The 72,089-nt window shown below is 39.1% G+C and overlaps 2 protein-coding genes across 2 annotated transcripts; one reads left to right on the top strand and one right to left on the bottom strand.

Annotated features, from left to right (window-relative positions):
- Positions 1–5,424: 5,424 nt before the first annotated feature.
- Positions 5,425–6,042, top strand: LOC102176025 (ras-related protein Rab-33A). Its single transcript, XM_018044084.1, has one exon. The coding sequence runs from the start codon at positions 5,495–5,497 to the stop codon at positions 5,903–5,905; it is 411 nt and encodes a 136-aa protein (XP_017899573.1). The 5' UTR covers positions 5,425–5,494; the 3' UTR covers positions 5,906–6,042.
- An 11,042-nt stretch (positions 6,043–17,084) lies between these two features.
- Positions 17,085–66,506, bottom strand: LOC102188659 (zinc finger protein 280C; the record flags this gene model as incomplete). Its single annotated transcript, XM_018044295.1, is given in 16 exon segments — positions 17,085–18,698; positions 18,824–18,860; positions 19,296–19,414; positions 23,177–23,239; positions 27,669–27,809; positions 28,281–28,600; positions 32,791–32,922; positions 39,349–39,495; positions 40,263–40,363; positions 41,039–41,196; positions 45,343–45,563; positions 47,073–47,182; positions 47,322–47,492; positions 51,481–51,595; positions 59,836–59,990; positions 66,460–66,506. Coding segments are annotated over 16 exon segments (2,053 nt in total), but the record flags the coding sequence as incomplete, so codon positions are not given.
- Between the last annotated feature and the right edge of the window lie 5,583 nt (positions 66,507–72,089).

The following is a 72,089-nucleotide window of genomic DNA, read 5'->3' as shown; positions in this document are numbered from 1 at the left end:
AATCTTTAGTACAGGATGTATGTAAAAGTATATACGTTTTTTTAAACTAGGAATTAGGCCTGTGCTTCATTCTTTTCAGTTTTGCTTTCCATAGAACTCACCATGGATCAGTGATTACAAATGGGATTTTAAAGTTTAACAGTAGATAAAAATAAACCCCCAATAATATAACAATACACATGCACAAGGTTATTCATTGCAATATTTTTTATAATTGCAAAATACTGGAAACCACCTAAACACTCATTCCTAGGAGTGTGGCTAAATAAACTGTGGTACATCCATGCAACTGTAAATAAATATTTTTTATCTAAATAAAAAAAATAAATATTTTGCCACTGTAAATAAAAGTGAGAATGATATCTATAAACTGAGTTGGAGTAATACCTAAGACATAGTATACAATGAAAAAAGCAAGTACCAATGTTATATCTATAGAAAGTCACCTTTTATGTAACAAAAGGAGATATTTTCATACAAGCACCTATATACAAATGTTTTATAGCAGCTCTATTCATAATAGCCAAAAACTGGAATCACCATGTCTATGAATGGAAGACCAAATTATGTTACATCCACACAATGGAATATGACTTAGCAATAAAAAGGAAGAAACTACTGATGAACATGACAATATGGTTGAATTTCAAAGGCATCGTGCTAAGTAAAAGAAGATGGTCTCAAAAGGTTATACAACCATGTGCATGCATGCTAAGTCACTTTGCCATGCCCTCCTCCAGGGGATCTTTGTGATCTAGGGTTTGAACCCATGTATCTTATGTCTCCTGCATTGGCAACTGGGTTCTTCACCACTAGTGCCACCTAGAAGCCCCTATATAACCATATGTTTTCATTTATATGACATTCTCAAAGGGAAAAACTATAAGAACAGATCAGTGGTTGCCAGAGTTGAGAGTCAGGGAGGCTTTGACTGCAGACAGACAGCACAGGAGAATTCTGGGGGCTGATGGAGCAGTTCTGTATTCTGATTGGGGCTAATTACACAGATCTATACATGTGTTAGTACTCATATAACAAATTCTATACCAAAATAAAGTAATTTTACTGTACATAAACGACAAAAAGTATAGAGGTGGAGTTGGTGATTAAAATGTGACAAGTTCAGGGACTTCCCCAGTAGTCCAGTGCTGAGGGCTCTATGTTTCCACTGCAGGAGGCATGGGTTTGAACCCTGGTCAGAGAACTAAGATCCCACATGCCACACAGCAAGGCCAAAAAGAATGTAATTAATTTAGTCTTGTTGTAGCCACACGTTCTGAGAAACAAACTCACTCAGAAGGATAATGCAGATAGTGAAGTACAGTTTATTACACTGGTGGGCCCAAGGCAGAGTCTCCTCTTAGCCAAGGACCCTGACCAGCATTTGTGAAAACCTTATATATCCTAAGTGTACGTGCCCAAACCCACCTCCCCAAATTCCGTGAAACTAGTCTGAACAAAGGAAGAGAAAGATACAATCAGAGTTGACCTGTGATTCATATGCCTTAAGCCTAGGCAGTTAACAGTGGACAATTATCAATAGGCCTGTGGTCATACCCCAACAAGCATAATAGAATTTATGATTCTATTTGGTTACACAGATAATTAGGGAATTCTTTTAGGCAATGGAGAGTGTAGGTATGAGCCCTGGGGTTCTTCCATCCGGGGGGTCTGATTTTCCAGTTGGTATGTCATTTCCATAGATACTGGGCATAGAGTCCACAGTCCAGCCCAATTCCACAGTCCAGCCCAAGATGGAGTCCTGCTTTCAAGATGGAGCCTGTTCTGTCTGTTTCCTCCTTCAGTCCTAGGTCTTCAGACATATATTAGAGATATATCATTTCATCACCTGGACCATCTCTTAGTGTTATAAAAATAACAAAGACACTAAACAAACCAGCAATAAAGAAACTAAAAATATTATGTGACTACCATTAAAAAAAACCACACACACATTGAAATTTGGATTACCATGGCTTGGTAATGGTAGCAAACTAAATTGCACTATGTGAAATATGTATCCCCAACCTAGTTCCTGATACAGAGTAACAATTCAGCAAACATTTGTGGAATGAATAAACGAGTGAGAAAATGAAAGAAGGAAAAGGCTTACACATTTTGATATGAAATCCTGTGTCTTCAACATCATCAAAAAGTTTGAAGCAGAATGGAAGGAAATTCAAACATCGCTTAAAGGTAAAATACAGTATGCCAAGGGAGCAAAATGAAAAAGCTGTGGAAGCCACACTTTATAGTGTTCTATTTAACCACAAAGGCCAGGGCTACTGAAGTCATTGTTGACACACTTGCCAAAACTTCTGCTCAAGACATGGTGAAAATGATGACTGGGTACAAAGAGTCCCTATCAGATATCACAGTTCACTTTAGAATTACAGATGTGGCTGGAAATTTAAAATGGCAAACATCCAATTTCTGACAAAACTGACAGTGTTTACTGGGAATTGATAAATCTACAAGCTTGTGAATCTAGCTCATCTTTTGAGTTTTTACCATGGTTTAAATCTAAATAAGTAATTTTGTAACGACATTATGTTCTGCTAATCTTTTCCAACTTGGAAAACTGAAGAAAGAAATTCCTTCATTGATCTAATGTTTACTGAGCACTAACTATGCACCAGCCAGTGTTCCAGGCACAGGGAACACAGTTGTGAACAAGAGACAAGATCCCTTCCCCTATGGAACTTACATTCTGGTAACTGGAAACAGACAATAAACCAAGAAAGAAAAATGGCAAACAGGGGAAAATGCCACACAGAGGATTGAAATGGGGCGATGTGGCAGAGTGAATGAGGGTATGGAGACTGGGTGGGCTGGTTAGCCTTCTGACAGGAGCTAACATTTAAGCTGAGCTCAGAATGACAAGGAATCAGCTCTGCAAATATCTGAGGAAAGAACTTTCCAAGAAGAGGGAGCAGCTAGAGTAGTAGTTCTCAAAAGGAATGGTGCTGCTTCCTAGAGGGCATTTTGGAAGTTTGGGGGGAGGGAGCCCACAGAGACTGGAGGATTCCATTGGCATTTAATGGGTAGGGCAGGGATGCTGCAGAGCTTCAATGCACCAGACTGTCCTGCATCCTTCATGACTTTCAAAGATCCCACCAGGCACCCATATAAGTGGAAAAGCTGTTTCTCATTATCAGAGTTGAAAACCTAACTCTGCTTAACTCATAAAGACAAAACATTTTTTGCACAGTGTTTATGCACATGGAACTTCCTAGGAATGCAATTACCATGTAAATAGAAAGCAGATTGTATTCTATTTCATCCAGAACTTCACCAAGAGTTGTTCAACATTTCAAAGCCAACACCTCCGGGAAGGCAAGGCAAATGTCACCTAATGAGAAACACTGCACCTAATGGTAAAGGCTTCGGGGAAAACTGACGATGGTGGAGAGATTTTATTTTAATGGATAAGACATACCCAAGGTAAAATGAAAAGAGGGGAAAAAAGAAAGCAGTACAAAAGGGCACAAAGTCAAAAGTTGATCTCCCTTCCACCTCCTTTCCCACCATTCCCAGTTTTCTTCCCAAGAGATAAGATTATCAGGGTTTTTTTACAGTGGCTTTATCTCTTTTTTTTTTGTTTGTTTAGAAGGAAGGGAGGGAGAGAGAGGGGGGAAATACTCATACAAATGACTATTTGTTTGAACATTTAAAAAAAAAGATGAGGAAAGATACACCCAGAAGAGAGGGTATAGCTCAGTGGTAGAACATTTGACTGCAGAAAAGGTGTGTGCGTGTGTATGCACGCATACACACATCAAGCTCTTAATGCTGGCTTCTCTAACGTTACCTCAGAGGATGTTCAGGGAGACAGTTTTTAAAATACACTTCTGTACTGTTTTCCTTGGTATGACAGGTATATTCTACATTTGCAATTTACAAAATCCCATAAGGTTAAAACAATAAAATACAAATTAGAGCAGGAATCCACCAACATTGGCATAAATATAGCAAGATCAATTATAATCTTAGAAACATCAGCAAGCTAAACTAAGGTAATGTATTGAGAGAAGATTTCACTCTGTAAGAGAAACAAAAAGTGAGTGCTGAAGAATCCAAAACCGTGAGCATCTCCCAACATCTGCTGAGAAGGACAGGAGGCTGCCTACTGGCCTGAATCAGCTAGCCACCCTTTTTCCTTAAGTTACAATACTACTTCTAAGTTATCATACATTTATTTTTAACACAGCACCCCAGTTTCATATTGTGTGCCTTTTCCAAAGTTGGAGATCCTTAACTTAATATATTCTTCACAGACTTTTCAACAAATATGAAGAGGCACTGAGGTTAACAAGTCTATAAGTGGCAATCCAAATACATGACACCCTCAAGGACTGATTTATGTTTAAGATTAATCTACATAATATTCCCAAGGTTTAGCAAATGAGTGGGACTCTAGCTGAGTAAAATAGGAACAACCCTTGTTCTGTTTGCACATGGCCATGAAAAGACAGAAGGCAGCAAAGAAAATATTCTGCGGTTACTCATTTTACTGTGCAAGGTACCTACTGTGAAAAAGTACTTTTGAGGTTAAAATAGACCATCTACTCACGATCTCTCCTGGCCCACAGCTGGGAAGACTAAAATGATTCTTCTTGCCTCTGGCTCACTAGAACATCGTATTCCTGGTGAAGACAAAAAGAACAGCAGTGCTCAAGAAAAAAGGATAGCTGGTTCCCGAGGTGGGTGCAGTTGAAATGCTCACATAAGTTGCCTTAAAGCCAAACAAAACCAGTACAACCCAGTCAAGCCAAACTCCACACAATGTGGTGATTCCATCAACTGTTCCATTCCCAGGGCTGAGCTCCTTGAAGGACCTTTAGAATCTAGTCCTGTTGTCCAACAGAATAGTTTTAGTTACATATGTTGTGAAATGATTATCGCAGTAACTTTAGTGAACACCCATCATCTTATACAAATACAATAAAAAGAAAAAGCAAGAAAAGAGAAAGTTTTTCCTTGTGATGAGAATTTTCAGGTTTATTCTCTTAACAACTTTCATATATATCATACAGCAGTGGTAAATATGGGCATCATGCTGTATATTATATCTCAACTACTTATTTACATTATCTGCTATTTCTTTTGTATAGATTTCTGGATGGGATTCCAGGCTCTAAAAATTTTGCACCTTTAAGCTTTTGATAATATTGCCAAATTGCCCCCCAGGAAAGTTGACCAATTTACACTCCAGATTTTCAACTAAAAAACTTAAGATTTTCAACTCAAAATCTTAAGAAAGACTTAATAAATGCTGGAAGAAACTTCTCTACTTTGATAAAGACCATTCTGCCAATTTGTCAAAGAACCACTTCCTGTGTCAGGGCTTGTCACCTCATTTTTATAATGCCACAGAACCATGTTTTCTCCTATCTCTATTTCATGTTTCCTTTTCTGACTCCAAATATCGGTCTTTTGTATCTTCCAGGTTCAGGTGTGGGACACAGCGGGTCAGGAACGCTTCCGCAAGAGCATGGTGGAGCACTACTACCGCAACGTGCATGCTGTGGTCTTTGTCTACGACGTCACGAAGATGACCTCCTTCACCAACCTCAAAATGTGGATCCAAGAATGCAATGGGCATGCTGTGCCCCCACTAGTCCCGAAAGTGCTTGTGGGCAACAAGTGTGACTTGAGGGAACAGATCCAGGTGCCCTCCAACTTAGCCCTGAAATTTGCTGATGCCCACAACATGCTCTTATTTGAGACGTCAGCCAAGGACCCCAAAGAGAGCCAGAATGTGGAGTCAATTTTCATGTGCCTGGCTTGCCGATTGAAGGCTCAGAAATCCCTGCTCTATCGTGATGCTGAGAGGCAGCAGGGAAAGGTGCAGAAACTGGAGTTCCCACAGGAAGCTAACAGTAAAACTTCCTGTCCCTGTTGAAACCAAATGGTATAAATACAAGAGCAATTATCACTGGAGGGTTTTTTCTTTCCCTTTTTTCCGTGCCTGCGTAACACTGACACCTGCTCGTTTCCATACAAATTGATACTAAAATAAAATTTGTATAGATTATCACGTCTTCATGTCTTGCTTTCTTCCGTGAAGACATTTCTGACTGTGATGAGCAGAAGAGGCAGCTCACCCCACTAGATAGGCACCCTTTCTATGCCACCTGAAATGCTCATCCTTTGAGTCACTTCTTCAGGACTAATTCATTCTCTCATATGGTGTCATCAGTGGGCAGAAGCACCCAGAGAGGGTGGAATACAGGCCAGGTATGTGGTTCTTGAGAGCCAATGCAAGGGGAGGGATAGAGAAGTTCTAAAAGGAGACATTGACTCATTATTACTTCCTAGGTTCCCTGGATGTCGAGACTAGGCTGCTCTCCTTTTATTTCCAAAATTTAAAACTACAAAGTATAGGTGACCCAGTAGGCCCAGTTCTTTCCCATGCCCTTAGCTCCTGCTCTCCATTTTTCACCGAGCAGCCCCAGGTACCAAAAATATTTCTTTCCCCCTGCCCTTTCTTGAAGAAGGCAGGGTTCAAGTTAACATTGATCTATGATGCCCCCACCCCAGCTCTTTGCTGGGTGCTCTGGAAGAAATATAGCAGGAGGATCCATCCTCTACGTTCAAGGACCCTCTGATCTAGTTAGGAGAACAAGGTACATGCTGAAACTACTTGGGAACAAAAATTAGTCCAGAGTATTACCAAGTGTAAGACTGTGCTATGGAAATTGACAGCATTATGTATTCAACATCATGGAGGGGTCACAAAAAAAAAAATCACTGAACTTATTTTGGTTGTTGAAGAAAGTGTAATGTTTGGATTGGTAAAGAAGAGGGGAGTGGGCAGAAGTAGGGAGGCAGGAGTGAGCCTGTGGCTTGAGCAGGAGGGCAACTAGGAGTCTGGCCTACTGACAGCTGAGCAGCCCTCATGGGGAACCAGGGTTGGAGAGGCCCACGCCCCAGGCAGGGCAGTTTATTGCTTTTTGAGCCAATGGGAACTTTTGGTCACTCTCCAGCAGAAGTCCTATAGGTATTTCTTGTCTGGTCCTGTGGATATGACAGCTCTTTGTTCAGTGGCTAAAATAACTAAAAGTCTCTCTGAAGGCATATCCACAACAACCCCAGGGAGATTTTTTGGCTTAGGGATGCTGCTGAAGGCAGCTCTCTTGTTGGAAGCCCAAGAGGAGGGGAGAGCGTTGAAGACAGACAGCCGCTGAGCACTGCCTTTGGTAGGCAAATGCAGCTCTGCCCCCTGCCCCGACAGCAAAGGGCCACAGACGTGTTTCCCAACCAAACCGCCTGTCCGGTCCTGCCTCTTTCACTGGCTAACTCCCCAGCTAGCCCAATTCCCACTTGACCTCAGGCTCAGCCCAGCTCCCACTCTGGTTCTCATGACTTGGTTTCTGCCTGGATTCTGGTTTTTGGAGTCTCCCTAGTAACCTTGGTTAATGTTGTGTTTTCTGTCCAGTTGTTGCTACCTAACATTTTGCCCCTGAATCTCACCTGAGGAGCTGGGGTCCTGTTGTCTATGGGTGAACTGCCTGCTGAACCCTCGTCACTGTGCTTCTCCCCAGTGGAACACCCCAGGACCTTGTCTCAGACTTCAGACGCCAATTCCTCATCCATGATAGGGACTACCGAGGTCCAGCCTCAGCAGAGTCCAGAGATATCCTCAGGATGGACGACGTCGGCGAATGAAGATAGAGAAGGAGATAAGGAAAGAATGACACGGGGTGACCAAGCTTCTTTGGTGAGCGAGGCCCGTTATTTTCCTTAGGGCTTTTATACCCTGAGTTATACATACAGCAAGGTGAAAAACGCAGAGTCAACTCAACATTCCATCAGTAATAACTTATTGATATCAGGTTCCTTCCTGCAAGAGTCTTATTTTTTGTACATCATCTTCTGGCCTGGAGGCCTGTTGATATTTTATGACCTCTTTTTGATAATGGTCAGCCAGAACAATAATTTTCCCTTAAAGTGTTTCTTCTTAAATTCCTAGCCTGCGTCACCCTTAAAGTACAGAGTTACATTTTTATGGAGCAAAGATTCAGCAGGTTACAGCAAAGAAAGAACTTATTAACTCAAAGTCTAATGTTGCTAATGCTAAAGCTACTGCTTGTTATTTCTATATCTTAACTATATGCACTCCCAGGAACACAATGGATAAGGGATGTGAGAACTTGGCAGCAAGCATTGGCTCAACAATGTTGCAAGAGTCTGGATAAACCTGCCAAGTAAGCTAGAATGCAAACAGGGGGTTTGAAACACTCCTTTCATGCCCAGGAGATTTATCAACTAGAGCCCTAAGTTAACTCTTTCCACAGAAAGGTGGTCAGGGACAGCCCCCTGTTAATGTCAGAAGAGTTGGTGAAAGACATAAAATAGTAAGATTCTGGTTTGGGGGTAGATGCTCAAGCAGGTCCAGGGGGGTCTGTCGAGTCCTACGGCCTTGCTTACCAGGACTCTTCCACATGACCTTGTCATGGGTGGGATGGCCCAGGGAGTCCCTCGAGTCCTGCATGACCTTGTCATGGGTGGGATCTCCCGTGCTGGCTCCCGGCAAGGGACGACTGCTCTGATGTCTTTTGGCTCTTGTGACCTGGCTGCAGAATCAGGCCACCTCTCAGTGGCTGCGAGGACGCTTATCCATTCACCCTAATGGGTGCATTTTAGTTTGAGTCCTGGCCCACCTCGATCACGCCCCTTTCTGCTTTAGCAAGGTCAAGATGACAATATTCCAAAACCTCTCTCACCGTCAGGATTGCCTCTCTTAGACCCAACACCTTTCCAGCACTCAACAAACGTTTACTGAGTACCTACTATGTGCTTCTGTTCTCAGCCCTGGGGATAGATAGGTGAACGAAATAAAATCCTACTTTCATAAAGGAGACAGACACTAAACAGGAAATGAGATATATAAGTGAGATCGTTTGACAGAGTGATAAGGACTCTAAGGGCAATAAAACGGGGTAAATGGACAGAAAGTGTGGGAGTTGGGGGAGAGCGACATATTAGAGTGCTTACAAGAGGCATCTTTGAAGAGAGGGCACCTGAGATGAAACCTAAATGAAAGCAAGCAACCAGCCATGAGTGAAGAGAACCTCAAGCAGAGAAAGCAGCTAATGAATGCCAAGGCCCTGAGGCAGGAGTTAGTGAAAGTGAAAGTGTTAGTTGCTCAGTCGTTTCTGACTTTGCAACCCCATGGACTGTAGCCTGCCAGGCTCCTCTGTCCATGGGATTCTCCAGGCAAGAATAGTGAAGTGGGTAGCCATTCCCTTCTCCAGGGGCATCTTCCCAACCCAGTGATCAAACCTGGGTCTCCTGCATTGCAGGCAGATTCTTTACTGTCTGAGTTACTTTGTGCATTTGAGGAACAAAAAGGAGGAGGGTGTGGCTGCCACTTTCACACTGGTTGGGCCTGAACTTAAAAGTCAGACTCTGAGAACTGCCCCCATTTACTTTTTGGTCCTTCCAAGGCTCTGAGAGTTTTGCTGCCCAAAGCAGGCCCTCTCCACTCCTACCTGCCTGTATCCTCTGCAGCTCACCTGCCCCATCCCAGCCCTTCACACAGAATGATGTTGCTCCGGCCTAGAGACCTGGAGACAGCCAAGAAGTCCAGGGGCTCCCCACAGTGGCCCCAGGAATCCTGAGAAGCCCCAGGCTCCACCCAGTCTTCCAGCCTCAGAACTTCCTGCTGGCAGCAGCAGGCCGGCCTGGTGGTCCCCAGGTCTCCCACAGATTCAGCAAGAGGACGTGTGAATGGGTGTTACCAGGGTGCACCCAGAGGAAATGGGACACAGGAATCCAGAGAACGGTGACACCCTTGTTGCTGTGAGGGTGATAAGGAACGGGGGGCTTCAAGGGATGCAGGCTTCTCGTTCAGCCCCAGTGAGGGTCTGAAACAATCCATGATGGCCAGCATCTCCTCTCTACAGTTCCCCTTCATTTTCCAGACCTGTACCCTTGAGTCTTCACATGTGCTACAGAGACAGGACCTGGAAAAGTCACTGCCAACATTTCAATACTGACTGGATACCAGGCGCTGTGCTGAAACACTTTATATTCTTTCAGTAGCTCATTTAATGTTCCTTCAACCCTATGAGATAGGGATAATACCTTCCATTTTACAGATAAGAATATGGGTGCTCACCTGTCTGAGGTAGTGTTGTCTTACTTCATGTCTAGCCTCTTTCTATGATGTTACACCATTTTTCAAGTCCCTTCCAAGCTCCAGGATTTCTCCCCTTGTGGGGATGGCAGCTTCCCTCTGGTCAGTCCCCCAACCCAGAGAGGCCTGAACAGGAGGCCATTCAGTATCCAGGAGGCCAGAGAGGGACTTCCCTCCCTGAGTGAGAGAGCCCTGACCAGATGCTCCAGGAAATCCTAGTGCCAGACAGAAGCATCAGCTCCGGGCCAAAGGAGTCTCTAAGATGCCCTTGGCTTGGACAGTAGCTGGGAACCACACAGCTGGCCTGGACTCTGCAGCTCAGCCTTTGGGTCTGTAGAATCTTGTCACTGGGACCCCCAAGACCACTCCCCACCAATATCTGAGCATGTGCTCAGCTCCCGACTCAGCCTGACGATGGGCTCTGGCTGAGCTCAATGTGACTGAGAACTCTGTCAGGAAGACCCTTCAGTCAGAGAGATAGAAGCTGCTCTAAGCACCGCCATCTGGAGCCATGCTGGGGAGGAGACGGGTCCCCAAGTGTAGCTGCCTGCATTCCACCCTGCCTGTATGCAGAGTGGGGACGGAGGGCTTGGAGACAAGCTGAGAGCTCCCTAGGAAGCAAGGTTCAGCTTCTCCAGTCACTGAGTGGCAAATGCAGTGGCTATTCTCTGATCACATCTGAGAGTATAGGAGACATTCCTGCTGGTCCAGTGGCTAAGACTCCACGCTCCCAATGCAGGGGGCCCAGGTTCAATCCCTGGTCAGGGGATTTGAAATGGCAACCCACTCCAGTATTCTTGCCTGGAGAATCCCAGGGACAGGGAAGCCTGGTGGGCTGCCGTCTATGGGGTCGCACAGAGTCGGACACGACTGAAACGACTTAGCAGCAGCAGCAGCAGCAGCCACAATAAAGGGTTTGAATTCCGTGACTAACAGATCCTGCATGCTGCAACAAAGATTAAAGATCTCGCGTGCAGTAACTGACTCGGTGCAAATAAATATATATTAAAAAATCCCTCAGAGGGGACAGAGTTGCTACCTTAACCTTAGAGGCTACCCTCCACATCCCCTCAGTGGGAGGGGCCTTGCTCCCTTAGGAAGGGCTGGTCCAGGCCCCAGTGCTTTACACCTACTTCTGACTCCATGACTGCTCATGGCCCTACGGGCTGTTGCCGCAGTAGCAGGACTGAGATGGGAACACCAGAGATTGCCCTGGATTAGCAAATCCCCAGTGCTGGTTCAGAGCTGACTGCATGAAATCCCTTGGCAACATGTTACAGTATGGATTCCTGGGGCACCAGCTTAGACATTCTGATGTATTAGATCTGGGGGCCACGCCCAGGAATTTTTAAAAAATATGCACAGTTGATTCTGATGTACCTCCAGGTCTCTGTGTCTCTCGCCCCCTCCACCCCCGCAGGCATCCTGATAAACCCTAAAGTCTACAACTACCTTTCCTGAGCCATGCCTTCAAAATTAGTGATCTAGGTAACCACAGAATCCAGCCTGGTGATCCTTTCCTAGCATAAATGAAACTGTTCCAGACATAGCGAATGTCCTTGGGCTGTTCGTCTGAAATAGAAGACAAGAGCTTCTTAACCATGAGAGGAAAGTGAAGAACTAATTCGGAGCATTAACAGCTCAATGCTATGAGGACCACTCTGGAAGCAAGACTGATAATTCAATAGAGATTGCATGTCTGCTGTGTGCCCTCTGCTGGTAAAATTAGTGAAGGCTGGAAAGTGCTGGCTGTGCTGTGCTTAGTCGTTCAGTCGTGTCTAACTCTTTGCAACCCTGTGTACTGTACCCTGCCAGGCTCCTCTGTCCATGGGATTCTCCAGGCAAGAATACTGGAGTGGGTTGCCATGCCCCCCTTCAGGGAATCTTTCCAACCCAGGGATCGAACCCAGGTCCCATGCATTGCAGGCGTATTCTTTAATGTCTGATGGGTGCTGACCATGTCCTGGTGTGGAAGCCCATACAGAAGGAGTGAATCCTGGTCCCAGTGTGGGCACTTGGACACCTGGAACTAGAAAGGCTACTAACTAAAAGAAAAATTTGAGGTGTAATAATGATACATAAAAACTGAACATATTGACTTTATACAATTTGATGAGTTTGGACATATGCACATACTCAGTGAAACCATCATCACAATCAAGGTAATAAACATATCCATCACTTTTTTTATCTTGAACTAATCTTCCCTCGTAGCTCAGTCAGTAAAGAATCTGCCTCCAATGCAGGAGACACCAGTTCGATTCCTGGGTCAGGAAGATCCCCTGGAGAAGGAAATGGCAACCCACTCTAGTATTCTTGCCTGGAGAATCCCATGGACAGAGGAGCCTGGTAGGCTACAGTCCATGGGGTTGAAGAGTTGGACAGAACTTAGCAACTAAACCACCACCATGAATATACTAGAATTTATCCTTTCATCTGATGACATTTTGCCGGTTTCCCTCTTTCTGTTTGATTCAGTCGCTCAGTCGTGTCCGATTCTTTGCGACCCCATGAATCGCAGCACGCCAGGCCTCCCTGTCCATCACCAACTCCCAGAGTTCACTCAGACTCATGTCCATCGAGTCAGTGATGCCATCCAGCCATCTCATCCTCTGTCGTCCCCTTCTCCTCCTGCCCCCAATCCCTCCCAGCATCATAGTCCTTTCCAATGAGTCCACTCTTCACATGAGGTGGCCAAAGTACTGGAGTTTCAGCTTTAGCATCATTCCTTCCAAAGAAATCCCAGGGCTGATCTTCAGAATGGACTGGTTGGATCTCCTTGCAGTCCAAGGGACTCTCAAGAGTCTTCTCCAACACCACACTTCAAAAGCATCAATTCTTCGGCTCTCTGCCTTCTTCACAGTCCAACTCTCACATCCATACATGACAAGAAAAACCATAGCCTTGACCAGACGGACCTTAGTCGGCAAAGTAATGTCTCCTTTTGAATATGCTATCTAGGTTGCTCATAACTTTTCTTCCAAGGAGTAAGTGTCTTAATTTCATGGCTGCAATCACCATCTGCAGTGATTTTGGAGCCCCCCAAAATAGTCTGACACTGTTCCCACTGTTTCCCCATCTATTTCTCATAGTGCTATTAACATGCATGTACGACTGAGTCACTGCTTTTGAGTCTTTTGGATATACACCTAGGAGTGGAATTACTAGGTTGTACGGTAATTGTTTAGCTTTTTGAGAAACCACCAAACTGCCCAAATCATTTTGCGTTACATCAGCAATGAGTGAGGATTCCAATTTCCCCTTTGCTGTCCTCTCTCTGGAATGCTCTTCTGAGAGATACCCAAGTGGCTCACTTCCTCACCTCCACATCTTTAACTCAGTTGTCACCCTGTCATGAAGCCCTATCTGGGCCACCAATTCAAAATTGCAACCTCCCAACTACTAATCCCAAAGAAGGCAATGGCACCCCACTCCAGTACTCTCGCCTGGAAAATCCCATGGATGGAAGAGCCTGGTGGGCTGCAGTCCATGGGGTTGCCAAGAGTTGGGAACAACTGAGTGACTTCACTTTCACTTTTCACATTCATGCATTGGAGAAGGAAATGGCAACCCATTCCAGTATTCTTGCCTGGAGAATCCCAGAGATGGGGGAGCCTGGTGGGCTGCAGTCTATGGCATCACAGAGTCAGACATGACTGAAGCGACTTAGCAGCAGGAGCAACTACTAATCCATACTATCCTCCTGTTCTTTTCTCAAGAGTACTGCTCATTATCTAACATACAATATGCTGCTAAGTCACTTCAGTCGTGTCTGACTCTGTGCGACCCCATAGACGGCAGCCCACCAGGCTCCCCTGTCCCTGGGGTTTTCCAGGCAAGAGTACTGGAGTGGGTTGCCATTTCCTTCCTCATTGGATGAAAGTGAAAAGTGAAAGTGAAGTCGCTCAGTCGTGTCCAACCCTCAGTGACCCCATGGACTTCAGCCTTCCAGGTTCCTCCGTCCATGGGGTTTTCCAGGCAAGAGTACTGGAGTGGGGTGCCACTGCCTTCTCCAACATACAGTATACTTATTTCCTATTGTCTGTCTTCCAACACTGAAAAATAAACTCCACAGGGGCAGAGATTTCAGTCTATTTTACCAGCACCTAGAATAGTGTCAGGCACAAAGTAAGTGCTCAGTAAACATATGCTAAAGCAATAAATGAGGCCCAAAGAGGTGTTTTGGCAAAGTTTTGAGGAAACAGAATAAAAAATTCAGTCTTCGTAGTTGAGTTCTTTTTTCTAATAATAGTGATAAATTGAAACTGAGTCAATTACACCTTTTATTCAGCTGTAACCAAGAAACACTCATGTGTGAGATGGCTATTTCTGACTCAGGTGAAAGAATTATTGAGAATAGCCTGAAAGTAAAGGGATCAGACAGTCAAGCTAAAACTCAGTACCATCAATTAAAACCCAACTGACTATAATAAGCAAGCTTAGTACTGACTGAGATGTTTTGTTTAAATGAAGTAAAAAAAATGATGCTATAGGACACAGAATTTTAAGGGCATTATACTTTAAGAAAATGAACATATGTTGTGGAAGTAGAACCCTATGGAAAAACACTAAGATGCACCCCTGAATAAAATAACTGCTATAGCAAGAATGTGGTTTTCATATTTGTGAACTATGACAAAGGCAGAAAAAATTTATAGAGAACCTACATTAAAACCACGTTATTCCTGGGCAAAAGTTTAAAACTTGGTGTAATTAACACATAAATTATGCACTTGAAAATAAACTGGTAAATTTTGTTATATAATTTTACCATGATTTTTGAAAAGTAAAAAAAAAAAAAAAAAGGGTAGAAAGATGGTAAATGAAAACATATCTTAAGATACAGATACGGAACTAAAGACTAGAATATCACCAAAGCAACTTTTGGAAATTTTGGAAAGTCATTTACAGCAGATATCAGTCTGAAAAATTAAAAATAGTAAGCCTTTTGACTATGAGTTACAAGTAGTAGACTACATAACAAATGATCATTGAAACTGGCTTTCAAAATGTTTCTGCTATAGGCTGAGTGAGTTTCCTTACCCTACTGCTCTCCACCCGGGTGTCCTTTCCCAATAAAATCTCTTGCTTTGTCAGTACATGTGTCTCCTTGGACAATTCACTTCCAAGTGTTCAACAAGAGCCCAGTTTTGGGCCCTGCAAGGGGTCCCTCTTCCTGCAACAAATGGCGACTCTGGCGGGGACTCCTCTTCATGAAGACTGACATGCTGACCACTCGGGCTACTCAGGGGCCAGCTTGCCTGCCAATGGACCAGACCCAGCGGCCGCAACTGAGACCCTCTTGTCCCTGGTGTCCTCCTGACATGGACAACTAGTCAGAGTGCCCCAACCGGTAAGGAACAAGAGACTATTGACCTCTCTCCCCTTCCCTCTCTTTCCTCTCCTTAACCCTTCCTATCCTTCCCTGTGTTTCTAGTCCCCCGGTCCTGGACGCAGGAATCTGGTTGAAGGGCCCTCAGCCTGAGCTGAGGATTGGAGACTGATCACCTCCTGGCAGAGAACTCGAATTCTGGTTCTGGTCTGGTCTGATTTCTGGTAGGGCTGAGTTCCAGTCCTCCCTTCTCTGGAGGCCCAGGGAAAAGTCACATAATGCCTGGGTATCTATAGATGGCAGGAGACATCTGTAAGGCCACCCCTTTTGCCCCCCTCTCCTGCCTCCTCCCCTTCTTTCAACCTGGCTTCCTTTCCTCCCTTGAAATCTTTGATGTTAGTACTTAGATCTGAAGTTCTGTGTCTCTATAGGAGATTTTCTGAGACTGTATTCTTGTATTTAAGGGCTTCCCTGGTGGAGCAGAGGTTAAAGCGTCTGCCTGCAATGTGGGAGACCTGGGTTCGATCCCTGGGTAGAGAAGATCGCCTGGAGAAGGAAATGGCAACCCACTCCAGTATTCTTGCCTAGAGAATCCCATGGACAGAGAGGCTTGGTGGGTTACAGTCCACGGGTCACAATCGGACTGAGCGACTTCACTTTCACAGACAAGTACGTATGTTGAAACCTAATCCCCAGTTGTGATGGTATTGGAGGTGGGGCCTCATTAGGTAATTAGGTCTAGAGGGTAGAGCCCATGTCAATCAGATTAATGCCCTTGTAATTGAGGCCCTAGAGAACTCTTGTCCTTTCCACCATGTGAGGACATGGCAAGACAACTGTCTATGAACCAGGAAGGGGTCCTCAACAGACTGAATCTGCCAGCACCTTGTTCACTGACTTCCAACCTCCAGAATAATGAGAAATAAATTTCTATTGTTTACAAGACACCCAGTCTATGGTATTCTGTTATAGCAGCTCAAATAAAGTTTCAAAGAACGGTTCAAAAAGTTCCCATGTTTAGAGGGAAAAATAAAACTCACTCATGATTGAGTCAAACGACTTCTCAGCCTGTCCACCTTCATGGTTATTAAAATTATAAAGGGTCTCCTGCCAGTCTTCAAAGTTCTAAAAATTACGGAGGTATACATGGATGGATGATGGATGTGTGTGGGTGCTTGTGTGTGGCTCCTTGCAACCCCATGGACTGTTGCCTACACCCCACCACGCTCTTCTGTCCATGGGGTTCTCCTGGCGAGAATACTGGAGTGGGTTGCCGTTTCCTTCTCCAGGGGGTCTTCCTGACCCAGGGATCGAAACTGCACATCCTGCATTGGCAGGTGGCTTCTTTACCACTGAGCCCTCTGGGAGTTCCTGAAGTATACACAGTGAGCTTTTAACTGTGCTGAAAGAAAAACTACAAGACAGATTCAATAAAGTGCTCAGTCTGGAGGCCAAGTAATCAGGCTTCCATGTAAGAAGCAAAGAAATGGTCCTAGATGTATGGAAATCTACAGGTTTTATTCAAAGTGCTTTATGAGAAAATAATTTCAGAGGCACTTTAACAATACAAATTTTATTAAAAAAATAAGTAATAACATCAAAACTGTTCAGCAAATCTATATTCAATGTAACCAAAATAAACAAACACCAAATTAAAAAATATACATCTATATATATATATATGGGCAAGAAACAAGTGCATTTTTTGGTCCCAATATTTTCTGAATATATTATCTTTATCCAAAGGAATTACACTAATGGCTAAGATAGTATGCATTAGATGTACAGAAATGCAATGTTAAAACTCGTTTTAAGGTCTGTAGAAGTGTTCTTTGCCAATTCTTCATGCCTTTGAACCCACAATCACTAAGATAACGATAGATCCAAGATAGGCAGTGGATGTAATAACGTCTAGTGGTCTGAATAATTACCAAATTAAGAAGCTGCCAATAGGTAGCTACATAAAATTTGTAGGGAATTCAAAGGATTTTTTTTTTAGTTATTAACGAAAGAAAATGAACACAAAACAAGTTTTAAAGAGAAGAAAGAAAAGAGGATATAACAAAACAGACATTAATAAATTTGGCAAAGACAACATAAAACAAAGATAACAAAATTAAATTATAGAGTAAAAAAATAAAAAAATTGAATAGTAGTATTGCTGAATGCATCTAATACTGGAAAAAACTTTAAACAACAGTAGAACTAACTGATTTTGGAACTGTTAACTTCAGAAACTTCAAGAACATGAAAGTAAAAGTAACCTTGGTTCCCTATATAACCAGTTTTTATATTCCCTGGACTGCATGCACACTGAGGAAGATAAAAGGGCAGCAGCCAGAATGATCCAACCTCAACTTGGATGTTGAAGCATTGATCTGATGGGCTTTTCTTGGTTAGAATCGACCCATGAGCTTAAGATCAAGAACCAAAGCCCCCAGTAGAAAGTTGTGCTCTATTTGGTGGGCCTTGAGGTCATCTCTGGCCAAATTAGCATCAGTCTTATAGGAGGCCAGTCATGAAGGAAGGGACTCTCCCTAAGATTTGATTTCTTAAGGCCAAAATCTAGAGGAGGTCTCACAGTCAAATAATTCACATTCCTTGGAAAGAGAGGACAGGCATCAGACGTGTCCATCGAAGGGGGACACGGACCAGGAATACCCTGGACTTAATTTGAAATTTCTGTGTTGCTTCTGCATCTGAAAAATATGAAAAATAGAACAATGACAGACAAGGAATGAAGAAAAAGATAACTATCTGACCTAAAAATGTAATTTCCTAAGAAACTAAGAAACCAGACAAAACAGACAAGAAAGATGAACAGTCACATCATTTGGAATGCAGTATTCTGAAAGCAAGTATAGCGGAGAAAAACACGAATTATTTTAAGCAAAGCAAGAAAAGACCATAGCAACAAAAGTTATTTCTGAAGAGAGCCAACAGGAAAAAAGCTTATATTAAGGTATGTTAACCTGACATAAAGATAAGGTGGAGTAAGATTCTAGTGCCATCCGACAGCTGAAAAGAACTGAATAACGAGAACTAGTGTCATAAACTTGGCTGTTTAATCACTTTTGTATGAGAAAACACTTCAGAACTTTGAACTTAGGAAACTGCCTTTGTGTAAGAAAACACTTCAGAACTTTGAACTTAGGAAATTCCAATTTGTCTTGCACCAGGTTGCACGAGCTCCATAGAGCAGGAATCTATTTCAACAAGAGGCTTTAAAAACAAAAACAAAAACAAAAAACTTTAATATTTTTCATTTCTATTAGTGATACATTCAATAAATGCAATAGTGCTAAAATCCATCAAAGAAAAATGCACTGAATGAATATTAAACTTACGCAGAAGTGGGTTCAAAAGCTGAGGTACTTTCAGGAACTGAAATTAGAAAGAATTTTACATTTAAAATAGAATATATGAGGAATGAGAAGGGGAAAGGAAGGGAAAGGATAAATTAGGAGTTTGGGATTAGCAAATATAAACTACCATATACAAAATAGATAAAGAACATGGTTCCAACTGTATAGCACTGGGAACTGTATTTAATATCTTGCAATAAACTGTAATGAAAAGAATCTCTTTATATATATAACTAATCAGTGTGTTGTACACCAAGACTAATATAACATTGTAAATCAACTATATTTCAGTATAAAATAAAATGTTTTTAAAGAATGTATGAGGAATGAAACTATTATTTTAATATGTAAGGGCCTATACTCTGGTTGATCAAAACCACCTAAAATAAATATCAGAATAAATAATATGGAATAAATATCAGAAATCTAAAGTAACACAATTATATATACGTACCATTCTCTATTATAACTTGGCAAGTGTGAGTTTTACGTTGACTTAAGTGCTTAGCCATAAGATCCAGAGCCGAAGAATCAACCAGGAAATCACATTTAAGGCACACTAGAGTAATGCCCCTATGGAAAAAAAATAAGACAGAAAGAAAAGGTTGTCTTAAAAAAAAACCATACACAAATTCAATTATTATTTTTCCACAGAACTTTTTTGTCTGTGTGTTGTGACCATTTCCAAATTTTGTTATATAAGCCTGATATACATGAAATGGCATGTCTCAAGAAAATGGCATAGCCATGTCTCAATTATGAGAACATTTAGTGCTCTATATGCTGTTCCCTCTCCTCGCTGTTGTTTAGTTGCTCAGTTGTGTCCAACTCTTTGCAACCCTATGGACTGTAGCCCACCAAGCTCCTCTGTCCATGGGATTTCCCAGGCAAGAGTACTGGAGTGGGTTGCCATTTCCTTCTCCAGTTCCCTCTCTTGTGGTTCCTAAAAGTTATGAGTGAAGAGAGAACTAAAACCCAGTCTGGACTCCACTAACAACTTGTATAACTTGTGCGAGGCACAATCTTTCTCTGCCTTTGCCCATCACCAAAGCAAGATTCATCCATTCAATATACATTTGATGAGAACCTTCTTCACATACTCTGTACTACTAGTATGGATTTGTGTTACAAATCTAAGAGTGAACAAAAAAGGATACTCTGTGAAGCCTACAATCTAATGTCCTATTTAAATGATAATAAAATCAGAGAAGAAATGAGGTCTTAAAAATAAATTATGTGAACATAAATAAATCATGCAATTATTATCAGCTTATTAACAAAGTATAAATATACTTTTGCAGTTTGTTTTAAATACTTTAACAGTAAGTACTTTACCTGTATAAGAATAAATTCAAGGCATAGCTTAGTCTAATTTCTCCCTTGCAGCTCTACTCTCAACAGCCTGTTGTATATTTACACTGAGTTGTCACATCAGAAATGATCTCCATGAAACTAAAGTCGTGTACTTTCCTCCTTACCTGGGAAAAGTCATTCCTCCTGACTGGTCTCCTTAACGATGCCATGCCCCTAACATAAATGCTCAAAACTGTAGCTATTTCTGACTCTTTTTGCCTTAAGACAGTCACTATTTGAAAAATTTCATAATATTCAATATTAGCAATTTATTGAGCACTTACTCTGTGTAGGCTGAGGGTTTTAGATATATCATCTCACCTGTATTGTGTAACAATCCAAAGAAGTAGGTGCTGTAATTTTAACTTTTTTAAATAGAGGACAGGTTCAGGTTTAGTAACTTACCAAGGTCAGGACCAGATCTGAAACTGAACCTTTTGATTTTAGAGCCCATATTCTTTAATGTGGCATGGTACCACTTCACCACTTCAACCCAGATTATCTTATTAAATCAGTCTTAACTACTGCAACAGTCTTAATCAGTCTATGTGCCTCACGTGGGCTTCCCAGGTGGCTCAGTGGTAAAGAATCTGCTTGGCAAAGCAGGAGACACAGGAGAATCGGGTTTGATCCCTGGGTGGGGAAGATCCATGGAGAAGGGAATGGCAACCCACTCCAGTACTCCTGCCTGGAAAATTCCATGGACAGAAGGGCCTGGCAGGCCACAGTCCATGGGGCTGTAAAGAGTTGGACACGACTGAGTGACTAAGCATGCACGTGCCTCATGTAGCTACAACTCACCTTGTATAGCCCTCCAAATTGATCTTCCTTTAGTATCCTTGATTCTACATGAAGCACCAATGGCTTTCCCAACATCTTCAAATTTAAGTCCAAATTCCCTAGGCTTTTTCAAGGATTCCACAATCTGGATATAAGCTCAAAACCATTCCCAGACTCTGAACTTAGTACAATGTTATATGAACCTCATGCTTCATCCAAACTGTACTACTTGTCATTCACTGTGTTTATCATTTGCTTTTTTCCTTTCTTAACTTTCATTCACGCTGTTTTTCCAACTGAAATGCCCCTGTGCCTCTTCCTAAAAGTAGAAACCTCTCTTTCTCTTCAAATCGTAACTTTCATTGCACTTATTATAAACCTCCCTGTATTAATTTCTGTAGTTACTTATGTTCACATCTTATAAATTGTACATTCCTTGAAGGTTCGTACCAAGCCTACTTCATCACTGTCATCTTCACAGAATTTGCTACCTTGTGTTATACATGATATACAATGAATTTAAAAATGAACACTGCATTTTAATAAAATAACAATTATAAATTTACTATTCTTAAAATTTTAAATATGAAAACTCCCATACATAGAAAATCACCAGTTTTCTATTTAAATTTGAGACCCACCCTATGTGAGGAAAGTCGTACAATTAAATCTAAGAACCAAGCACACAACTCAGTTTGACAACAGTGAGATAAAAATCAAATTCTCATCTTTAGAATTAAGAACCAAGCACACAACTCAGTTTGACAACAGTGAGATAAAAATCAAATTAAATTCTCATCTTTAGAATAAATCCTTTTCACTGTTATAAAAAATTTTTAGTAAATGTTAATATCTAGATAAAGTTTATTGGTATTTCCTAATTCCTTGAATTTAGCAATAGTTTTAAAATTGCACTGATGTATTTTTTAAAAATGGAATAAAACTTTCCTCTTCCTATGAGCTATTATTGGTGTATCATCTACACACTCCACATGTCACTTTCAATATTAATTTACTCAATAAATATTCACAAAAGCCTACCACATGCCAGGCCACTACTGAATGCCCAGCCAATGTCTGGCATAGCCAAATATCCAAATCATACACATTTTAGTCAGAAGATACAGACAGTAAACAAGAGGGTGAAATACACAATCTATTGAACAGTAAAAAGTTGCCATGAAGTAAAAACAAAGCAAGAAAGGGAGATAGGGAGTGTTAGGAGTGGGGCTGGGAAAGAATGGTATCTTAAATGGGGTGGTCAAGGAAAGACCTAAAGGAGGCGACAGAGAAGAGCAAATGAGGCAGAAGACATCAAAATATAAGATCCTGAGTCACAGCATCCCCTCTTCTCCTTTTCCACTAACCCAAAGCATTAAAACAAGTGTTGGCTAACCTGATGCTATTAATATAAAGATCTTGACACTGGTATCTCAAATAGCAATGATAGCAATAACAAAATAATTAACCAAAGGAAAATGGAGTCAAAGGAATTAGAATAATGTGAAAAAATGGTCCTTAGTGAATTCTGAGCTAAGTGTGTGTGGTAGCACCAACATTAATTATCGATCTTTTCAGAAACGTTCACAATTCCTCTGAATAGTAAACAAGTTGTATATTTTTATTTCAAAAATGAAAGTGTGTTAAGTCACTTTGTCAACTATCTTTAAGGTCTTTTAAATATTCAAATATTGCTGGAGAGCCTATTTTTTAATTTTATAATGCAAATTCATGGAAGGTTTATCTTAATGCTTAATATCACTGAAACAAAGTTTGCTGCTGCTGCTAAGTCGCTTCAGTCATGTCCGACTCTCTGCGACCCCACAGACTCCGCCATCCCTGGGATTCTCCAGGTAAGAACACTGGAGTGGGTTGCCATTTCCTTCTCCAATGCATGAAAGTGAAAAGTGAAAGTGAAGTCGCTCAGTCGTGGCCGACTGTTCACGACCCCATGGACTGCAGCCCACCAGGCTCCTCTGTCTATGGGATTTTCCAGGCAAGAGTACTGGAATGGGGTGCCATTGCCTTCTCCGGAAACAAAGTTTAGCTGGAGACTATAAGGTAATCCCCTCTTTGATCTAAGGATATAATGAACAGAACTCTGTATGTCCAGTAGCAATTATTTCATTTTCCAAACTAAGCACTCCAGCATCAGGTTAAAAAGTTACTATAGAGAGAATAAAAAAAAGATTAATTACTTACCTGAGAGTTCTAGAAAGCCTCTTAAAAATGCAAAACCGTTTAGCTGGCTGGCTGGTATGAAAGCTAGAAAGACAAGAAAGAAATGAGATTTTATTATACAGTAAGTAATTAATTCCACGACAATTTTTCAAGCCTATACTTAGTTTCCTAGTTTTGAATAAAAAACCACAATTTAAATTATAAAATTCTATTAGCATCTGTTTAATTCAAGATTTTTATCTTACATTTCATGTTATCATTGTATTTTCTAACATATTTCCCTCAGAATAATCTTAAATGATTATACCTCACTGCTATAAAAAAATGCAAAGAGCATCAAATTATTTTCACTTAAGAGTTGAGAACAATTTAAAAGTTATTTGCTAATGATGTATTTTGCTGTAATATAAACTGTTAGGAATAATACTTTATAATCTTAATATACTTAGCTTGGGGACCCTGGAAAAAACTGTTTCTTAGGCCAAGTGACATTACCATCAGTAAAATCAAACACTTAAAGAATCTTCTGCAATTACTATAAGAGCTTTTAAAGAACATCAATTAAAGGAAGCAGAACTCAAGTTAAAACAATACTTCCTCTATGCACAGAAAACCACTAACCAAATTTTGCAGCCGATGCTAACAGCTTAATACTGCCTTCTAAGTTGATAAGGAAAGCTTTCCTGTATTAGAAAGTCAGGCAGAATTAGCCAGGATCCTTGGTGGCTCAGAAGGCAAAGAATCTGCCTGCTAATACAGGAGATCTGGGTTCGATCCCTGGGTCGGAAAGATCCCCTGGAGAAGGGAGTGGCTCCCCACCCTAGTATTTTTGCCCAGAGAAGTCCATGCACAGAGGAGCCTGGCGGGCTACAATCCATGGGCTTGCAAAGAGTGGGACATGCCTAAGCGACTAACACTTTCACTTTCTTTTGGCATAGCACAGTATTACTCAAAGTGTGATCCACAGGACCAGCAGCATCTGCATCACCTGGGAGCTTATTAGAAATACTGAATACAAAGTCTCAGCTCCCACTCCAGACCTACTGAATTAATCTCTGGTGATGGTGCCCAGAAACCAGTTTCAATAGGTTTTTCAGATGATTCTTACACAAACTAATCATCTGAAAAACTTACTGAAACTTTGCTAGCCCTAGCTTGCACTGACAGACCCAAACTAGGCAACACATCAATTCAATGGATATCCTTAGACACATGGTAACTATCCACCAACATACCATGTACACATGGGAAAAGAATGACTACCTATCCCCAAGAAAAAGTCCTCAGAATAGATGCCATGGTGAATACAAAGAACCACTTTCTCAAGTAGGTAAGACATATTTAATATGAGGCAGAATAGCTGAATAGTACAGAACTCAAAAAAACAATTGATTCCTATGAGGGACCACAGTGATCAGATACTTCACAGAAGGTAAAATGAGAGGGAAGGAGAGGAGCATGCCAAAGAATAAAAAAGAAAAAGAAAAAGTCACTCTATGGAATATGGGACAAACTATACACTGGGGAAGATCAATTATTTTGAGGGGCTTGACTTCTTTCTGGTATGGTTACAGAGTTGCTATGGGCTGAGGATAAAAGTACTTGACCTCTGAGAAAACAAAGCTTCTGTATGTACAGAGCTCAATCTTATGACAAAAATTCCACACAGAGTCAGAGTGAGGGTATCCAATTAGAGGGAGGTACTTGAGGTAACCAAGGAAGCAAGGCATGAGTGAAGTAGGGGAAACGCAGAGACACTTACAAAGCCCTTAGAAGAGTAGAAGTGGACATTTCAGTTCTGTATGATCCGAACGATGAGTAAGTGTGCCTGATGATGCTGCAGTACAGGCTTGGGGCTCACTAGAAATTAGAAAGTTTATGAAAGAAGCCTAGGGCCAGTTGGGGATATTTTGGGGGTAGAATGGGGCCAGAGGTCCCACAAGACAGTTGAGGAGCCTATGGCAAATGGGAGAGGACGGAATGATCCATGAACTTAAGGAACCCTAAAGATAATTTTCAATTTAAAATCCTATAAATTCAGGGCAGAATTAAAGCCCTGTTGGAGCAGCCATGTGTTTGGCACAGAATAAGAGACCAGCATTCCCCCCCAGCAGTATACTGAGAGAAAGATTGGCTGGAGTCTGGTTTGGAACAACTGAGGCATAGGTGCAGAACCACTGCAGTAGTTGTGAGGCAGAGTGGTAAATTACAGATAGATAGATTTTCAGGAAGCCATGATGAGTGGTGCCAGATCAAGAGAACACCATAGGCTTCAGAAACTTAAAAGTGTATTATTTCCACATGATGCTCCACATTTATGCAAATGATGCATTGAGACAGACTGAGCTTAAAGGGGAGGGGGTAATAATAGCTTGGATCCTAGACAGACAAAAATGTTTGACTTATTTGTGTCTTGTGATCCATCAAATAGAGATGAAGAGTTGGATCTCAGGAAAACTCAGCATTGAAATTGGAGGATTTACAGTTGAAAGGTAAAATATAAAACTCTCAGAGTGGTTAAGGTACCAAGAAAAGAAATGCAAAGAGCCAAGAAGAGTTGAAGAAAGAAAAGGTAATGAAACGGAGGAGCAAAAAAGAAAAAAAATTGTGGTAATCGTTTAGGAGAACTTGCAAAGAGTTTAAAGAGTGAGCGATCAAAAGTATCAAATACTCTTAAAGTCACAGAGTAAGAATGAAAAGCAATGAATACATTTAGTGATTAGGACATGATTGATAGTCTTAAAAGGGGCAGCTTGAACTGATTAAGATGGGGGTGATACTCAAATTACAAAGAAATGACAACATAAGATAGAAAAGAACACGTTTTACAAATGTTGACAGTGAAAGGAAGATAAGAAAATATGCAAATTAAAGGCATCTTTCCCTCATACTAAAAAACCTGAAAATATTTGTAGGCAGAAGGAATGTGGTACAGAGAAAAAGATGAAATGAGGGTGCATAAGATTATGGAGGAAATGGAAGAGATGAGGGGCAAAACTAACTTTGAAAAAGTGGACATGTCTTTTTCTGAGATTAATGTCTGGATGAAGGGGAAAAGATTTGAGGTAGAAAAAGGTTAACCTTGGGAAAAATGAAAAACGATGACCTCTGAGTAATTAGTGGGCAAGGTTAACAACTGAGAGCCTAGAATAAAATCCTGAAGGTACTGAAAAGTATCTACACAGATGTTGAAGACAAAAGCAAGTAAGCATTCTTAAAAGAGAGGACCACATTAAAGTTCATAAATTCAAAGCTGACTAAATCAAGCACAGTCTAGAAATGAGCAAAGAGAAAGATCAAAAAGGGTAAGGGAGTCAAGGATAGCAAGGTAAGCGTGGCTGAAGATGTGAAGAATTCTAGAACAAAAAACAAAGCAAGATTCACAACAGATGACTTTGAGGCTGAAGTTAACTATAAGATTGGATTTAGTGACACTGGACTGATAGGAGGAGCCAAGACTAAAAGTCTAGAAGTAATGAGATTTCAAAATGAATGAATATTGCATGACAAGGTAACATTGGATGGTGGCATTTTTTAATGCCTTAGAGGTGGATGTGAAGTGCTGGCATTAAAGTCAAGGTACGATGAAGTTGGGCTGGGGAATCACCAAGGGGAAAAAAACAGAGTTAAGTGCTGAAGGCGTTAAAAAATGTGGGCAAATCCTTGAAAGTGGTAGCTAACTATGACCATAAAGTAACACAGGCAGAATAAAGGTACTTGACCTTTATTATAAGCTCCAAGACACCACTTTTATTGGTTTCATCTTATTTCTGACTGAAAATAAATGGACCTACCTCCATTTGAATAATCAACTTAGCATATTTATATCTGAACAATTTTTGTTTATTTAGAAAAATCCATACTGAAGGAATAAAGTACTAGTAAGATTCAAACGAAAGTAATGTGGGCTTTGAAGTCTTTCTCTAGCATAGAGTACATGGTAGGTGCTCAAAGAATGTAAAATAATTGATATATGAAAAAGAATTCCAACAGTAATGTCATGACTGGACTATTCCTGCAGTCTCATTTCACATTTCATCAAATGAATGCAAAGATAGAGGCCTTGAAAAACAAATGGACAGATGGGTTAGAGGGAAAATGAGAGATAAAGAACACAAGAGTGAGCATGTGAGCACCGATGAGTTCCTAGCATTTCTGACAAAGCTGAAGTCTCTAAAAGAGATTGCTTTGAAGTGGGGAACACTGCACATAGTTACATGCACTTACCTGGTAAGATATTTTGGAACATTTGAAATTTTATTCACTTTTTGAAAGACTTAGAAAAATAACTTCCCTACCAAACCTATTCTAATTTCATTAGCCTAACTGTTCCTAAAAATTTTGTCCTGCTAATTCATGAGTTATTATGCTGGAAAACAGTATTGGGTAATATCCTTGAAGTTCCCTGTTGCTAGATCTTTTTAGATCCTTGATATGACAAAGTGGCTTTGTTATAAAAAAACAAATTATCTTGAATGGTAGTTTTGACTGGCCGTGTACATGTTTAACTCACCTCAGCATATGGTTTACAAAGGCTTTGTTACAGTTAGTGCTGTATTTGCAAAAATTACAGTGCACAAATAATGAAAAGTGGCTTGCAAAATCTTTTATTTTGGTATGACATTCAATGCACGTGTATATTCCCCGACGACACCTTATGGAGACAGAAAAAAATGATAAAAATATATTGTAAAACCAAAAAATAAGGTAAAGACTTATTCATGTTTTATTAATTGGAGCCAAGATGTTTTAATTAAATCTTTAAATAGAGACTTGGAATTTGAAAATCTGCTTTGAAACAATAAGCTAGAGTAAGTAAAAACTCTAATATCAGTTAACGTTTCCTTAGAATAAAAAGGATCACATAAACCAATTCAACTATCGTAAGATAGAAGCACAAATTATAAGATTAGTGTAGAAGATGGCAATCATAAAATAAGTACAGTAATTCAAGTTCTGTTCAGCACTAGTAAAAAGTATCTTTTTATTATTTTCTTGGCCTTTATGCCAGATAAGTGATTATCATGTAAATGAACATTATCTGGTGATATGGTAAGCTATATTAAAATAAGCTTGAATATTTAATATTGAAATAGGAATGCGTATCAGGAATAAAAGATATTACCGTAAGTTCTTCAAAGCTATGCTGATTTTACTCTTCCTGTTGCGCTTTTTCTTTGGCTTGTAAGAGGTTTTTGCTCTGCATTTAGCTGCACCTCTACCTTGCTTACTGGTACTAGGTTTACTTCTAGTGGATGTAGTTGCACGAAACTTTCTTGTCTTATATTCACTTGCATTAGATCTTGGAGAACTTCCAGTAGTTGTAGTTTTAGACTTTGAAGGTGAGACCTGCAGAGAAGTGCTTGCAGAACTACTGGAAGACAGAATACTCTTGGAAGTTGACGGTCCTGAATGAAGAGATCCAACTGAAGCTCGGATAGTGACCTATAAAAATAAAGGTAATACATACTTTTAGAAAATTAATCATCACATTAATATTAAAAAAATCACACTCTATGCAAAGCATAATTGGTTTTTGACAAGGGTGCTGAAGTAATTCAAGGGGGAAAACAATAGTCTTACCACCAAATAGTGCTAGGACAGCTGGATTTCTACCTGCAAAAGAATCAATTTGGACCCTACCTCATACTAAACACAAAAATTAATCCAAAATGTATCAAAGACCAGATTTTAACAGCTAAAACTGCAGAACTCTTAGAAGAAAACATAGGAGTAAATCTTCATGACCTTGGGTTAGGCAATGATTTCTTAGGTATGATACTAAAAGCACAAGAAACCAAACAAAGAACAGATAAGAGGACTTCATAAAAATGAAAACTTTTGTACTTCAAAGGACACTGTTAAGAAAGTGAAAAGATGACCACAGAATGAGAGGAAATATTTGCAAATCATATCTCTAATAAGGGACATGTATACAGCATAACTCACAACTCAATAACAGACAACCCAATTAACAAATGGGCAAATGATCTGAATAGGTAATATACATATGAAATAAGCATGCAAAAAGATGCTCAACGTCATTGGTCAGTAAGGAAATGGAAGTCAAAACTCCAGTAATACATCACTTTAGACCAACTAAATGGCTATAATGAAAAAGACAGGTAGCAACACGTGCTGACAGGATGTGGAGAAATTTCAGCCTTCATATATTGCTAGTGGGAATGTACAAAATGGTACAGTAGCTTTGGAAAAGTTTGGCAGTTCTTTAAAATGTTAAACGTAAGAATTATTATATAACCCTTGGGTGTTCCACTCCTAGCAATTTCACTCAAGGGAAATGTCCATACAAAAATGTGCACATGAAATTTCCTGACAGCATTATTCACTATAGTCAAAAAACAGAGACAAACCAAATGCTCGCCAACTAGTGAGTGAATAAATAAAATATGGTATATTCATACAATTGAATAATATTCAGCCATAGAGGTACTGATGCTTAAGTACTAATACAGCCTTAAAAGAGAATGAAGCACTGATACAAGGTACAGGATGAACCTCATGGATGAACCTCAGAAACATTATACTAAGTGAAAGAAATAAGCCATAAAGGACCACATATTGTAGATATTAGATGATTCCATTTATATGAAATGTACAGAACAGGAAAATTCATAGGGACAGAAAACAGGTTAAAGTTTGTCGGTTGTTGTTGAGGGGAAATTGGGAGTGACTGGATATGCAGTGACAAGATGTTCTCAAATAGATTGTAGTGATGTTTTCACAACTCTGTGAATATGCTAAAAACCAATGAATTGTATACTTTAAATGGGTAAACTGTATGCATGGTATATGAATTACATGTTAATAAAGTTGTTACCGGGAAAAAAATCACCACCATACAAAAAGTTAAATATCTAAGTATAAACTACAATCAAAGAAGTCTCCCATTTATTCTAAATTTTTGTTGTTCAGTCACTGAATCATGTTTGACTCTTTGCAACCCCATGGACTGCAGCATGCCAGGCTTCCCTGTCCTTCACTTATCTCCTGGAGTTTGCCCAAACTCATGTCCAGTGATTCGATGATGCCATTCAACCATCTCCTCCTCTGTAGCCCCCTTCTCCTGCCCTCAATCTTTCCCAGGATCAGAGTCTTTTCCAGTCAGTCAGCTCCTATGCTATAATTAGTCATACCAATTAAATGAAATTCACCTCAGTATTTATTTACTATTGTAATACTGGTTTTGTATTGATGGCATTTATATGTTAACAGATATTTTAATAGGTCAAAAGAGCTCATCCTATGGCTATTTTATATTCTGATATAACTGAATAGCTAGAGGTCAAATTTTAAATCTCAAATCCTGAGGTAACTCTGGAAAGGCCTGCATTACTCCTTGGTAACTATAAAACAGATCTTCAGAATCACTATGTCACACTCGAAATATAGAATATTGTACATCAATTATACTTCAACTAAAAAAAAATACCTACACCCCTCTAAAAACAAATGAACAGATCTCCAATAAATGTGACCTGCTCTCTCTGGGAGTTCATCAAGCAGGATTTATGGTTCCAAAGGTTACTGTGGTGGTTACAGCAATTCATCATACAGCATGGAGAGTTTAATTAATACTCAGGTTTCTTAGAGGAAGCTAATAAAAAATTTATCATTTAATATTCAGAAAAATAATGTTTGATTATACCCATTTGGTTAATAGTGAAAAACAGTTACCTATTAACATTTTCTTTAATAACTTGATTATACTATTGCCATGTACTTAAGGAACAGCAAATGAGGAAAGCCTATGAAATACTTGTGGCTTAGTATCATACAAAAAGTACTGAAATAGGAGTCAAAAAACCTGAGGTTAACTTTCAATACTACCTCTTCCAAGCCATGTGACCTTGAGTAAGTAACTTATCCTAAGCCTCCTCATCTGTAATACGGGAATAATACCTGCCTTCTCTACCTCACTGGTTTGTTACAGGGATTAAATGATAGAATGAATGAAAAAGCACACTGAAAACATAATTCTGAAGTGCTAACAAGTGGGGCACTGAAGAACTGATGCTTTTGAACTGTGGTGTTGGAGAAGACTCTTGAGAGTCCCTTGGACAGCAAGGAGATTCAACCAGTCAATCATAAAGGAAATCAGTCCTAAACATTCACTGGAAGGACTGGTGCTGAAGCTGAAGCTTCAATACTTTGGCCACCTGATGTGAAGAATTGCCTCATTGGAAAAGACCCTAATGCTGGTAAAAACTGAAGGCTGGAGGAGAAGGGGACAACAGAGGATGAGATGATTGGATGGCATCACCAACTTGATGGACATGAGTTTGAGCAAGCTCCAGGAGTTGGTGATGGACAGGGAGGCCTGGCGTGCTGTAGTCCATGGGGTCGCAAAGACTCGTACACTACTGAGTGACCGAACTGAACAAAACACTCAGTATCATTTTAAATATTATACTATACTAATTATTACTATTATTAATAAGGGAAGATATGAGAGAGGATTGCACTGCTTATACTAATATTAGAATTCTGCATGTCTTCTTCCAGCATGGAATGAATGGCCTATAGGGAAAGATACTGGATAGCTTCTCTCCCTCTAGAGCTTCAGAGCACTACTTTCCATTATTTTAATGAACTCAAATAGCAGACATACTCACATTCAAAGGTTAGTACTCAAAATACGTAAGTGGGGATTATTTCACTTTGGATTATGTATCTCTCCACTGGAGCAAACAGTCAAAAGCTGACTTCATACGGGAAGGGAGGAGGGAGGAGGGTTCAGGATGGGGAACATGTGTATACCTGTGGCAGATTCATGTAGATGTATAGCAAAACCAATACAATATTGTAAAGTAATTAGCCTCCAATTAAAATAAATAAATTTAAAGAAGAAGTGAGAGAAAACAGATGTACATAAGGCAAATAGGGGAAATGAAATTTGTAGTCAGATGTATATTTGCTCACTTAACACAGCAATGTTAATCAAGAGAACTTGCTTCTCTAAGAGTAGTTTCAGTAATACTAAGTTCAACAAACCATGGCATTCAAGGCATTATAACAGATGTTGGAGACACAAAGAAATTAAATATGATTCCTCACCAGCTGAAGCAGACATATAAGCTGCCAACTGGAAAAGCTCAAAGCAGACTATAGAATATTGAAACAACACACTGACTCAGTCTACAGTTAATCTAGTTGCACTCACTACAAGTGAATATGCTCCAGTATAGCACATTTCAATCAATTCAAAAAACAATGGGCAGAAAATTTTCTTTCTAAGCATAAGAATGATAAAACCTAAAAAAAATTTTGATGACAACCAGAAGTCAATTTTTAATATTATAAGGGGTTTATTTGTATTGTCATATAATGGTAGAATACAACCTATTTAAAATTCACTTAAAAAAATAAAAATAAAAAAATAAAATAAAATTCACTTTTTTGGGGATGCAGACATAGAGAACAGAATTGCAGACACGGGAGAAAGAAGAGGGTGGGACAAACGGAGAGAGCAGCATCTGTGGCTGATTTATGCTGATGTACGGCAGAAACCAACACAATATTGTAAAGCAATTATCCTTCAATTAAAGATAAAGAAGGCAAAAATAAACATTAGAAAAAAAAAATACCACCAGGAGATAAAAAACACAACTCACTTTTGTCCCAGGAGGCAATCCCTCTAGCTCTTTAGGCTTTATAAATGTCCGATGTTCGAGCTTGTGAACCAGTTTCTCCTTGTAGGTCAAAAATTGTAGTCTGCACTGTGTACAACGATGAATTCCTTTCTTCTGTTTACAGAAAATATTAGAAATAATATTAGAAAGAATAATTTCTACCATCACAAATCCCAGGATCAGAAATTGCTCTTAATTCTAAGAGCTTAAAAATTTAAAAGCCAGAATTTTACCACATCGTATCATAAATAATACCAAAACATTTCATTTTTAAAAAGTACTTCTTACATTAGTATTTGGGTTTCAAAGTATTTGTTATCATACAGGTAATCAGTATGATAATTATATCAATTAGATTACAATGGGACAAGTCGTATGCTATTTGTAGTATGAGTTTATTTAAATATAAATGTGAAGTATAAACTATTCAAACATATGATATGTGAAAATGAGCTAGCTATATTACATTTTATTTTTGAAAAGATCAGTAATGTTATTTCCATTTGTTTTGCAAGTTGGTAAAATAAATTGAACCTTCTAAAATTAAGAAAATTTAACCAGATAACTCCCAAAAGAGTTACGTTATAGAAATGGCTGTATAAAGCAATGTTTGTCCAACAGAACTTTAACAGTGAGGATGTTTTATAGCTGCACTATCTAAAGTGGTATCCACTGCCACATGTGGTTGTTGAGCACTTGAAATGTGGCAAGTGCAACAGAGAATGGAGTTTTAAATTTTATTAAATTTTAACTTTAAACTAATTTAAATAGACACATGTGGCTAGTAATATTGGACAGCATGGCTATAGAAGCATAAATCAGAACAACTGATCTGAATCTACTATTTGAGAACTCCTTGACCATGTTCCTTCTCAAAGCTGGTCCTTTTATTATTTTACCAATAGGAAACAGGACCCAAGAGATGTAAGACACTTGCTCATAGCTACTTAGTGGTTTTTCTACTACACATTAGCAACTGCAATTTTTATGTACATGCACTTGTCTATTAAAAGATGCATTTTATATTTATTTGTAAATTTGGAACAATATACAAATATAAAAGAATGTTTTCTCTAGAAGTGTTTCCACAGGCTCATCATTTCCACTTAAAACACAAGTAACCATTTAGGAAAATCCAATGAGATCATGTATATGAAAATATCTAGACATTACTGGTGCATAACAGGCATTGGAGAAACACAAATTCTTTACTAAGTTCAAAGCACTATATAACTATAATGTATTTGTATTACTCTTTTGGTTTCATCTTGTTTAGAAGTAATGTTAATTGGATCATATCACAGGTACAGCCAACATAAACAAATTCACCTGTATGTGCTCAAGAGAGGGGAAAGGGGAAAAAAAAGTCAAGAAGAGGATGGCAAGACATAACAGAAAATTGCTCAGATACAGCTGCCAGAAATCTCTTCTCTGCTTGTACTTATATCTCATCTAATTTCATGATTTCAAATAGCATTCATCCAACTGCCTACTCAACATCACTATTTGATATCTAGCATGCACTTCATTCACATGAACAAAGTTAAACTCCAGATTTTCCCCCATCCACCCTGCAAAAAATCTGTTCCTTCCCTAGTATCTCCAGTATCTCAATATATGGGAACGTCACTCTTTTGCAGCCGCTCAGGATGAAAATTGGTCATTCAACTCTCTCTCTCATGCCCCACACCCACCCCACTGATAAAACCATAGTCTTTCCACTTTTCATCACCTCCTACCACTGCCACCAGATCAGTCCAAGTCACTCACCTGGACTCTCATGGCAGTCTCCTACCTTCTCCTGGTTTCTAGTCTTTTCTCCCAAAAATCTCTTTTCTCCATGGCTGCCAGAATCATCTCTCATGTGCTTAAACACTCTAATGGCTTTCCATAACACTCCCAAATCCTGACTGTGGCTTCCAGAGACCTACAATATCTTCCCCACATTCTCTTGCTACCACCTCATTTCCTACTACTCTTCCTCTCACTTGTTTACCATGTGCCAGACACACTGGCCTCCTTGTTGCTCCTTGAACATCTAGATATATGCTCACCTCACTGCCGACTGGTTCCTCTGCCTGCAACATTCACTTCCAGATGGCCACATGGCTTACTCCCTTATTTCCTGTGGAGAGACTTCTTTGACCACCCCATATATACATTTAAAAAAAAAACAACCCGGAAACTGCTCTTTCACCTCTTAAGCCCTGGCATTCCCTCACCTCCTGTATTTCCTTCCTATGGTACGAATCACGTGTTTGAATACACATACATTCAGACATAATACGCATTCTCATTCTGTCTGTCTCTCTTTCCCCCCCATAATGCAAATTTCAGAAGGCACAAACTATTTTGCTCACTTCTGTGAAACAGTCCCTGGCATGTATCAGGCACTAAATAAGTATCTGTTAAATAAACAATGAGGCAGGCAGCAAGAGAATGACAGTACATACGAGAAGCAGGCACAATTAAACTAGTTCGAAATATCTGCCATTCCATTCATTGAGCATTTGCCCAGAGCCCTGAGATGAGGACATTAATTGACAATTCCTAGTTGGACTCAAGTCTTTCATATCTCTTATTACATGTATGCTTGTGATGTGCTAAGAATAATGCAGTACATTTTTAAAATAACATGATGTTCAACCAAAAATGGTGACCTATCCCAAGGAATAGAGAAAAAAACTGTATTGAACTTTTTGACAAAGATATTATATTGTCTGGGTGATCTGAGGGTCTTCAAGGCTAATTCTGACTATCTGTAATACTTGCCTTTAGATCTAATGCCAGTAAAGAATGACTGTGCAGTAAAAGTTTGGGAAATAGGTCAATTTTTGGCTTTGCCAATTATTAGAGAAAGTGACATTGGGCAAATTAACTTACTCTCTATAAAGCTTTGTTTCCTTATATGTGAAATGAAAATGCTTACATACCTGCTTCATAAAGAGGTTGTGAGGATTAAACAAGATAATCCAAGTAAAAGCACTAGTGACTGTCACACAACAAGTGATAAGCATATGTTAACTGCTTGATATTACCATAAAGATCTAATGAGGCTATTAAACACAAATGAAATCCTTCATTATTTCTTAAAAGTTGTACAAACTATTGCTAGCTCTAAAATCACTGAATACATAACATTATTTTAAGGAAAAGGTTACAACCAAAGTCTTCCAAAAGAACAAAATGACCCACATTTATATAAATTCAACAATTCTTATTGTCTAAAATTGCCCTAATAGCATCTTAATTACAAGCTTATCAACTTGCTCAGCTTTAATTTTCAAGTCTTTCATGAACAATTATGCAAACTGCGAATACTTTGAAGGATATCTGATGACCCTTCTTATTAATATTCTTTCCTCTACTGACTGCTGACCGCCTACCTGGTAGGTACACCAAACTTACAAAACAAATGGGCACCCGTGGTATGTCAGTACTCCCTGGTTTGATGACTCAGTAGAAGGACTTACAGGGCTTAAAAGTTGTTATACTCACAGCTATGATTAATTATAGTGATAGGATACAGAACAGGATTAATACAGGAAAAAAGTGCATCAGGTGAAATCTGGTGGATACTGATACCAGTTTCCAAGTGCCCTCTCCCAATGGAGTTGCACAGGACACGTTCATCAATTCCCCAGCAACCAATTGTAGTAACAAGTGTGAAGTTTTTAGGGTTTTGTTTTGTCTTCTAAGGAAGATATTTTGAGTCTAAAAGTCCAGGTTTTTTATGAGCTTCAGTCATCAAATCTTCAGAATCCCAGAAGAAGAGCAGGAATTTACCACAATCATATTCTTGCACAAATAGAAAAGCTGGTACAACATGGCTCAAGGTTATCAGGCATGTAAAACACTTATCAGTTAATAACAAAGGCTCAGTTTCCAGGAGTTAGCCAAGGGCCAGTTATACAAGTAGGCCCTTCTGAAAATGTGCATGATTTGAGCCACTCAGACTTGCTGGGTTTACACTTTCCTATTTATGTGGCAAGTTAAGACACACAACTCACACTAAGAAGACTGATTACAAATCAGGTTAAACCACTTGGGAGACATAGTCCACATAGTAGGCCCATCCATCTCTTTACCTTTCTACCTCACTCTGGAGCTTAGTAAAGCACAAGAAAAAGAGTTATTTTAAAAGTTTTGCAATAAAATAAAGCTACTGCTTTATATCTCTTTGTTGTTGAGTCTCTAAGTTGTTTTTGACTCCTTGAGACCCCATGGACTGTAGCACCCCAGGCTTTTGTATCCTTCACTATCTCCCAGGATATGCTCAAACTCCTGTTCGTTGAGTCTTTCTTTCAAAATCAAAGGTCAAAAGATAAAATAGAGAGCACCAAGATCAGTGTTTCACAAGCTCTACTCAAGAGATGTTAAAATGTATTGTGCAAATAAGGATTTAATGGTTAAATAAGTTTTGGAAATAATATATACCATATTCTTTGCTTGAAAATTTATGATCTTTTAAGTATTTTTTAGCATGTGAAAAGCTCTGAAAAATTCTATTAAAAATAAAAAGCTATTTTGTAAGTTCAGCCATTACTGAATTTCTTTTCCCAGGAACAATTTTAGAGTAGACCATCTATCTACTTGGTATCTGATGGAACACTGCTGGGGAAACTTGAATAGAAAGATTTTGCTATAGGTTTGTAACAGTATTGGGATATATGTGTATATTCCATTATTTTAATTATTATTTGCGTGACAGTGTAACTGCCATTTGTCTGGGGTTCACTTTTGGTTTCTCTTTTTTTGGATATTTATTTTAATCTAACTTAATGCCATAACAAAGCACCTGTTGTAACACTGTTCCTGGCCAGTGATCTAGCCCTGAGCCTTTGGAGTGGGAGCACTGACTCCAAGACCCTATACAACCAGAGAACTCCTAACCCTAGGGAGTATCAAATAGTGAGAACTCACTCACACAAAGTAAACCACTTGAATACAAGACCTGGTATCACCAGTCACACCCAGTGTAGGACACCTTATCCAAATAGCAAATAACAGTGAAATGACATACCAGGACCAAAAACACAAAACAAAACAAAAAAACAAGCGTGTTGACACAACAAAGGTGATCCTGAATGTATTTGGATACTCTATTGTTATGATTTTTTTCCAATTAACACCTATAAGTTGATTTCATGATCATCTAATGACTGGAACTGAAAGCAACATTAGCACAAGTGCTGAAAAAAATGGCCATGGATAATGCAGTTGATAATAAGAAAATGTGATGAACTGATCAGTGAGAAGACAAAACTTGATTATATAATCAGATTCAGTAAATTCACTGACTTCTGATTTTAAAAAATGTGTGACTGCTCTTTCAAACACTTAAGAATAGGCTCACTGTTTTATCAAAGTTTTCAGCCCACATGAAAGATAGTCTAATTGCATCAGGAAAACCATCAGCAAGCATAAAATGAAAATTTAAGGGAAAGGAACAAGCACTAGTACCAATATCCCAGAAATTACCAAACAGAAGTGTTCAAAGTCACCCAAGAAACAAGTTACAACCTAAACACAGTTCTTTGTCATAGTTCACATCTACAAATGTGCCACTGCTGTTTCCTTTGTCACTGGCTGCTACAAGAGACCATTCTGGATCTCTGATGACAACTACATGTCTTCTCATAATTAAAAATGGGTTCGAAAGTGGAAATAAAGTTTGAAAAGAGGAAAAAAAAGATTATGAATCCTCAATCTTATCTTCCTCAGTTAAAAACTTATCCTTTTCCTTGATCTTGATTGTGCTGTACTTAGTCGCTCAGTCACATCTGACTCTTTGCAACCCCATGGACTATAGGCCGCCAGGCTCCTCTGTCCATGGGGTTCTCCAGGCAAGAATACTGGAGTGGGTTGCCATGCCCTCCTCCAGCAGATCTTCCCAACCCAGGAATCGAACCCAGGTCTCCCACATTGCAGGTAGTGTCTTCACCGTCTGAGCAACCAGGGAAACCCGTGATCTTGATTAACTACCTTTAAAATCATTCCTATTCTAACCATTCTTAAACCCTTGAAATATCCAACATAAATATTCCATTCATCTTTCCTCTTCCCCTCCACTTTAGGCTGCTTACTTCTACTTACCTTTTATAAATTTCACTATTAGTGAGCCTCATCACCACCAGGAAGCAAACAAGGAAAATAAGTGGAAGCTTCACAAGTATTTCAGCATAAATTGTAAATTAACTGTGTTATTTGTAACAACTTTGCTTTCCTTCTGTTTCCCTGGTGGCCCAGACGGTAAAGAATCTTCTTGCAATTCAGGAGACCTGAGTTTGATCCTTGGGTTGGGAAGATTCCCTGGCAAAGGGAATGGCTACCCACTCCACTGTTCTTGCCGGGAGAATCCCATGGACAGAGGAGCCTGGCAGCCTCTATAGTCCACGGGGTCACAAAGAGTTGGACACCTGAGCGACTATCACTTTCACTTGCTTTCCTTCTAGAACAAATCTAACCAATGTTCTAAGTTTTAGGTATGTAAGCTTTTCACTAAGGCAAAAGGAACAAATGAGAACTGCTGCATCTCACCTGATGCTTCATGTAATGATTCATGTAGGGAGTTGCCATCCTACTAACTTTGAGGCAAAATGGACATAGCAAGTTCTTAGTATTTTCATGGGATGCTCTAAAATGAGCTTCTACATCAGAAAATGATGATGATCTATACTGGCAAACCTAGAAATATAAAGAAGAGTTAATTTAACTTGGAAAATTATAAATGATATGCAATTATATAAAAGTAGGAACAATAACTCATTTGTTTAGAGTAATATTATGTACTACAAATTCAGCTCTGCAGCATTTACAACCACAGATCCTGATACTGCAAGTAATACAGGTGATTTCTGAAACAGAAAAATTGTCTTGCAAAGTTTAGGGATATATTTCTAATTCCATAGCTTCCCTCCTTTTCAAATCTACTATTCCCCAGCTTGACTCAAATTTTCAAGCTCTGATACCCCTTATCTATAAAGTTTTTCCTGTTACATGAAATGGAGCATTCTCTTCTTTGGATTTTAAATAGCATACAGGTTATAACAGAGGCAATTTATCTTTATCTTGCTATCTTATTGGGAACCGCTTCAAATTTTGGAAAAATACCAGCCTAAAAGCCTTTACTTGAGTTCCTCATAACTCACAGTAATTCCTATTTCTCTATCATGTCTATAGCCTTCCCTACAGGGTAAGAAAGCCTATATGTTTGTCTTTCTCCAGCAGGGCTTTTTGTCTGCCTAGTACAGGGGTTAGCAAACTATGGCCGAAAGATCATATCCAACCCACCACCACATATACATGGGTTAAACCGAGTTCCAAATACTAAAGAGGTTCTTCATTTTGGTAACTCATTTTTATTTTTATTTAAACAGTTTAAAAAAAATCAAAAGAACAGTACTATCTTATGAGAATTAAATACCTAGATACACAATAAAATGTCTGTGTACCTGGCAAATATATGGCATTTCACCAGGTTTATGAGTGTCCTTCATATGTTGCAGAAGAATATGTTCAGTTTCAAATGATAATTCACAGATTTTACAAATAGCTGAAAGTGGAAAAACACACATTACACCATTTTAAAGATGTATATCAATCAAAGATTCAATTTGTACATCCATAGCAACAGCAACAACAACAAATAATAGTCGTGTTGACGGTGGTTCCAACAATTTTATAGTTGTTAACTTTGTGATGCTGTTCTAAGGACTTTACTTATTATTAGTTTGCTTTATTCTCATACCATCACTGAGAGCAGTACTGTTAACCTTATTCCCTTTTGTCAGATAAGGGACCTGAGGCCCAGAAAGATTAAGTAACTTGCCTGTCATCTCACTGCCGTTCTAAGAAGCAGAGCTGAGATTTGAATTTAAGCTAAGTTCGAACTCTGTGATTTCAACTATTACAATAGGCAGTTACTTTTGTTATTAGAGTACAAATGAAAACCACCTATTTCATATTTGCAAACTAGGAGATCTGAGTTTTCTAATTTGCCACCTATGTACAATGCATGAGTTATGCCAAGGATATGACAAGCAGGATTTCAGCTTCAGTAAGTAATTGTATTGAGAAGTTTATACAAGTTAAAATATGCTTTCAAGCTTTCCCCAAATTACCAAATCTAATTCTTATTCTTATTTTTCCATCAGAATTCTTCAGGATGCCTGATAGGTTAGCTAATCAAAATCATTCACGTTCAAGAGTTTGATAGACTGTGACTTACTGGAAAACTCAAGGGGAGTGTGTGTGCTCTCAATGTGGCACTGCAGCTGGAATGGCGTCGGGTATTGACGGTAGCAGTGCTGGCAGGTGGTGTGGTTTTCCCAACTCTCAGTGTTCTGCTTCTCAAGTTCCAAGTGATGCTTCATGTGGTTCATAAACCTACACATGATAGTCAACAGGTACAGATATTCAAATACAGAACCAAAGACAAATCTCACAAATAACTATCTGAACTTCCATGTTACAAATGCAGGTGCATTACTCAAAATAACACCTCCAAAGCCATCAATCCTCTCAATTTTTTTCCACACTTGCAATTCAAATTATTTGCTCTTTTACAACTCAGAATTCCAAAAGCTTTCCAATGTCACCTCTTCTTATTTTTTGATATAATGCTTTAGCAGTTCTATCAAGAGAGATCACATATGATTTAGCTCTTCCTTGAAGCTGGAACTCAAGCAATTTGTTTCCTCTAGAGCTGCTGGAAGTTTTCTACCCTTTATAACATGACTCCAATCTCTGTTAATTTGTAAGGGACCTTGGTTTTTGATCTCCCAGTTCCATTCCACTGATTTGTGAGAGGCTCTCCTGGACTGCAGTCCCTTCAGCTTGGCCATGGTGGGTTTGCTTCAGAGCCTGACACCAGCACTTTCACAGCCATCCTGTCGTTTCTACTGGTAAACTGCAGGGACTCACTCATATTCACCATGAGCTAGTAATAACTTGCACTTGTTTCTGGTGGGCCACACCATAAGTTGGGGAGGGACAGAGCTCTCAGGTGGCACCCTGATTATCCTTCCAGCCTCGTAGTAAGACCTTCCTTTGGAAGATGTCAGAGGGCTCTGTGGACTCACTTCGAGTCCTCTCAAAAAGTGTGCACTTCAAATAATCACTTTCATTAACTGCATCAGTAAACAGTTTGCATCTTTTAGTTTTTAAATAACCCCCTGAAACTCCAATACTTTGGCCACCTCATGCGAGGAGTTGACTCACTGGAAAAGACCCTGATGCTGGGAGGGATTGGGGGCAGGAGGTAAAGGGGATGACAGAGGATGAGATGGCTGGATGGCATCACTGACTAGATGGACCTGAGTCTGAGTGAACTCCGGGAGTTGGTGATGGACAGGGAGGCCTGGCGTGCTGCGATTCATGGGGTCACAAAGAGTCGGACACGACTGAGCGACTGAACTGAACCACTACTTAGCTTCACCATTATTTCAGATTAAATTTTTTTTATAAAGAAAAACAGGCCTCTTTTCTGTACATGAAATACTATCTACATTTTAAAATAAACACTTAAGAGAAGGAAACTTTACCACCAAAAGCAGCTACAGAATCATGAGATGGCCTCAGCAAAGACAAATTATTAGTATTTTTATCTGTCTTGGTTTCTAAATGCATGTAACAGTGATTTTAACACCTATAATTATAAGAATCTTTTTATTTAATGACACGTTTCCTGTTAGAACAAATGGTTCTAACTTGCAGATTGTTCCCTCTGTAGCACCTACTGCCCATTTTTCAGTTCTACATTCTGCTTAGTCAGATTCCCTAAAAGGCTTCTTATGAGAAATAACTATGACCTTCAATGGCACAGAGTACAATATAAACAGGCTTATCTATTTCAAAGGGCTTACTGAAATGTTTTATTGAATTTCAAAGTGAAGTTAATCAAAATTACAATCTTTAGTCTGGGTCAAATATTAACAGCTAGTCACCGAGTCCCCAAAGGAAATAATCATGAAATGAAGTAATAATGTCTGTAACCTAGACAATAATCATTATGGAGGTTTTAACATTTATCTCTTCACATCTACAAAACATCACTTCTGTTTAGAGTTGCTCATGGTTTGCTTTGAAGTATCGTTCAGTCCTCCTTTCATTTTAACATCATCTCTATTTAAATCTTTTAAAAAGTCTCAGTCTTGCCTAAGAATTTACATTTAAAGATCATTAGCTATTAACTTTTCAGCTCATAACTTCAGTAAAATTTATTCATATAAATAATGTTGGGAAGTCTCTGACGGTCCAGTGGTTAGGACTCTGACTTTCACTGCAGGGGGCACAGGTTCAGTACTTGATGAGGGAACTAAGATCTTGCATGTCTCACAGCACACCCAGAAAAAAAATTCTGTTAACCAACTAGCTATCCCTTATTACCCTGCCCTTATCAGCAGCTCACACTTCTTAAACCAGCAGGTGGAGATATGAAAAAAAGAAAACCCCTCATGAATCTATTCTCAGAATAAAATAGCTGTAACTGGTTTTGGTGACACTCGTAGGAAAAAATATCCTACAATTTTTTGACAGGGCTGAGAGGACAAATCTTAAGCTATTTGCATCTACCATCCTTTAAAACCATCGATTTGCCATCCTAGTTTTTATCATTAAGGTAAAATGTTATTTAATACATATAGCATTTTTGGTTATCCAGTGTTTACCAGTTCATTTACTAAAAGTATGTCCCAAATGCCACAACATTCCTAGGTTTTACAAAATATGCTTAGTTTAAAATTTCTAGATATTCTGATAATCTAGAAATCTGTAGTCAGTCTTTTGAAATGAAAACAAATAAACAAAGAAAACTTCATGTTAATATTAAATGGGCTAATCTCATTAAAGAAAAGCCAAAAAGCTAATGATGGAAGAACTTCTAATAGCAGATACATAATATTTCATCTTTGCAGGTGGCGCTAGTGATAAAGAATCCACCTGCCAGAGCAGGAGGTGCAAGAGATGCAGGTTTGATCCCTGGGTTGGAAAGATCCCCTGGAGAAGGAAATGGCAATCTGCTCCAGTATTCTTGCCTGGGAAATCCCATGGACAGAAGAGACTGGCAGGCTACAGTCCATGGGGCTGCAAAGAGCCAGACATGACTGAGTATACCCACCCACCCACCCACCCACACACACACACACACACACACCCAAGGAACTTAACTAGTGAACCACTTTTCTATGCATTTTGCCAAATCTACTAACATTATTTTCTAATGTATTTTACTATAAGAGTGATAATATGGAAGGAGGTCACAAAGTTCTATCATAACATTGTTTCAGTGTTATAGCTCAAACCATAACTTCTCTTCTATTAAGCTACTGGGACCCTTAACAACTGATAGCTGGTAGGGGTTGATAAAAGGAGGTAAAGAAGTATGAAAACTCATATGAATAACATACGTCAAAGGTCTCTCAAAACTATAAAGTGGTATCATAAATGTAGCATTCACAATTGTTTTAGGCTTATATTAAAGTGTATTCCAGTGTTTTTATAAGTACTTCATTTTGGACCCAAGAATTCACCAGAAAATAAATGCTAGGCTTAGAAATTACCTACCTATGGAATACTTAGGGATGCTAGTTATAAATTATGGTTTTCAAGGGTAAATATTTTTAAAAGTTTATATACATGTGAGTCACAATAGAGGTACAGACATACATATACATGTATGCATCTCACCTAAGGGAAGTGCATTGGTGTCTGCAATTCACTCTGAAAAGTATAAAAAATCAGGTGGGTCTATGGATAAATAGATATGTAGCAATGTACATATAGTAAAATGTTAATGGTAGAATTGAGGTGGTAAATATACAGGTATGTTCACTAAAATTTCTTCCATTTTGCTATCTGAAATTTTTTATAATAAAATATTAGAAAAATGTCAGGATATATAGCCAATTAAAAAATACTAATCAGTAAGCCTTGTTACTATCTCACTTAGGATAACAGATATGTAATATGCCATATAACTCAAAGATTGTAAAGGACAAGTTTCTAAAATTTAAAGCAAACATGTATAACTCTTCAGAATTCCATTGAGAGTTAAATCTCTACTTTGAAAATGTGTTAATTATAAAATCAAAGCAGACATGTTGCTTAGAACTAATACTTCTTTAAAGAAGATTTAAAAATCACTTTTTCTCAAGGCAAATGTTCTAGAATTATAAATATGAATTGTAAAATTAGAGTATTAAATAAGACAGACATGGAGAGGTCAAATTGGATAAAGTGGTTCTTCCTGTGATAGGAAAAGACCAGAAGCAGTTAAAAAATAAATAGAATTTCCCCTAGCTTAAAATAAATTTTATCCTTTCTTAACGTATCTGAAAGAAATACAACTAAATGGATCCAAGTGTCAAACTCCTAAACATGTAAGAAAAGATGAGCTTTTCAACACGAAAATTTGCCTTTATTCTTAGTAAAAAGTTAAAATTGCCTTCCTAAGATGGCACAGAAAAGGAAATACAATATTTACATCTGTAGCACTCAATTTTCAAATCAAAATAGAAATAAATCTTTACATACCTAATATTATTTTTAAGAACTTTCAAGCAACTGAAGCATTTAAAGGTTGTGTAAGTCTTCTCCTCATCATCAAAACCTCCTTCATGTCTTCCATAGTAAAAGTCACTAACTAACATAATCAGTTTTCCTTTCTCTGCACCAGTCATATTTTTATTTTCAAAGCTTGAAAGCTCTATTTTAATCATTTCCATAAATGTATCTACCATGTCTGGGCAACAAACCTGAAAGAGAAAAAAAACAGCCTCAATATTTCTTTTAAAAGTGAGATACAGGCTCGCTCATGTGGAAATATAGTCTCCCATAGTTTTAATCATAAACAAACAAACAATAAATAAAAGCTACAAGTTAGAGAGTTTGCCGCTTTCCCTAGGTGCAGAAGTATATATAATATGCTAGGATTTCTGTATAACAACAAACGAAAAATAAGAACATTCACGAGTGCCCGTATATGCAGAAAGAAAATCAAAGAAGATACAAAACAAGTTAATATTTCCTTTGTGAGTTGTACTGGGAACTAGGCAAACAGGAGTCAGGGGTGACGTTTTACACTGTATTTCCTCTGATGCTCTTTGAATCATGTGACCATATTACTCCCAAATTAAAGATAACAAACTCCTCCTCTTTTCTCTCTCCATTTATTATGAAAAACATAAAAACACCAAGTGTCTCCACACAATATTACATAAAGAGAAAATCTGAAAACATTGCAGACGTTACTTCTTACTTAAAAAACCAAAGCCCAAAGTCCAGTTAACAGAGGTCATACTCAGGGAGTTAGGAAGAGTGATAGAAACCAAATACAGTTCCACCCAAGAATAGAGAGACTGTATTTGGAATTCTAGGATGTTTCTTTTCTACATTTTTTTGGTGAAATGTTGAATTTGAATGAAAAAAAACTGCCAATCTTTGAAATAGTAAGCAACAACTTTTCCTACATAGCTTCCTTTGCCTTGCTTTCTTCTCAGTTTTCTTTCCTGCATTATTTTCTACACTGCCATTTTTCTTCCTTCCTTCCCCGCTTCCTGCCATTTATACTGGGCATACGAAAACAATACACTACCTTTTCACAGATGCGTAGAATGGTGGAGTATCTACTAAAATATTTTTAAAATATTTTCATTAGCACTTTGAAAATTACCTAAAACAATTTCAAGAGCTTCTTACTCCAATATAAAGCTAGAATTAATTTATAACACTACACAAACTGTAATCTCTGAGTTAAAGCTATCATTTCATATGAAATGCTCCTTTGTAAGGAATTTAAGGCTGAGTGCTCAAAGTTGAAATGCAAGGCTAAGATTTTCACTGAGTAATGTGACACACATATATCACCGTGGACAGAAAATAATGTAAAAAAAAAAGAATTAAATTACATGGAAGATTGAGCATCAGTAAAAAGACCTGCTTTCTAAGAAGTTTGAAGAATGGCATGATCTAATCAATAAAATATTCTGATTAATATACTATTTCATTAAAAATTAAACTATAATATGTAGTATATATAAACCTAATTTTTAAAATTTAATTTGGAAGGATTTTTAAATCTCTTATAAAAGTATCATTATGAATATCAATTTTTCCTTAACTTGTATGAAAATACCAGTGAGAAGATTTCTTATCTAAATATCTGGACAAATTAGCATTTATTATACATCAACTCAATATTTTAATACTAAAATTTTCAGAGATTTGTGAATATTTTTAAAAACCAAATTTCAAAAATGTTTTACCTTCATGTGGTATTTCAAAGGATCCAAAAGATTGAACTGAACATTGCACTTCGGACAAGCTCTTACAAAAAATGTTCCAGTTTTATTGGCAGTTGATACGGTATGTGTACCTAAAATAAAGGAGTTTTATGACTCAAATTCTTCTTTTTTAACCTTAAATCCAACCAGTAACAGCAGTTTTAAAATTCATCATTTCTGAAATTTATGTATAAATACAGCTTCTTTTTTATGCTCCAGATTCATATTTACCTTTTGACCACATGACATAAGATGATGTTGCTGAAGAATAATGAATTAAAGACCATGAAGCACAAGGATCTATTTCAGAAACACTTTTGTTGATCTTTGGCTTTTGTGGATTAACAGTGTTTACTTTAGAAATATCAGAATGTTTTATTTTAGGCAGAGTTTCATCTAGACCTACAATGATTAAAATAGTGGGAAAGATATTTGAAATTGCTTTAGAATACTGCTTACAACTACTACTAAAATGGCCTTACACTTAAAATTAAGTAAGAATACTTTGGAAATAAAGGTAATATAATTGAACTACAGTATCATACAACTGAAAATAATGATCAAAATTTGTATGATCAATAGGTAGAAATTGCACAACAGCCATTATGGACTACACAGTTTGAACAATTCATGAGATAAACTTTTTATGCAAAAGAATTGTTAAAATGCTTTCAAATAAAGAAACTTATATTTTAATCTAAAAACATAGAGAAACTCCTTAAGATACTTAGAAAAAGTCCCAAGATATCTAATGGAAAACTGAGTTGATTCTTTTTCCACTTAACTACAACAGGGAATTCCAATGTCACTTCATGCCACCACTGCTGCCTCACTGAGATCAATTCTAACAATGTATATATAGATAGTTTACACTATCTATATCCTATGGGCAAAATAGAACCAACTAATCTCAAATATCTTGAATGTCAATACCTCACTTATTCATATGAAAAGGTTTGTAGTTAGTATGATAACTTTCAAACTATGTTTCCTTGAGCCTAATGGTTCCATTTTAGGGAATAGAGTGGGCACAGATACATTGTCCTCGTATTTTTTTAAATTAGATTTTTACATAAAATTTTTGTTTGAATAGAGATTTCATTGCTAAGAATAGCTTTGAGTTTGAAAACCGTAACTTTAAAGGTTAAAGGACTATGCGATTGAGGGTATTTGCCAAAGTGGGTCTATTTAGGCTGTAACCAGATTCAGAAAACGTCCCTTTTGAAAATACCACATAATTGGGCTTCCCAGGTGGAGCAGTAGTAAAGAATTCGCCTGCCAATGCAGGAGACACAAGTCCGATCCTTGGATGGGGAAGATCTCCTGGGGTAGGAAATGGCAACTCACTCCAGTATTCTTGCTTGGAAAATTCCATGGACAGAGGAGCTAGGCGGGCTACAGTCCATGGGGTCACAAAGAGTCCAACATGACTGAGCATACACAAACGTACTTTGTGATAAAGATTCTAAACCTGCATTTAACTTAATGCTTCCAACTCTATACTAATAAGAGAAACAATAGATAATATGCCGGGAAAGGAGTATTGCATTAGTGGGTTTCTGTGTCAAAGCTGCATTTCATTCTTTGACATAACACAGAAATGATTCTTTCCCATCTTCAAACACATGATTACTGACAGTTTTATTGCAGGTACTTAGAACTAATTTCTGTGTAATCACACTAGCATTCTTCTCAGAGGCTCAGGTTAACTGAACAACCAATGGGCGCTGCTATTTGGACTAGGCAACCAGTTATCCAAGAGGCTGTTTTATATATAATAATTTTTATAGCATGCATAAATCGCCAAGTTAAACAAGATCACTCTGAGCTCAAGTTTTAAATTCTGATTCAACTTACTTATCTCTGTTGGCTTTGGCTTGTGCTGTTCACTATCTTCAACAGAACCAATAAAAATACTATTCTCCTCCTTCAAAATCAAGTTCAAATCCAGCCCTCTCCAAGAACCTATGGTCATCCTAGACAGGGGTCCATTAAGCATGATTCTGAACACACAGCACACATTATCATAATTATCATTCCAAGGCAGGAGACAGATGGGCTCCAGGCTAGATATTTATAACTGGCCCCCTGTTCACACTTCCTGGGGTGAGAAGATGAGCTCCAGGCTGAACATTCATTACTAGCCCTTGTTTACATTTCCTGAAGCAAGAGACAAACTGGCTCTGGGATCACATATTTATAACTGTACTCCTATCTATACTTTGAAATCTAACCCATGATATAAAAACCAGCAACAGGAAGAGGGTAAATAACCAGACACTGGGCATTTTTAATGGCAGGGACAGAGTGGAACTAAACCCCATTAAAAGATCAGGAGGTCATATATTTCCCATCCTCTGGGCAAGGGAGACATCTCACATGTACAGAAAGGTTCCTTGGGGGTCAAAAAGGAGAGGACACCACCCCACAGTATGTGATGCTAAAGGCTTCTGGGCCAGAAACCATCTTGGGAAAAAGTTGCTAATATATGTTGAAGAGGGCCATAGGGTAGGTCAGGTGTGGAAAAAGAAACCAGATAATTGGCTAAAGGTAAACAAAGACCCAGAAGAACTAACCTATATAAATGATTTAACCTCCTCTTTACTGTGCTCCTCCTCCCTAGGGGGACACCCTCACACTCTTTCTCTCCAGGTGTGTATCTCTGCCTTGCTTCCATCTCAACTAAACAAACTGTTTACCTATGTGCTCTCTGACTTGTTGCTGTGCTGTCTCTAATAATAAACTTCGTACCTGCATATTTTTGCCTCTGTGGTAACTGCATTTTTCATTGGGGGACAAAGATCCAGGGAAAAATAGCTTCTAGCCTGTAGCCCTTGCTGGTCTGGTAGCTAAGATTCCTGGCTTTCAACCCAGGCTACCCAGGTTCAATTACTGGGCAGGGAATTCCAATGTCACTTCATGCCACCACTCACTGCTGCCTCACTGAGATCAATTCTAACAATGTTTATTGTCTTTTATAGCTTTAACGCATTTCTCACTTTTCACTTATCTGAGCCTCAAAAAAGCCCTGAGCTAAGTAGAGCGAGAATCAAAATTATATAGCTAAATGGTTGATTTCAGGTCTGGAGAATGAAAGCATTATGTGAGAAAATAAAAATATCTATTTTAATACTATGAGAGAATTGAGGTGTAAAGAGATTGGTTAGGTGACTTAATAAAGGCTACAAAAATACAGAGGCTCAAGCCTCTATCATTCTAATCAACTATAACCCATTTACCATCTGGGCAAAGTTTCACTCTTGCAGTATGGTAACTTAGAGTAGAAGCTTTAAGAATTCAGATTTTTTTTTCTATGATTAAAGACAATGGTGCTTCATAAAATCAAAATTCAGACATCTATTTCATCTCCTTATTTATTTTGGTTCTTGGCGATTTTACTAATTAGGTAAGTGATGCCTACATAAGTGAATATCAAACCAAGTATTGTCAAGGGAAAATATTTTTGGCACACATATTACTGTAAATTCTATTTTGATTTAATAAATATATAATTTGTTTGTAAACAATTGATACAGTCACAAAAATTTCTGTGTAACTTTCTCCACTTAGTGATAACACGTCTTATTTGCTAACATAACTGCTTTGATAACGGAATTTTTCAACTAGATAAAACTCCTTCATGGCATACTATTTCAGGTTAATGAAGAACTTTGTTATCGTATAAATCAAAGAACTGTAATTCTCCTTTAATTGAAATCAACTATAACCATGTGGTTTTTCTCACACTAATGGACTTCCAAATAGTATTTTTTTAAAAATTACAGTATTAGGGTATCAGGGACTTCCCTGACTCACAGAAATTATATTAAGATTTTTCAGTGCATGGCTGCCTCCAAGTGACAAAGTGCTCAAAGAACATATGTTAGCCGACTTAATAAAAAGAAAGAAAATATTCTATCATTAAATATAGAAAATCACTCAAGAAAGGCATTCAGGAACAATTAGTGTTCCTTCTGCATGCATATGTGCTCATCAGACTCTTTGTGACCCTATGGACTGCAGCCCGTCAGGCTCTCTCTGTCCATGGGATTCTCCAGGGAAGAATACTAGAGTGGGTTGCCATTTCCTCCTCCAGGGGATCTTCCTAACCCAGGAAGAGAACCCCGTGTCTCTGAACCTGTGTTCAGAGATACTGAACCCGTGTCTCTTGTGTCTCCTGCATTGCAGGAAGATTCTTTACCCACTGAGTCACCTGGGAAGCCTTAGATTCCATTTTACAGTATGTGAAAAATGTAACATGAAGATATAGATTTCAAAATAGAAATTCACTGTATATGTATATTCATCAAGTATATGTACATTCATCAAGTATATGTATATTCATCAAGCATCTTTTTTACTATGTTTACAAAAAGTGCCAAAACCAAACCTTCTATATAAATTGTGGATCCATCTTGGGACAGTGGTACTGTATTCTGGCTCAAGCAAAATGGTAAGTCTGAAGAGTCATCTGACTCAACTTGTGATGAATTCTTTGCAAAATCCTGCAATAAGTTATAAAGGTAAATTTAACTGTACATCAATACTGTAACGATTCAATTACTAGTAAGTTATAAGATAAAGATAATTATTACTTGCTGTCAAAATTAGCATCAACTGAGTAAAGAGTACAAGAGAACTCTCTGGATTATATTTGTAATTTTTCTGGAAGTTAGTTTTAGATAAACCATTAAAATGAAAAAATAATAATATTACCAGCAAAGTAAAGGTTATATATTGGTACAACTTTTCTGCAAGAAAATTTTAGCAGTTATCTATTGAGGGCTTTGTAAGAGTTTATATCCTTTGAGCCAATCATTCTAAATATTTCACTTCCAAGCATTTATACATGCCAAGAAAATGAAAATATTTAGTGGAGAATTATTTATAATTGCAAAAATTGAAAACCTGTATGTCCAACAATGGTGGAATGATTACATAAATAAACTATCATGCAATATTATGATTTTCAGAAACAGACAATGACGAAATGTTTCCAATATAAAGTTTGGTGGAAAAAAAAGGTACGGATACCTGTATTTAAAATATAGTCCTGATTAACAGACTCTATATATCATACTAACCATCCATAGAAAACAAAATTCTCTTGTTTCTTCTGAACCCCCCACCCCGAACACCAAACCCCATACATTATTACCTTTATCATGGGAATATAAGGATCTTGCTTGCCTGTTTTGTGCTTACAAGTTGAGAGACAAATCAGGTATTAAGAATTTTACTTTGCTACTAAGTTTTCTGTTGACAAAAACTAACTGCTAAGAAGTTATGGAAACATATCAAAGTTACATAGACCATTCCATTCCTACAATTTCAGGCATAACGCACAGATTTCTGCATTTCAGCCTTAAAACCTATTATAGAATATCAGTAATAGCCATATCACTTAATTGTAACCAAGCACAATCTTACTCCAAGGTATTTTCTCCAAATATTTGGAGAAATATGGAAAATATTCACCAGCAACTCCACAAATAGTTCTTTAACATTTCTTCCAAAGTTCATACTTTAAGTCCTTTCCTAGGTGATAATTCTGGTCAATTAAGCACCACCATTTCAGAGAGCAGATACATTCTTAAACCAACAAATAACGTGTTAAAATAATTCTCAGATTGGGATTTTTTAACATCTCATAAAGTAGTTCAGAAAGATACCAAATACATCGGTAAGTACAAAAGGTGATGGACTGGGATTCAGAAGACCTGTCCATTTATTTGACTGTGGAACCTTTGGCAAGTCACTTCTGAGATTCAAATTATTCTTCTGCAACTGAATTAAGTCACCAATTGTTGTTAACTTAAAATATACTTGCCTCTTTCACAGTACAGACCGTCCCAGACCTACAATGGTTCAATATACGACTGTCCACATTATGATGCTGTGAAAGTGACAAGCATTCAGCAGAAACCGTACTTCAAATTTTGATCTTTCCTCAGGCTAGTGAGATGTGGTTCAATACTGGGCAGTGACAGCAAGGCACAGCTCCCAGTCAGCCACGCGATCAAGAGGGCAAACAACCAATATACTTAAAACCATTTTGTTTTTCACTTTCAGTACAGTACTCAAAAAATCACATGAGATATTCAATACATTACTGTAACAGGCTTTGTGTCAGATGATTTTGCCAAACTGTAGGCAAATGTAAGTGTTCTGAGCACATTTAACATAGGCTAGGCTTGGTAGGTTAAGTGTCTGAAATGCATTTTCAACTTGTGATGGGTTTATTAGGATATAACCCCATCCTAAGTCAAGGAAGATCTGTACTAGAAGTATTCTATTAAGCAGCTGTCATAGCAGTACTAATGAAGACCTAAAATGATCTCCTATGTTTATATAAATATTTATTTATTTATACAAATAAATAGGCAAATTGAAGTTAAATATGGTTAAGTAAGGTTCCCAATACAACCCAGCTTGTTATTGATGAAGCTGGATTATAGAACGCAGGTTAGCCTTATTACAAAGTCTGTGCCTTCAACAATATCACATTTACTTTCTTTCTTACTTTTTTAATGTAGGTAAATATAAAATACTTTTTATTATTTAAAAATTCTTTAAATAATTGGCTTCTGAAAGCAAAAATAGTAATATATTGAACAGTTTATAATATATCACACTTACTTTTTTCACACTTACTTTATTTTATTTTATTTATTTATTTATTTTTATTTTATTTTTTTTTAAATTTTAAAATCTTTAATTCTTACATGCGTTCCCAAACATGAACCCCCCTCCCACCTCCCTCCCCACAACATCTCTCTGGGTCATCCCCATGCACCTGCCCCAAGCAAGCTGCACCCTACGTCAGACATGGACTGGCGATTCAATTCTTACATGACAGTATACAAGTTAGAATTCCCATTCTCCCAAATCATCCCACCCTCTCCCTCTCCCTCTGAGTCCAAAAGTCCGTTATACACATCTGTGTCTTTTTTCCTGTCTTGCATACAGGGTCGTCATTGCCATCTTCCTAAATTCCATATATATGTGTTAGTATACTGTATTGGTGTTTTTCTTTCTGGCTTACTTCATTCTGTATAATTGGCTCCAGTTTCATCCATCTCATCAGAACTGATTCAAATGAATTCTTTTTAACGGCTGAGTAATACTCCATTGTGTATATGTACCACAGCTTTCTTATCCATTCATCTGCTGATGGACATCTAGGTTGTTTCCATGTCCTGGCTATTATAAACAGTGCTGCGATGAACATTGGGGTACATGTGTCTCTTTCAATTCTGGTTTCCTCCGTGTGTATGCCCAGAAGTGGGATTGCTGGGTCATAAGGTAGTTCTATTTGCAATTTTTTAAGGAATCTCCACACTGTTCTCCATAGTGGCTGTACTAGTTTGCATTCCCACCAACAGTGTAGGAGGGTTCCCTTTTCTCCACACCCTCTCCAGCATTTATTGCTTGCAGATTTTTGGATCGCAGCCATTCTGACTGGTGTGAAGTGGTACCTCATTGTGGTTTTGATTTGCATTTCTGTAATAATGAGTGATGTTGAGCATCTTTTCATGTGTTTGTTAGCCATCCGTATGTCTTCTTTGGAGAAATGTCTATTTAGTTCTTTGGCCCATTTTTTGATTGGGTCATTTATTTTTCTGGAATTGAGCTGCAGAAGTTGCTTGTATATTTTTGAGATTAGTTGTTTGTCAGTTGTTTCATTTGCTATTATTTTCTCCCATTCAGAAGGCTGTCTTTTCACCTTGCTTATATTTTCCTTTGTTGTACAGAAGCTTTTAATTTTAATTAGATCCCATTTGTTTATTTTTGCTTTTATTTCCAGAATTCTGGGAGGTGGATCATAGAGGATCCTGCTGTGATTTATGTCTGAGAGTGTTTTGCCTATGTTCTCCTCTAGGAGTTTTATAGTTTCTGATCTTACATTTAGATCTTTAATCCATTTTGAGTTTATTTTTGTGTGCGGTGTTAGAAAGTGATCTAGTTTCATTCTTTTACAAGTGGTTGACCAGTTTTCCCAGCACCACTTGTTAAAGAGATTGTCTTTACTCCATTGTATATTCTTGCCTCCTTTGTCAAAGATAAGGTGTCCATATGTGTGTGGATTTATCTCTGGGCTTTCTATTTTGTTCCATTGATCTATATGTCTGTCTTTGTGCCAGTACCATACTGTCTTGATGACTGTGGCTTTGTAGTAGAGCCTGAAGTCAGGCAAGTTGATTCCTCCAGTTCCATTCTTCTTTCTCAAGATTGCTTTGGCTATTCGAGGTTTTTTGTGTTTCCATACAAATCTTGAAATTATTTGTTCTAGTTCTGTGAAAAATGTGGCTGGTAGCTTGACAGGGATTGCATTAAATTTGTAAATTGCTTTGGGTAGTATACTCATTTTCACTATATTGATTCTTCCGATCCATGAACATGGTATATTTCTCCATCTATTAGTGTCCTCTTTGATTTCTTTCATCAGTGTTTTATAGTTTTCTATATATAGGTCTTTAGTTTCTTTAGGTAGATATATTCAGAATCCAACAACACATTAAAAAGATCATACACCATGACCAAGTGGGCTTTATCCCAGGGATGCAAGGATTCTTCAATATCCGCAAATCAATCAATGTAATTCACCACATTAACAAATTGAAAAATAAAAACCATATGATTATCTCAATAGATGCAGAGAAGGCCTTTGACAAAATTCAACATCCATTTATGATAAAAACTCTCCAGAAAGCAGGAATAGAAGGAACATACCTCAACATAATAAAAACAATATATGACAAACCCACAGCAAACATTATCCTCAATGGTGAAAAATTGAAAGCATTTCCCCTAAAGTCAGGAACAAGACAAGGGTGTCCTCTTTCACCGCTACTATTCAACATAGTTCTGGAAGTTTTGGCCACAGCAATCAGAGCAGAAAAAGAAATAAAAGGAATCCAAATTGGAAAAGAAGAAGTAAAACTCTCACTGTTTGCAGATGACATGATCCTCTACATGGAAAACCCTAAAGACTCCACCAGAAAATTACTAGAGCTCATCAATGAATATAGTAAAGTTGCAGGATATAAAATCAACACACAGAAATCCCTTGCATTCCTATACACGAATAATGAGAAAGTAGAAAAAGAAATTAAGGAAACAATTCCATTCACCATCACACTTACTTTAAAAGGAATAATAATCTCCCTGCCTGCCCCAAAGAGTTACTGAGGTTAAAGACAGGTTTAAAAATTTCAGAGAAAATTCCCTTACACAGGATTCTCAATTCATTTGAGAATATATGTCATCCTCAACTGTGGTTAAATAATCACCTGGAGAGATTATTTTTTTAAATCTATTATGCCCAAGGTCTCACTCTAGACCAACTGACAAAAATCTCTATTTTTAAAAAGCTCCCTAGGATTGTGAACCTGATTAAGGAACTCTGATTAAACAAATGTGACCACAGAAACAAAAAATTCTGAGTTTGGATGAGCTCTAGTTTCTAACTTTTGTTAACACAAAAGATACCCATGTCTTATTCTTCTTCCTCCCTGGGTCCAACAAAGGAATGATTTTCATATAACTGCATTTGTGTTTTTTTACAGATTTTTTTTGACATGGATCATTTTAAAAATCTTTATTGAATTTGTTACAAGATTGTTTCTGTTTTGTGTTTTGGTTTTTTGGCCTGGAGACATATGGGATCTTAGCTCCCCAACCAGGGATCAAATCAGCACCTTCTGAATTGAAAGGCAAAGTCTCAACCACTGGGCTGCCAGGGAACTCTCTATCTGTATTTAAATAATAATGTTTCCTTATTTTTGTGTGTGTGTGGTTTGTTTTTCCTTGTTTTTTCCTCTTTTTTTCGGCCTGTTGTACAGCTTATGGGATCTTAGTTCCCTGAGCAGGGATTGAACCCGAGCTCATGGCAGTGAAAATGCCAAGTCCTAACCACTGGACTGCCAGAGAATTCCTTAGTTTTCCCTAAATGCCAAGCTGCTTACTCTAGCATGAGAAAATCACCGATTTCATCTGATTCTAGCTAAAATCAAATAATATTTGCATTTCTTATAGTCTGCAATCTTTAGGTACACCTATTCTTATGAATACTCTGTGGAGGGACTTCCCTGGTCGTTCAGTGAATAAGGTTTGTCTTTCCAATGAAGGGTATATGGGTTTGATTCCTGGTCCGGGAGCTAAGATCCCACAGGCCTCTACACCAAAACCAAGGCTTTGGCCCAAAATAAAACAAACAATTCTGTAACAAATTCAAATGGTCCACATTAAAAAAAAAAAAAACCCAGCCTGGGGATACTTAGCGGATCCAAGTTTGAGATCCAGTGGTCTGGGTAAAGGTTCTTATTTTAGAAATAAAGAAAGTGAAGCTCATAGAAGTAGTGACAATGCTCTACTTAAGAACAAAGACAGAATCATCATTAGAGTTTCATTCTCAATCCGGGTTCCTTGGAATATTAGTCCAGGGCTCATATTATTGCTGATGATAATTTCAGAAGATACTGGTTTTCAAAAAATGATTTTTTTTTGCTTGAAAGGCCGAATTTAATCATTGGCAAGAATACTATCAGTTTTCTTCCATGAGAGGCAGATTTTGTGTTATCTCTGAGTACTGAAACACCGTGTGCGCCAAACAGATCTTAAAGGCGGCCTCCATGATTTCCTCCTGATATTTATACACTTGTCTAATTTCCCCTTGAGTTTGGGTGGGACCTGTGGTTGCTTCTAACCGAGAGAATTTAGCAAAAGCAACAGGATGCACATGATTATCTTATAAAGCCCATCTTTCCCTTGCTGGCTTTGAGGAAGCAACCAAGTCATGCTAGGAAGGTCTACACAGCAAGAAACTGAGGACAGGCTCCAGTTCACAGCAGCAAGAATTGATGCCTTCAGTCTGACAACCCACAAAGAACTGGATACTGCCAACAACCATGTGAGCCTGGAAGCAGTATTAAATGATACTCCAGCTCTCTCTACCTGACACACTGATTGCAGCCTGGCCCAGCAGAGGACCCAGTTAGGCCATACCCTAGCTCTTGACTCACAGAAACCATGAAATAATACATATATATCGCTTTAAGCTGCTAAGTTTGTGGTACTATTGTTATGCAGCAATAAAAAACTCCATGGTGCTTTGTCATTCTTTCAAGTAAAAATTGCATTGTATTTTTAAAAAAACCAGCCAGTTCAGTTTGTGATTCATTCTCACAAGTGCTTTTCCTCAAAAGAAACTTCATACTGCAGATGTAGAAATGCTTTATGCATACTTCCCTGGTGGCTCAGAGGATAAAGCATCTGCCTGCAATGCAGGCGACTTGGGTTCGATCCCTGGGTTGGGAAAATCCCCTGGAGAAGGAAATGGCAACCCACTCCAGTATTCTTGCCTGGAGAATCCCATGGACAGAAGAGCCTGGCGGGCTACAGTCCACTGGGTCGCAAAGAGTCGGACACAACTGAGCAAATTCACTTACTCACTGTGCATACTACCCTTCATCACACAGAGTAGTTAAAAAAGTAGTGTATTCAAAGGTCAAAAGCTAGTAAAATTAGAAACAATTTATTACTTCTTCAAGGATATTCTTAAGTGAAAGTGAAATTTTTCTACTCTGAGTGCTTGGTGATCACCAATCCAAAAACTACTAGTACAGTTGGGTATCACTGCCTTGATTCATATTAAGCCACCAGCAGTTTCAGGTCCATTGCCTTTGCAGCACTAGCACAAATGTTGACAGAGTAAAAAGTGCAAAGGTCTTAGTGTTACTAAGACAACGGTTTTGACCTCACAGGTCCCCTGAAAGAGTCCCAGGGAACCCCAGTGGTCTGTGAAATACATCATTGCTCTAAGATAATGCTTCTGTTTTTAAAAGCATATAATTAAATGTACATATGAAAACAGAAGTGTTAGTTGCACAGTTGGGTCTGACCCTCTGTGATCCCGTGGAGTGTATCCCACCCGGCTCCTCTGTCCACAGAATTCTCTAGGCAAGAATAGTGGAGTTGATTGCCATTCCCTTCTCCAGGGGATCTTTCCAACCAAGGGATGGAACTCGGGTCTCCTGCATTACAGGCAGATTCTTTACTGTCTGAGCCTCCAGTATATACTTAACTGTATGTGTGGATGTGCGTATTTAAAAACTTTGGGTTAACCTGGATTGAAATCCCAGATCCATCATTACCGGCCATCATGAATCCTTTAGACTCTCTGAGCCTCACTTTCAACTATAAAATGGGGGAAATAACTGTGCTTACCTCATAGGGAAGTCATAAGAATTAAAACAGATTAATTTATATACAGCGTTTAGAACTAAGACTTAACCATACTGACAGACTAACAAATGTTAATATTACCATTATCGATTATTTCAGTTAAAAGTTTTAAAAACGAAACTATGAAAGTATGTTTTCAAAATAAACAGTAATAATGATCTTGGACAAATCTTTCCAATTAAGAATACCCTGTTCAGCTTACCATCTTAAGAATTTTGCCATTATGCAATATTCATTACTGCTAATACTTTTAGATAGCATAGTTTTCAATATTATACCAATTTAAGCATACTATGTGATTTATTGCCAGGTTGGCTAGTTAGTTCCTGACACTATTATTTTGGGTATCAGTTGCACTATCATAAAAATGGTGACATTTTCTGACAGTGATTATGTTTCTACTGGGATGATAACTAGATACGATAGTCCACAATCCTAACTGGGTATTATAACATCTAATGTGTCCCTGCACTAATTGTGTAGTTTTAAAAACACTTACAGGTTTAGGCACGTTCTGAACGATATCAGAGTTATATGAAGATCTAGACTCAGGATGAAATATAGGAAAGGCAGCCTCTGGACTTGAAGATCGAGACTCAGGATGAAATCTAGGAAAGGCAGCCTCTGGACTTGAAGAGTCTTCGTCGAGTTCACCTAAAGGCATGAAAGCATCAGCAACACCTGTATTTTTCTACACAACAATTCTACCACGATATTTTACTTTAATTTTTAAGTAATACAACAATACTATACCTTGACTGTCTCATTCTTTATTTCCTTTGAAGATGAGGCGAGATTACCCCTGTTCACAATATTTATGAAAATTATCTTTAAAAAACTTTTTATTTCAGTGAAAATATATATCATGATAGTAGAAAAACTTTCCCCCCAAAATCTATATATAAGCAATACTTGAAGCATATTGCGTTCTTTTAATGCTGACAAGGTTGACTTGGGTTACTGTGACTTGAAATCAAGCCCTTTCCCAATCTCCATGTCACATTCACACCCCTAAAAGCCTGGAAGTTTCATCATGGGCAAGCTGATGGATTATCTATACCACTGCTCTTGACTACTGACAGGGATACCATCAGAGATTAAATTGAATCTAGAGTTTGTAAAAGTATCTCATATCTACTCACTCCACCAAAAGTCTGGATCAGTCTAAGAATGCTCACTGTTGTATGCATGTGAACCCGTAACTTCTAGGTTATTGAGGAATCAAGTAAAATTTGGAAGAATAGAGATTTACCTAAAATTGCTAGTCAAGAGAAGGTACAAAGCAGAAAAAAAATCCCGTAAGACATAAAAAATTTCCCTTTTCCACTCCTAGTCGAAAACAACTAGATCTCATAAAATAATTGTATAGTCACACAAAAGTAGCGCTCTTTTATCATATCAATGGCTCTATGACTAAGCACTACAAAAGTCTTTTAGAAGAAAAATCTTTTCATTCAAATAAGTTGGTATTGTTTTCATTTAGAAATTCAAGATCCATGTATTTATCCAAGCCATTAAAGAATTTCTACAGTAATTTTTGGTGACTGTAGTCCATCAAACACAAGTTTTTATTCCCCCTTTTATATTAGTTTTTTGAAAAATATTTAGCTCATTTCCATATGCTAAAATATTTTAGGACATAAGACATTAATAGAATCATTTAAATTCTGGGTTATTTAAAAAAGAAATTTGTCCAGGATCAAATTTCTTTTTGACAGAATCACTACTAATACACATTATTCTAGTTGAGTAATAGTTATTTCTAATTAATATATATCCAACGTCAATAAGATGATTTCAATAACTTTTAAATATGGTTAATACTTCAATATAAAAATCACAGTGACTAAGAAACATTAATTTAATATTCTGCTCCTCTATCAGCAGCAATATATCAATATGCTTACTTCATTGAAGTGGCATTCCACTTAGCATCTGTTTGCCACAGGAAATGATACTAAGAATTAAACTAAATTATTCTATCTTTGATAACTGAATAGAAGTGCTATTCTAAGCTTAGAGACAGAGAAACAAGAACTAGGCTTTCAGAAAATTAATCTCTCTCTAAACCACACTAACATGCACAGCCATAATAAGAAAATATTGGTATGCTGGTTACATTCTTTGGTAAATTCTCGTGGCTTTACAGAAATAAATAGAACGAGAAAGACTGTTTCTTCATTTGCCACTAAAACGAAACATGTTGTTCCTCTGAATTTTACACAATCCTAATTGGACAGTCAGTCGCCAGTGGCTGCAACCGGCACACGAAGCACAGCCGAGAGGAGCTATCCCACGTGTGAGGTCAGGGGTGGAAGCCGGGAGGACCCCATGCCCGAAGGTCAGCAGCCAAGAGGAGTTACCCCACGTCTGAGGTCAGGGGCAGCGGCCGAGAGTGCCAGGCTGCGACGGCACAGGAACGGCCAAGAGGAGCTACCCCACGTCCGAGGTCAGGGGCAGCGAGGAGGAGCCACCCTGTGCCTGAGGCCAGGGGCAGCAGCCGGGAGGAGCAACCCCATGTCCAAGGAGCGGTGCTGCGTGGGCGCAGGAGGGCTTAGACGAGCTATCCCACGTTGAAGGTCAGGAAGGGTGGCGGTGAGGAGATACCCCTTGTCCAAGGTAAGGAGCAGTAGCTGTGCTTTGCTGGAGCAGCCATGAAGAGATACCCCACGCCCAAGGTAAGAGAAACCCAAGTAAGATGGTAGGTGTTGCAAGAGGGCATCAGAAGGCAGACACACTGAACCCGTACTCACAGAAAACTAGTCAATCTAATCACACTAGGACCACAGCCATGTCTAACTCAATGAAACTAAGCCATGCCCGTGGGGTAACCCAAGATGAGCAGGTCATGGTGGAGAGGTCTGACAGAATGTGGTCCACCGGAGAAGCAAATGGCAAACCACTTCAGTATTCTTGCCTTGAGAACCCCATGAACAGTATGAAAAGGCAAAACGATAGGATACTGAAGAGGAACTCCCCAGGTCATTAGGTGCCCATCACGCTACTGGAGATCAGTGGAGAAATAACTCCAGAAAGAATGAAGGGATGGAGCCAAAGCAAAAACAATACCCAGTTGTGGATGTGACTGGTGATAGAAGCAAGGTCCGATGCTGTGAAGACCAATATTGCATAGCAACCTGGAATGTCAGGTCCATGAATCAAGGCAAATTGGAAGTGGTCAAACAAGAGATGGCAAGAGTGAACGTCAACATTCTAGGAATCAGCAAACTAAAATGGACTGGAATGGGTGAATTTAACTCAGATGACCATTATAACTACTACTGCGGGCAGGAATCACTCAGAAGAAATGGAATAGCCATCATGGTCAACAAGAGTCCGAAATACAGTACTTGGATGCAAACTCAAAAATGACAGAATGATCTCTGTTCGTTCCCAAGGCAAACCATTCAATATCACGGTGATCCAAGTCTATGCCCCAACCAGTAACGCTGAAGAAGCTGAAGTTGAACGGTTCTATGAAGACCTACAAGACCTTTTAGAACTAACACCCAAAAAAGATGTCCTTTTCGTTATAGGGGACTGGAATGCAGAAGTAGAAAGTCAAGAAACACCTGGAGTAACAGGCAAATTTGGCCTTGGAATGCAGAATGAAGCAGAGCAAAGACTAATAAGAGTTTTGCCAAGAAAATGCACTGGTCATAGCAAACACCCTCTTCCAACAACACAAGACAAGACTCGACACATGGAATCACCAGATGGTCAACACCAAAATCAGATTGATTATATTTTTTGCAGCCAAAGATGGAGAAGCTCTATACAGTCAACAAAAACAAGACCGGGAGCTGACTGTGGCTCAGATCATGAACTCCTTATTGCCAAATTCAGACTTAAATTGGAGAAAGTATGGAAAACCGCTAGACCATTCAGGTATGACCTAAATCAAATCCCTTATGATCATACAGTGGAAGTGAGAAATAGAGTGCCTGATGAACTATGGAATGAGGTTTGTGACATTGTACAGGAGGCAGGGATCAAGACTGTGGAAAAAAAATGCAAAAAAGCAAAATGGCTTTCTGGGGAGGCCTTACAAATAGCTGTGGAAAGAAGAGAGGTGAAAAACAAAGAAGAGGAAAGATATAAGCATCTGAATGCAGAGTTCCAAAGAACAGCAAGAAGAGAGAAGAAAGCCTTCTTCAGCAATCAATGCAAAGAAATAGAGGAAAACAACAGAATGGGAAAGACTAGAGATCTCTTCAAGAAAATTAGAGATACCAAGGGAATTTTTCATGCAGAGATGGATTGGATAAAGGACAGAAATGGTATGGACCTAACAGAAGCAGAAAATATTAAGAGGTGGCAAGAATACATGGAAGAACTGTACAAAAAAGATCTTCACGACCCAGATAATTATGATGGTGTGGTCACTCATCTAGAGCCAGACATCCTGGAATGTGAAGTCAAGTGGGCCTTAAAAAGCATCACTACGAACAAAGCTAGTGGAGGTGATAGAATTCCAGTTGAGCTATTTCAAATCCTGAAAGATGATGCTGTGAAAATGCTGCACTCAATATGCCAGCAAATTTGGAAAACTCAGCAGTGGCCACAGGACTGGAAAAGGTCCGTTCTCATTCCAATCCCAAAGAAAGGCAATCCCAAAGAATGCTCAAACTATCGCACAATTGCACTCATCTCACACACTAGTAAAGTAATGCTCAAAATTCTCCAAGCCAGGCTTCAGGAATACATGAACTGTGAACTCCCTGATGTTCAAGCTGGTTTTAGAAAAGGCAAAGAAACCAGAGATCAAATTGCCAACATCCGCTGGATCATGGAAAAAGCAGGAGAGTTCCAAAAAAACATCTATTTCTGCTTTATTGACTATGCCAAAGCCTTTGACTATGTGGATCACAATAAACTGTGGAAAATTCTGAGAGAGATGGGAATATCAAACCACCTGACCTGCCTCTTGAGAAATCTGTATGCAGGTCAGGAAGCAACAGTTAGAAGTGGACATGGAACAACAGACTGGTTCCAAATAGAAAAAGGAGTACCTCAAGGCTGTATGCTGTCACCCTGCTTATTTAACGTCTATGCAGAGTACATCATGAGAAACGCTGGACTGGAAGAAACACAAGCTGGAATCAAGATTGCCGGAAGAAATATCAATAACCTCAGATATGCAGATGACACCACCCTTATGGCAGAAAGTGGAGAGGAGCTAAAAAGCCTCTTGATGAAAGTGAAAGAGGAGAGTGAAAAAGTTGGCTTAAAGCTCAACATTCAGAAAACGAAGACCATGGCATCCAGTCCTGTCACTTCATGGGAAATAGATGGGGAAACAGTGGAAACAGCGTCAGACTTTTATTTGGGGGGCTCTAAAGTCACTGCAGATGGTGACTGCAGCCATGGAATTAAAAGACACTCACTCCTTGGAAGAAAAGTTATGACCAACCTAGATAGCATGTGCAAAAGCAGAGGCATTACTTTGCCAATTCAGGTCCATCTAGTCAAGGCTATGGTTTTTCCTGTGGTCATGCATAGATGTGAGAGTTGGACTATGAAGAAAGCTGGGTGCCGAAGAATTGATGCTTTTGGACTGTGGTGTTGGAGAAGACTCTTGAGAGTCCCTTGGACTGCAAGGAGATCCAACCAGTCCATTCTGAAGATCAGCCCTGGGATTTCTTTGGAAGAAACGATGCTAAAGCTGAAACTCCAGTACTTTGGCCACCTCATGTGAAGAGTTGACTCATTGGAAAAGACTCTGATGCTGGGAGGGATTGGGGGCAGGAGGAAAAGGGGATGACAGAGGATGAGATGGCTGGATGTCATCACTGACTCGATGGATGTGAGTCTGAGTGAAGTCTGGGAGTTGATGATGGACAGGGAGGCCTGGCATGCTGTGATTCATGGGGTCTCAAAGAGTCGAACACAACTGAGCGACTGAACTGAACTGAATTGGACTTTTTTTGTTAGTTTTAGCATTAGCTACTCAGTTGTGTCCAACTCTTTGTAGTGACCCCATTGACTGTCTGGACTTCCCTGGTGGCTCAGATGGTAAAGCGTCTGCCTACAATGCAGGAGACCCAGGTTCAATCCCTGGGTCAGGAAGATCTCCTGCAGAAGGAAATGGCAACCCACTGCAGTATTCTTGCCTGGAAAATCCCATGGACGAAGGAATCTGGTAGGTTACAGTCCATGGGGTCGCAAAGAGTCAGACAAGACTGAGCGACTTCACTCACTCACTCATAGACTGTGTCCCACCAGGCTCCTCTTTCTATGGAATTCTCTGGACAGGAATACTGGACTAGTGGACTGCCATTCCCTTTTCAAGGAGAATCTATTTTCCCATCCCAAGGACCAAATCCAGGTTTCCTGCATTGCAGGCAGACTCTTTACTTTCTGAGCCACCAGGGAATTGATTGGACATTTAACAAGCATCATTAATACCTTCACTTTTACATTATAACATCAAATCTAATTAACAGAAATCCACAAAGGTATCTGACATTCTCCCAGAGCCACGAGGATTAAGTGTGCTGACTGACTGCATCATCCTAGTATACTGGCTGGAAATCAAGCCACTGTATATTCTTCACGAATATAATCAGGACTTGCTGAAATATGGGTGTGGCCAGAAGCTACTGCTCACGTTGATATACAAACCAGAGCCTTTTTATTTTGTAGACATAAATCAAGAAAACACTGAGGCGGCAGATGAATGGGTGTCAGAAACTCCATCAGAGACTAACACTTATTTAGTAGTCTGATGTTTTAAACAAAGCATTCCAACACTTCCTTTTCTAGGTACATTTGGGCTTAAGGGAGAAAAAGAAAAATTAACAAACAGATAAACAGATGACTTGGCTCCAATAAAATTATGATTTCTAATCTCAAAAGATCTACAATGGTGTTAGGCAATCTTAATGTTTAGGTAACTCAGTTAAAATTTTTCTTTTCTCTCACATATTTTTACCTCTCACACCTCCTTATTCAAGTTCCTAACCATATTCTCCTTCTGATTCTCACAAATTCTTACTGACCTCTATACTCTCCTCTCACATCCAGCACCTTATAGTATAACAAGGACATGTAAGACAGTCCCACATTTTCCACTAGAAACAACATCTGTTAAAACTTTGCTTCACTGAAAGTAAATGCTTACTTGAAGTGGGCGATTTTGAACCTGGTATCGCTCCAACAAAGATCAGCCTCANTTTCATTCCAAATCCATTGCCCATACAGTAAAGAATAAGTAAATTTTACAACATGCTATAGCAGAGTAAGATTTATTAATATGCAAATGAACTTGAAATGGCCCCTTAGGATCATTAATATTTAAAGTAAAGTTTCCCGTCCATATAGTAAGGTCACCTGACACTGCCCATGATTATACACTGGAATAGTAAAAGCAAATTTATTCCTATCTTTCATTTGCAAAGGAATAGTAAAAAAGCAATCCTTCAAATCTAAAACCATCAAAGACCAATTCTGTGGAATCAAAGCAGGAGAAGGGAGACCTAATTGCAAAGCTCCCATAGGTTGTATACATTTGTTAATTTCCCTTAAATCAGTCAACATTCTCCATTTACCAGATTTTTTCTTAATGACAAAAACAGGGGAATTCCAAGGAGACGTGGAAGGTTCAATATGGCCAGATTGAAGCTGTTCTTCTACTAATTGTTCTAAAGCCTCGAGCTTCACTTTTGGAAGCGGCCACTGCTCAACCCATTTAGGGACATCAGTTAACCATTTCAAGGGGAGAGCTCGAGGAATCTGAGCAGTGGCTACAAGTTTTCCAACGAGATGGTGAGCGTTGTTCCCTTTCGGTTCCGTCGTGTCCCTCGCTGGGTGCCAGATGCTGGCGACGGAATGAAACACCAACACTGCAGAGTGGTTTGAATCTTTGTATTTTAACACTTGCTTCTTACAGCTGCTTTATTTTATATCCCTTGCACAACAACCTACAGGGCAAGTTGCCAAGCACTATGATTCAGAGGCTATACAGTGCACAGGCGCAGGGCGAGATAACCTTTACCTTGACTTATTTACTGCAGCTAAGACTTTGTTTTGGGGAACTTCCTTATCAACTTAGAATCCGTTTTGTCCCTGGGTCTGTTCCTTTTGAGGAATCAGAGAAACATTCTTGTGTGCAAGAAATGTTCTTTTCCCACGGGAACAAACAGGATTCTTAGCCGAACATCTCGTTTGCAAGAATGTTCAGCCCTGGTTGAGAGTCTCCTTTGCAAGCACTTCTCAACCTTCCTTATACCTTGTTCCCTACACTAGGAGTCAACCAATCAGAGAAAACTACTGGCTAAGAGCTAGCCAATCAGGGCAAGTTACAGGGTAGAAGTCAACCAATCAGGGCAAGTACAGGCTTGGAGTCAACCAATCAGGACAAAGTATATTGGCTGCTATCTAGGAGGCAGCCAATCAAGGCAACTGCAGGCTGGCACTCAGCCATTCAGAGCAAAGCACAGGCTACAAGTCTGCCAATCAGAGGCAAAGCAAAACCTTGACATCGGCTATTCCAGTCAAAGAATAGGCTAGGAATCAACCAATCAGAGCAAACTACTAGCTACGAGACAGCCAATCAGGGAAAGGTACCATCTAGAAGTAATTCAATTAGGGCCAACCATCAAGCTTGAAGCCTGCCAATCAGAGAAAAGTACAGGCTAGGTGTCAGCCAGTAGAGCAATGTACAAGCCAGGAGTCAGCAATCAGAGCAAACTACTGGCTAAAAGACAGCCAATCAGGGCAAGGTACTGGCTAGGAGTTAGCCATTCAGGGCAAGGTACTGGCTTGAAGTCATTCAATCAAAACAAAGTATAGGCTAGGAGTCTATCAGAGCAAACATGTTAATTTCCAGCCAATAAGGACAAACTACAGGCTAGGAGCCAGCCAATCAGGGCAAAATAGTCGCCTGGAGTCAACCAATCAGAACAGTGTATGTTCTAGGAGTCAACCAATCAGAGCAAACAACTGGCTAAGAGCCAGCCAATCAGGACAAGGTACAGTCTAGGAGTCAGCCATTCAAGGCAAAGTACTGGCTTGGAGTCAGTCAAGACAAAGGCTAGGCTAGGAGTCAATCAATTAGAGCAAACTACTGGCTAAGACTAAGGTCCGTCTAGTCAAGGCTATGGTTTTTCCTGTGGTCATGTATGGATGTGAGAGTTGGACTGTGAAGAAGGCTGAGCGCCGAAGAACTGATGCTTTTCACCTGTCGTGTTGGAGAAGACTCTTGAGAGTCCCTTGGACTGCAAGGAGATCCAACCAGTCCATTCTGAAGGAGATCAACCCTGGGATTTCTTTGGAAGGAATGATGCTAAAGCTGAAACTCCAGTACTTTGGACACCTCATGAGAAGAGCTGACTCACTGGAAAAGACTCTGATGCTGGGAGGGATTGAGGGCAGGAGGAGAAGGGGACGACAGAGGATGAGATGGCTGGATGGCATCACCGACTCGATGGACGTGAGTCTGTGTGAACTCCGGGAGTTGGTGATGGACAGGGAGGCCTGGCGTGCTGCGATTCATGGGGTCGCAAAGAGTCGGACACGACTGAGCGACTGAACTGAACTGAACTGAACCGGCTAAGAGACATCGAATCAGGGCAAGATACTGGCTAGGAGTCATTCAATCAAGGCAAAACACATGTTAGCACTCAGCCAATCAGAGCAAAGTACTAGCTTTGAGTCAGCAAATCACACCAAAAGATAGGCTAGACATCAGCCAATCAAGGCAAAATACAGGCTAACACTCAGCCAATCAGTGCAAAGTACAGCATAGGAGTCACCCAATCAGAGCAAAGTAAAATCTTGAAGTCACCCCAGCAGGGCAAAGTATAAATTTGGAGTCAGACAATCAGGGCAAAGTATAGGCTAGGATTGAGCCACTCACCACAACTACAAGCTTGAAGTCAGAAAATCAGGGTGAAGTGGAGACTAGGAATTAGCCAATCAGAGCAAAGTACCAGCTTAGTGTCAGCCAATCAGTGCAAGTACAGGCTAGCACTCTGCCAATCAGAGCAAATAGCAGGCTAGGAGTCAGCTAATCAGGACAAAATACTGCCTGTTGTTGGCCAGTGACTAAGTCTGTCGGATCTTTGCAACCCCATGGACTGCAGCAGGCCAGGCTTCCTTGTCCTTCACTATCTCCTAATAGTGAATTGCTCTAATCCCTGTCCATTGAGTCGGTGTTGCTATCTAATCTGCTCATCCTCTTCTGCTACCATCTCCTTTTGCTTTTAGTGTTCCCAGCATCAGGGCCTATTCCACTGAATTGTCTCTTGGCATCAGGTGGTCAAATTACTGGAGTTTCAGCCTCAGCATCAGTCCTTCTAATGAAGATTCAGGGTTGATTTCCTTTAGGATTGACTGGTCTGATTTTGCAGTCCAAGGGACTCGACTCTAATAACGTAGTTTGAAAGCATCAGTTCTTTGGCACTCAGCCTTTTTATCGTCCAACTCTCACATCTGTACATGACTATTGGAAAAACCATAGCTTTGACTGTACAGACCTTTGTCAGCAAACAGATATCTCTGCTTCTGAATACACTGTCTAGCTGTGTCATAGCTTTCCTTTGCAATGAAGTGAAAGTGAAAGTTGCTCAATCGTATCTGACTCTTTGCGACCCCATGGACTATACAGTCCATGGAATTCTCCAGTCCAGAATACTGGTTCGGTAGCCTTTCCCTTCTCCAGGGGATCTTCCCAACCCAGGAATCGAAATGGGTTCTCTTGCATTGCAGGCGGATTCTTTACCAACTGAGCTATCAGCAAGCATGTTTTAATTTCATGGCTTCAGTCACCGTCCTTAGTGATTTAGGAGCCCAAGATAATAAAATTTGTCACTGCTTCCACTCCCCCCACCTTAATTTGCCATGATGTGATGTGATTGGATGACCTGATCTTAGTATTTGGAATGTTGAGATTTAAGCCAGCTTTTTCACTCCCTTTCACCTTCATCAAAATGCCCTTGTCCTCACTGCATGACTTGTGGGATTTCTGTTTCCAGAGATTGTACCCAGACCGTGGCAGTGTAAGTCCGTAATCCCAACCAGTACACCGCCAGGTACTGGTGATTGTATCAATTCTGATACAATCTGATAGTGTCAGATCCCATAGGTTAAGGGTCAGTATTACAAAATGCCCCCTCACCCCGACCTCAGATGCTAATTGCAAGTTCTGGTTACCTGTGCTTTTTACCAAGCTGCTGCAAATCAGAGGTTCCAGTGACACCACTCCTTAGGGGTCAATTAACCCAGGGATCAAACCCAGGTCTCCTGCACTGCAGGTGGATTCTTTACCAGCTGAGCTACAGGGAAGCCAAATTAATCTGCTAGAATAGCTCATACAACTCAGAGAAACACTTCCTCACATCTACCAGTTTAATTAAAGGCTATGACAAGGATACAGAAGAATATCCAGGTGGAAATGATGCACAGGGCAAGTAATGTGGGAAGGGGGCAAAGCTTGCATTCGCTCTTCAGCTGCACTATTCTCCAGGCACCTCCAACTGTGCGCCAATCTGGAGGCTCTCAAAGCCCATACTTTAGGGATTTTTATGGCGACTCCATCACATAGTCGTGATTGAACATTATTATTCCATTTTCAGCCTTTCTCCCTTTTCAAGAGAATGGAGGGCAGGCGTCACTGAAATTTTCAAGCTTCTAAACATGGCTTTTCTGTCTGATGACCAGCCCCCACCTGGGAGCCATCCAGGAGCCCACCCAGAGTCACCTCATGAGAACAAAAGACACTCCTACCACTCAGGTAATTACAAGGGTTGCAGGAGCCCTGTGTCAGAAACCAGGGTTAAAAAACAAATATTAGAACAAAAGATGCTCCTTTGCTCTCATCAGTTAGGAAATTACAGGGTTTCAAGAGCTCTGTGCCAGCAACCAGGCCAGAGCCCAACACTTATATTTTCTGTTATCTCACAACTATGAATTCTACATGCCACAACTGACATCTTTAGATATTGAGTCTTCCCGTTCCTGAACATGGTGCTTCCCTCCAGTCAGGTCTTCTTTTATGTCCCTCAGTAACAGTGCAAGTCTTTACTGCGCTCAACACAATGTCTTGTAAATTGTTAATGTTCAGTTGCTAAGTCGTGTCCAACTCTCTGTGACCCCATGAACTGCAGCACTTCAGGCTTCCCTGTCCTTGTAAATCATTGACACACAATAAATATCTGCTGCTGATGATCGGAAAAGGGTTTACTTGAGAACTGGAGATTAAGATGACAGAGCCAACCTTAGGGAAAAGCAGTGACTTTGGGGCACTTTCTTGTTGTACCTCAGTCTCCCTTTCAGACAAATGGGTATAAGCATAGTACCTGCACCAGAGGATTGCTGTAAGACGTGAGATAATTCATGCAACTTAGAACAGTGAGTGCCTGGCAAAAATTAGTGCCTGCTTTGCGTTAGCTGCTAGTATTGTTGCTAGCTGGGCTTCCCAGGTGGCACAGTGGTAAAGAATCCACCTGCCAGTGCAGGAGAGGCAAGAGATGCATGTTTGATCCCTGGGTTGGGAAGATCCCCTGGAGAAGGAAATGGCAACCCACTCTAGTATTCTTGCCTGGAAAATTCCACGGACATAGGAACTGGGCATGGTATAGTCCATGTGATTGAAAAGAGTCTGACATGATTTAGCAACTAAACAACAACACCCATGCATTGTTGCTAGCTAATTGGCCTTGACCATGTTATTGAACCTGTCAACTGTCATTCATTAAGTCTTTCATTTAACTTCTCACTTTCCTCACTTGATTGTTCTAAGGCTTCAAAGCA

Source organism: Capra hircus (assembly GCF_001704415.2).
Source record: "Capra hircus breed San Clemente chromosome X unlocalized genomic scaffold, ASM170441v1, whole genome shotgun sequence".
NCBI lineage: Eukaryota > Metazoa > Chordata > Mammalia > Artiodactyla > Bovidae > Capra > Capra hircus.
This window is presented reverse-complemented; position numbering and strand designations above follow the sequence as displayed.

Bases quoted from the DNA above. Each gene is read 5' to 3' on its own strand.
- LOC102176025 (XM_018044084.1), top strand. From the start codon at position 5,495: ATGGTGGAGCACTACTACCGCAACGTGCATGCTGTGGTCTTTGTCTAC.